Source organism: Amblyomma maculatum, chromosome 3 (genome assembly GCF_055883805.1).
Source record: "Amblyomma maculatum isolate TAMU_Amacu chromosome 3, ASM5588380v1, whole genome shotgun sequence".
Taxonomy (NCBI): Eukaryota; Metazoa; Arthropoda; class Arachnida; order Ixodida; family Ixodidae; genus Amblyomma; species Amblyomma maculatum.
In genome coordinates, this window is record NC_139346.1 from 98,782,680 (window position 1) to 98,854,768 (window position 72,089).

Genomic DNA, 72,089 nt, shown 5'->3' on the forward strand with positions numbered 1-72,089 from the left:
GAGAAGGCTCTTGTTACGTCCTCGGGGCGTGTATTCGAAGTGGCAGTGCGGTGGGGTGAAGAGGGGAGTTGATTGAGGCAGCCCATGCTGCACAGGGCCGGGACAAAAGCTCTAACCTTCAGGCCTGGACGCCACTGTGGAGCCACTGAATTCTGTGAAAGCCCGCGCATCAACAAAAGAAAAAGCTTCAGGCAGCGCAGGTCAGGCGGGCTGGGTACTCAGTTCCTCACTCATAGATTAGTGGCGTAACCTGATGACAGAATCTGAACTACTCTCAAGACGGCGACCGTAGAACCGCCACCCTAAAAGTGAAAATGCTTTAATTCTCATTTGCGATGTTGCTGTTGTATGAAAATTTATTTCATGACTTCAACACCAGAAAGAAGCGCGCAGCTACTTTTCAGAAAATCAAACAAATAAATATTTGCATAAAGGGAAGTCCATGAACTGATATATGTACATTATTTTCCTAGATGCAGCTCAGACAGCTATTGCAATTGTGTTCCTGCAGGCTTTCTGCGCCAACTTCTGAAAGCAGCCGAAATACGGCAATGCTACCGATTCAAACATGGACGCGACACGTGCCCTACAGTCCACGGACCAATAAGGTGGTAGGAGGGGCCGTTAATTAATGCCGAAGCACTGAACCTGCATTGGAAGAGAAAGCTGATGTCCCCTAAAAAGGGACGACATGAAGCCAGCTGCCAAATCCCCACTGCCACAATAAATTGAAAGAACTGTTTGATTTCAACGGAAGTTTACATAAGCATGAACACATCACTATGAGCAATGTATCCTGCCAGTTGAAATGGTCGAGCGCTAATTGGTCAGCAGAGTACTATATCGCCTGATGTGTCCGAGAAGTTGTACTTGCAGGTCCATTGAGGAGTGCAAAGAATCAGTAGTTACGTCACGAAGGCGTGAATTGATCTGCCGAATGCGCGCTGTAACAAATGCCCTGATCCAGAAACATTCTCGTCAAGAGTAAAAGTAGGTTTTTCCACACGGACCTATGAGTTGCTGCCTTTAGCATCGAAAAGTGACAGCCATGACCCAAGACTGCAACGGCAGAAACATGAATAAGCATTTTTGCTTCTAGTTTGGTGTTTTTGATTATCGTTACAGACTGGATGGATGAAGAAGAGGAGTTTGGTGTAGGAGGACGAAGAAGTGTGTGCGCGTTCAGGTGCCGTCTGGCTCGGGTGTATTTGTTTTTTGTAAGTAACATTGGTTTACGTGTGACATCAATAGTGTTACATTTGGTGGAGAGTGCGGTTTCGATACCCCGCAATCGCTCTGCCATTGACGCGCCCCTGAATCCTCGTCGTAGCCGCCGCCTTGCTGGACTTCCGCCACTGCTTGCTACCATGCCGCCGACGACTGAGTCCAGCTCAGTGCTTTTCACCACTTCAAGTCAGGCGACTTCTGGCCCTTTTCCACCAAACCGGGAGCCCCGCACTTTCGCTGGTGCAGTGGAAGAAGACCTCGACGACTAGCTCCGCCACTACCACGGGTGAGCCATTACAACCGTTGGGACTCCGCCACTCAAGTTGACAACATAGTGTTTTTCCTGACCGACACTGCCCTTATCTGGTTTGACAATCATGAGGACACGTTGACGACATGGGAGCGTTTTGTCAATGAACTTAAACAGTGTTTCGACCACTCGATGATGCTGGATTTTAATGGCGCAAGGGCGACTCAGGCCAAAGAGCGCCGGTTCCGGCGACTTGTTAGCGCGCAAGAAAAGGGCCGAACAAACCCTCGCCCATCGTGCCCATCTACCCGGCGAGACGTGTACTACCTATACCGAAGATGTCCTAAAATTGTGTAAGACCATTGACTCTGTTATGTCGGAGGAAGACAAAGTAGGACATTTTTTAAAGGGCATTGCTGTGGATGTTTACAACTTTCTCATTGCCAAAGATGACATCTCGACTGTCTCTGTTGTCCTTCGTCACATCCGCACATTTGAAGCCCTGAAGACCCGTCGAATAACGCCCAAGTTTGGAAGACTGACCAATGTGAAAACCGCCACTAGCGTTGATGAGCATGTCTCCACTGACTTAACTTCGACTATTCGCCAGATCATTCATGATGAACTCCTTCAGCTCGTTTCCCACAACCAGCACACCTCACCAGTGTCCTGCGGCTCATCTTTTCCGTGCGGACCCGCTTACACGCTGCAATCGCAGCACGAATACTCTTCGGTCCGCACAGCACACCTTGTCTCTTCCAACGAATGGTCGCGCCAACATTTCGCCTGCCCGGCGTCTTTCAGGCATCCTGATCAGCGTAATGGCCTTCGCCCACGACGACCTAGGCGACCACTCAGGCTTGCAGATCAGCGAGACCCTGGAAATTATCGCCATCCTGACATTGAGACCTTTCAGGACCAAACCCTTCTTCGCCCTGCTGCTGTCTGTTACCGCTGCGGCATCCCATGCCTTATCTCAAGACCATGCCGTTGTCGTCCACCATCGTGGTATGACCGACCCACGTACACAGGCACGACGAGTGAGTACCCAGTTGACTCTCCTCCATACTGGCCACCTCCTCCACAGAGCCAGTTTCAGTCCTGTGGCGTGCGCAACCACTCCAAGGCTTCCAACCGGAGTCTGACTCCACCGCCCGCGTTTCGTGCCCGCCGTTCGCCGTTCCCGCGGCGTCGCTCCTAGTCATCACCGCCGGAAAACTAGGCTCCACGGCCGATGGAGATGAGACCGCTGGAGACGGGTTGCTTCTCAATGAAATACCTCCTTCTATGGCTATACTTAAAAAGATTCGTGTGTCTGTTGACAGTATTTCCACAATGGCATTAGTGGACACGGGTGCAATTATTTCGATTATAAGCTTATTGCTTAAATACCTGCTGGGACCCAAAATAATGTTTTCATGGGACGGAAATGCAAATGTTCAAAGCTTTAGCGGTAATTTATTGTAACCTATTGGAGTGTGTAATGCCAAGGTGTGTCTTGGGGAAACTGTGTTTTTCGGCGAAATTCGTAGTACTGCCACATTCCACTCATGATGTAATTCTTGTATTGATTTCTGCGCATGTGTGGCGCAACCGTAGACTGCCGCACAGGAGAGATCAGTGTTGATGGCTGCCTTCCGCCTGAGTTCTTTGAGGGCCCTCTTGTTTGTGATGACGTGTTTTGAGTGTACGACGATGCTGTTGTGCCCCCGATGGCTGTGCATTGTGTTCCAGTTTCGTGTTTTGGCCGGGTGACCCAAGCTTTTGATGCGATCATGACGCCTAATTATTTGAACAGCGTGAAGACATCTCTCCTGGTCCCTCATGGCTTGGTGTCGGTAAAGCAGGACTGCACGCGATTGTGGTCCATTAATTTCTCCACGAAGATAGCTCTTTTAGCAGCTGGCATGAAGCTTGCCTCTCGTGGAGAAGACGTGCCAATGTCAGTGGTCTTGGTTACGGATGCACCCGAGCGGCATGTCGCAGCATCCCCAGTGCATGCTGAAGTGCGTGGTATGGTTAGTAATTCCCTCAATGCCACAGAGCGTGATGCTTTGGGAGATATTTTAGCGAAGTATTCATCCGTTTTTGACTTCTCGAAAAGCACGAGCCCGCGCTCCTTTCCTGAGTCACGCACCACTAATCGTACTGACACCGGACATGCGAACCAAATTCGCCAAAAGCCGTACCCTGTAGCACCTTCCGAGCGCAAGGTAATCAATGAGCAAGTTCGTGAAATGTTGAAGCAGGGTGTCATTCAAGAGTCGTGCAGTCCTTGGGCGGCTCCAGTAATTCTTGTGCGAAAGAAAGATGGTACAGGGCGATTTTGTGTAGATTACCGTCGTGTGAATTCAGTCACTGAAAAAGACGTCTACCCGTTTCCCCGCATTGATGACGCCATTGACTGCTTGTACTCTGCCTCATACTTTTCATCCGTAGACCTACGGTCTGGATACTGGCACGTTCTGATGCACCAGATAAAGAGAAGACCGCCTTCATCACTCCCGATGGACTGTTCGAACTGAACGTTATTTCCTTCGGTTTGTGCAATGCACCTGCGACATTTCAAAGATTCATGGAATAATGGTGTTACAATATCAAGATTCCCTAAGAGTCTACATAATTTTATAACCGTCTTAGTTTCAAAATTGAGATTGAAAATTAGGACTGCTTTCTGGCATTGTGAATAGAGGGATAAGAATTCTTCGCAAGGATTCATGAACGAGGTCAACACGCCAGTTTAATCGTGAACATAGGCGTCCGGGTTTCTGCTAGTGAACGCTTACTCGGAAACTAGGCCGCGGCAAAAGCTGTTGTACAGACCTAAGGAAAGGTTGTGTCCAGAGCTAGCTGCTAGAATATCAGAGAGAGAGAGCTGGCACGCCACCCACTGCCAGAATGGAGGGCATAAACGTCTTTGTTTGGATATGAAGCTGACCGATATGTGTGCTCCATTCTAGTGCCCGCCACGGAACAGCGTGTGAGGAGAAATATTTCATGCTTCTAACGTCCGCCATTCTTCTGGTAGTCCGTCTTTGTACAGGTTTTTAGCTGATAAGCCTCGAAATGAGAACAGAATAATCTACCTACGTGGCGCGCCTCCACGTAGTGTTCTGGAAATTTAGTAGGGGGTAAATGAGAACTAGAATGTTCGCCCCGCTGTACGTCATAGGATATTTGTTTTGTTTCTACTATAATAGAGGCTTGCATTTTAGCTTAACGAAAGCATTTTCAAGATAAGAGTGAATGAGCTGCTATTACTAATGAATAATAACCTCTAAATGCTCTTGAGTTAAATAAAGCGCCGTTCTCTGTGATAAGCCGGCTAATGAATCTTTACCGGTGAAGTACTGAAATAGATTTTTTTTTTCAGGTTGCCGCGAGATCGTCAGACAATTTATTTATTTATTTTTTATTTTTTGCAGCCAGTGAGAGTGCAGAATACTGGTCGGGGGCTATAGACCGTTTTCGCGGCTGGGAAGAAAAATGCTCGAACTCGGAAGAAAAAGGCACCTCTCCTCCTCTCTATAATGTGGGGACGGGGGGCGGCGGGACGCGGTGATTGCAACGGGGACACCAGAGCATAAAGATTTTGCACGTTTGCACAAAAAGCGTCTTGAACAGTCGAAAAAGGTCTAAGCTGCTTAGCTAGGAATATAGTAGGCGGCGGTCGGTGCGCTATGTCTACAATGTCGTTTTTTAATTTGTGTACGTTATTACACACCCCACTCCCGCCCTCTCTTCCTTTTAGCCGCCCTCACATCACTCTTGCTATCTCCTCCGTGTGCGTTTCATTTAATCTCGCTGGCCTCAGCTCCACATGCTAAGAAAAGCCATGGTTAGCAATGCTTTTAAATTTACATTCGCCTTGTAATTTACGCGAATATATGAATCGAAGAGAGATTATTCATAAAAGATAAAGAACCAGAGTGATTGCTGCCGGGTGCATCGTTGCAAGCAGTTTAATTTCTCTTTCAATTGGGGAAGATGAACGTCCTTTGAATTTCAAGCACCAATTGAAAGTGTTTACTTAGTTTAACAGCTTTTGTGAGATTTCGAACACTGTGGTGGTAGATAGGTGACAAGGAAAGCGGTCCAACCGCAAAAAGAATCCGTTAGTCATAAATGTTATAACTGGATTTTGTTTGCAGCAAAAAATTCCAAGATTCCTTTCTGTGAACACAGAGTATTTCTGGGCAGTCACCGCATATTTGCGCATCTATGAAAGTTCACGCATGACCTTTTTCTAAGATTACGATGCCTAATAAGGGAAAACAGCACTACAGTATTTTTTTTCCAAAAATACGCATCCGGAAGACTCTTGCAGGAAATAATAAACGTGATGTATTTATAAGAAGAACGGGCATTCCTTAAAATAAGAACATTTTGCGATAACAGAAAGGCAATTAGATATTTTTCATAAAAGCAACTTTCGCGAGGTCATGATGAGTATTATTCTACGAGGTCACTATTCCATAAGGATCAACTATCCGCTTTCTGTTTCCTCTGGGCAGGCGTCAGGTTGATGGCAGCAGCAGACCAAGGCTGCTAGCAGGCTGTCACAGAAATATTCAGGATAGCAGGTAGCAACTTCGACAACCTTCGCCGCACGCACCGTTAAACCGGTGGGCGAGCTATTCATCCAAAGATGAAATCCGATCGACGAATAAGCAGCGGGTGTATGCTTGAACGACATGGCTTTTTTACCCAACAACATTGGCCCAGGATAGTTTGAACGGATTCGAAATGAATAACGGATCTTAATAGAACAGAACGTCAATAGAGTTCTGAGAACTCCACTCAGTTGCCGCCCGAGCAGAAAACATGACGTATGCGTCATTGGTGGGCAAACAAATGTAGTGCATAATAATTGATCTTCAAATATTAGGAAATGCTTACATTTACTTGCTTTCACTGCTAAAACAATTGCGACAGCGCGTTTCTAAAAATTCTTAAAGGATAAAAATTACATGGAATGCTGACCTACATTGGTTGCTTCACTATCTCCGCGGCCAGATGTACTCTACCGCCGCTCTGTAGCCTATAAAAGGTGTACACTATTTAGATTCAAGCGTGTAGTCCTCCACCGACAATATTGGGAGAAAGAGCTATTGTTTTAGGATCGGGCTCCTAGCCGCTATTCGCGCGGCTCCTGCAGAGGTCGACGACTGGAGCCAATCGGGTGACGCCAAGCGCCCGACTCCCATTCACAAGCCGCGGTACTGCTCTGCATGACACGGCGTATTGAGTAGAAGCTTTGACCTCAAACACGTCTATACACGTTTGGCCAGCCAGACTCCATGACGCCTCAACCTCTTCGGCGGTGACGTATGGGCGCGCTCCTCTGCTCTCGCGCAGCGATAAATCTGCGATGGGAGACCAGCGCGGTCGCTTGTGGACCCATTGGACCACCGCCAATTGGTGCGGCCGGATTTTACAACTCAAATTCCATCGGTGCACTGCCTATTTAGAGACCCTCGGGTGCGCCGATCGAGTGGTGTGGTGCTCGCCGAAGGGGATGCGGCGTAACTCACTGGCCAGCGCGGCGTGAAGGCAGTAGCGTGTAGCTAGTAGCTTTCGGCCCCGTGCCGATCTTGTTCTATACAATACCATGCATGTGAATCATGCATAAAGTCACTTTTCATTCACCTCATCTAGGAGCCTTGATACACGGATTAGAATCATGGCCGTGATGCTTTCGCTATTTTGTTATTCAGACGTCGTCTCGGCAGAAGACGGTCTTAGCGGCACCGCCTCCTGGCATCTAACCACGGTCATTTATGACCAAATTGCTTAACTTGAATTGAAAAGCTTTTTTTTTCGGTCATGCACTTTGAGAAATTAACAAAGTTACATAGTTCTGTAGGTTCAACCGCAGACAAAGTCATGACGGTTATTCTCAACTGACCCACTATATGGCGGTACTTACGCGGAATATTTTAGCGCTCTTGGAACAGCACGTGCTGACCGAGACCAGGTATATTGGTGACAGCGGAGCGACGGGACAGCACCATAAGGGTGAGTTGATTCTTTAATTTTATAACCGTTTTCGATAGTTAACGATAAACTAAGCACTAAAAAATAAGATGTGGTCTAACAGCGCGAAAAACAAACACAGTCATGGTCGAAGTAAGACAACACGGCGCTGAGTAGCAACTGAAATTTTGTTCAAGACTGCTTTTTATACACAAAAACGTAAAATTAACAAACAGAAAAAATAAATAGATACAATGATCTACAAATGTTTCTTCAGCAACAGTAATCTACCACTTATGAGCAAAGATATCAATTGTTCCTAGTGGATACTGATTGCAACCAAGCAATCTCATTCCTGTGAAGGCCAATTGACGGTTTTGCCACACATGACTCCCCGTCCTGCCAGATAATAAATGCTTGAGCCACTTCGCGCGATATTTGATCTGAATTTTGGTACAAAATTCGCGTGCCTTAATATTTTCTTTTGCATTATCTGCAGCTCTGACAGCGAAGAACAAGATTGGAATTACGTACTTTGAACAGGGATCAGATTGAAGGGAAGCTGTTGTTGTTGTGGCTGTAGGAAGAAGGAAAAGAAAATGCACGCGCCTGCTACTGGCTCTGTAGCTCAGCCACCTCCCCTACCTCGTGCAGACAGAAGAGAGAAAGTAGAGAAGAAAGAAAAAGAATAAGGAGAGAAAGACGCGCGCCGGCAACAGCGGTCGTCCACCAGGCTTAGCGGTGGCGGGTCTATTAACGGCCAACAACAGATAAAAATTCGCTGGAAGGCAAGCCGCCGCCGCAGGCGGCGTTGACGTACCATTCCCAGCCCTTTAGGGCCAGAAACAGCCACCCTTCGCCACCTCCACCCTTGAAGGCAAGCTTAAACTATTCTTAAAAATGTACGAAATTCGGTGGTTGGAAAGAAGGTCTTTTGTTAATCATAAGTGCCATTTTTTCTTACTTAATTGTCTCGGTAAGAAAAAGAAATCTCTCATTAAGAATGGGCCGAAGTCACGCCCTCGTCGCTGGCGGGAGCGGCATGGGCGCCGAAACTGGGTAACAAGCGGATATGACGTCAATCTCGGAATGCAGGCCGGCCGGCTTACCGGCCACGCGTTTTGCACGCTTGCTTCTCTCCACACCGGGCTTATGATGATCGATGGATCCGCGCAATCTGCTGCTGGAACCGTTTTTTTTTTCTTCAGTCCTGTTGTTCTGGGGGGAAGTGTTCGTGTGTTTGAAGTTTCCACGAGTTGAACCGGCAGATACGTAGCTGTTGCGGAGTGACGCGACGCGCGCTTCGACGCCCTCCGACTAGTGAGCCTCTTTGGCCCATGCAATTGTAAAATAAACTGCGTTCGAAAATTATATTCCTTGTGTCATTAGAAAACAAACTTCCTTTTTGGTGCGTGAAGCGACTAGTGACTATCAGTTCGGTTCTCTGTTGTGCAAACATCGGTGGACAATACATGGTGCTTTCTAGTTTCCCAGAGGATAAGAAACTTTCGGGAGCATGAGTCTCATGAAAAAAAAAACAAACAAATATTGCCTTTAGAATGAGCTGTGTTTCGTGATTATGATTTTCATGCCGATGACGATAATCGAATATTGGCAACAATTGCGGCCACCTGAGATTCCAATTAAATCAGCGCAACTGAACTCCCTTGTGGGTTTGTCATTATAACGGCACCTAAGTATATTAATACCGTTGTTTCATGGCTGACTTTACCGTCTATACGCCTAACCGAGGATACCGAACTTGAAACGTGTTTCGCGGTTAACTGTCGTTACACAGCTCGCCGCCGTTATCAGCTACGTCAACGATTATTAATTAGGTGCGGCAAATGAAATGGATGATCGGTAGAACAAAGTTCCTTTTGTAATTGTCATTTATAACGCAGTGTCTGGAATACCGTGCTGTTCGCGCGGCAAAAGCGCGCTCAAGCCTCACCCTAAGGCCGCACTGCTTCCACATAGCGTAGCGGCCGTGCCTCCCCACAAGCTGACACATGGAGGCGATAGCTTCAAGAAAGCGTATTCAAATTTATATTTATCTTAAATAATAAGCTCGAGGAACGAAATGTCAAACGTTAAACCTTATTGATTTTCGCTTACCCGTACCGGGATACTATCAGGACAACTGCGACCCAAGCACATTCCTCGTCACAGCTGTGTAACAGCAGTGGCCGATGCGTCGCGGCTCATTTGGTCTTGTAAGGACACCCTGCCCTCGATGCTTCGTTCAGCACCCCAGGCGGTCGGTACCTCGTCCCAATCATGAAGCCGCTCTCCGCAGAGATAGCATGTGCTAACGGTGTGCCACTTAAAGGCGGGATTTGGAGCTGTTAATGGTGTTGAAAAATTCTTTCGAAGCGCGAACATCATGAAAGGAACGAACATTTTTGAAGCAGACCATGTACGCGACGTGAAGGAGATGATTTCGTGTGATGAGGCCCAACAGCGCAGTGTGTTACGCAGAGAGGCATCCGTGTGCCATCAAAAACTATCAAATTAAAGGAAAGAAATATTGGAATATAAACCTAGCATGCTAGCAGCATGCTAGGTTTTAGCATGCTGACTGTTGCGTTCCTAGATTTATGCAATGTTAAATCCGGCCTTGATTACCGCTAAATTTTTACAACTTAAAACAGTGGCTGTGATAGCTACCGGGACCACGATTTCCTCTTTTGTACACTTAGGGAAACTATCGGGTAGTATAGGACAGGTGCCCTTCGTCAACTTTTCCATTTTCAACGAAACGGCTGATGCATATATTGAATTTCGCCCAAGGTATCCAATCCGTGCTATCTTCGCTGAAGAGGTAAACATAAAAACAAATATGCAGAATACTTTGCTGCGCGGATGCAATGAATGATCTACGACACCTTTATCCAACGTCGTGCATGTGCAGGCTGCACGGCAGATGCCAAGGAACATACCTTTTCCGTACTAAGAATTCAACAAGTGCCTACTTATGCAGCATGATACGCGTAAAAAGACGAAGCTCACACTGCCGTCGTTCCGTCTCCCGATGACGCGTTGGGAAGGCATGAAATGTTGTTCCAGCGGGCGAATTCATGTAAGTTCATTCATGCAGCATACAACATAGGATTGTGTCCAGTTGTTTTTATGCGGCATTTGTGATCGAAAAAGGGGCACAGAACTCATTCTTGACGACGCGCACGGCACAGCACTGTGGGTGCCACCCTCTGCTCTTGCCGTCAAGAAGACAGGAACACGCTTGCCACCGTGAGTGGCGCGCATGTCGCTCCGGAGTCAAAGCCGATCCGTCCGGAGTTAGATGCGCAGGGTGCCTAAACATTGGCTTCTCTGCTAAGGCGGCGCCATAAGCAATGATAGCTGTATTTTGTTGTTGCACAAAGCGATTTACAGTAGACAGTTCTAAGACTAGCCCATTTACTATAGCGCTGCTCAATCCACTAGTGTCGTCTGCAGTCGCGCCGATGCCAAATAATACAAGCCTAGCGACGACAAGGGAGTACTCTCGGCCAGAGCTCCCGTCCACCGCACTCGATAGAGGCACCCTTCCGGTAAGTTCGGTTCATCTGGTGCCTCTCTAGGTGTTTTGAACTGGTTTGATTTCATGATGCGACTGAAGTCAGACCATTCGGCGTTACGTTAAGCAGCGCACTGCGCAAACTAAGATGCAAAGACTGGACGGGCTGCTGGTGCAGTAAGAATTCGTTTGCCGTTGAGGCTTTGGGGTATACTCGGGTATTTAGTTGAAATGCTTTCCGGATGATAGTGTATTGCGCCTATTTAAACGTGATTTCATGTGTAATGAGCAGTTGATTAAGCTGACCAGCTAGTGGATTTTTTGCATTCGGGGGCCAATTTGCGATGGGCGCAAATCTGCCGCTTTCACAGAAGACGTACTCGGAAACGCCTTGTAGAGCAGTTTTTTTTTTAGAATTGATAGTTGCTCGAACGCATACAATAAGTGTGTAAGGTTTTTTACGTTGTTCAAATAATCAATACCCTTTTAAATCGAGCTGTCAAGTCACCTGAAGTGATGCGCACGTAGCTACACAGCCAGCCTTGCATACTGAGAATAACGCCTTGATGGGCCCTGCAAATTGCGCAAAAAAGGGGCTTTTTTTTTTCAGAGGTCGCAGCCCCTGGAGCTCGTTTTCTTGCAAAAACTACTGTTTGCGTTCACGTTTCCCATTTTAAGTATGAAAGTCGTATTGAGCGGAAAAAAAAAACAAAATGCCGCATAGAACTCAGTTTTTGCGAAGAACCTTTCAATGTAAGGGCATGCGAATTTTGTACCGAAATTATGATAAAGCATCGCACAAAGTGGCTGAAGCATTTTTTATCTGGCAAGATGGGTCGACATGTTTGGCAAAACGGTCGATCAGCCTTCGCAGGAATGAGATTGCGTGGTTGCAATCAGTGCTCACACTAGTAATAGATTGTTCGTTTCTTTTTTACTCACAGGTTGTAGATAACTGTAGTGTAAGAGTACGTTTAGTCTGAGGTCGGTGTTCTGGTCAAACCTTTAACTAGCGCGTCAGTCTCTTGCGTCTTCTTCTTTGTCAGCCGTCTTCGTAGCACGCGCCTTTTCGACATACGCTTGTCGTCTTTGTCACGGTCGACAGTTACCGAGCGTTGGTGTGACACTACAATTATCCCCGGGAGAAAAAGGAGGCATCCTGCCGACTCATGGCATCGACACAACAGGCGGGTCATAACAGGGCTTGAGGCGGTCAACGTGCACTGTTTCACGCCGCAGCGACGCATATCCGGTGTCGGTGCAAGTGGTTCTATAACGTAGTTCACCGGAGAGGTCTGGCAAATAACCCGATATGGGCCATGATATTTGGAAGCAAGTTTGGTAGAGAGGCCGGAGGGGGTGGCAGGAACCCAAAGCCACACGAGGGAGTCTGTGCTGTATGACAGAGCTGGACAAGACGGTGCGCGAAGGAACTGCTGGTGACCTTGGTTCTGGGTTGTAAATGATAGGGCCAACTGGCGACTTTCTTCTGCATATGCTGCCGCTTGAGAGACAGTGGTCGATTCGGAGGTGTCAGAGCAATAAGGGAGTAGTACCGTGTCCATAGTTGAGGTGGGTTCACGGCCGTTTAGAAGAAAAAAGGGGGAGAAGCCGGTCGTGCTTTGTATGGCAGTACTATAAGCGTACGTGACGAAAGGGAGAATCCGGTCCCAGTTTGAGTGGTCGGACGCAATATACATGGCCAGCATGTCACTCACGGTGCGGTTAAAACGTTCCGTCATGCCATTTGTCTGCGGATGGTAGGCCGAGGTAGAACGGTGGACAACGCGGCACTGCTGAAGAAGGGCTTCAACGGTCTCGGAAAGAAAAACACGGCCACGGTCACTGAGCAAATCTTTAGGTGAACCGTGGCGCAGAACGAGATGGTGCAGGACGGAAGACGCAACTTCCGGCGCCGACGCAGAAGGTAAAGATGTTTCTGCGTAGCGGGTAAGGTGGTCAACAGCCACGATAACCCAACGGTTACCAGCTGGAGTGACTGGTAGTGGCCCGTAAAGATCAATACCCACACGGTCGAATGGCCGATTGGGGCAGGGCAAGGGCTGCATCGGAACGGTGGAGTGGTGTGGAGGGTTTTGCGGCGTTGGCATTCCTGGCATGCGCGGACGTAATGACGCACGAAGCAGTACATAAAGTTTTCAACACTCCGGCGTGGGCACACTGAGGATCGGCGTGAAAAGCGCCGCATATTTCCGAACGAAGGTGCCGAGGAATGACAAGGATCCACTCTCGTTCATTAGGATGGCCTCGTACTTCACGCCTTCAAACCTAAAATCTCATCTTTCCCCTTCTTGTAGATCTTTAATTCATTTTAATGCACGAAGTCTAAGAAAACATTCGGACGACATTGCTAACTTATTATCAGCTACTCAACACCAGTTTTCCGTTATCTGCGTCAGCGAGACTTGGCTGTCCGAAACAGATAAAGAACTATATTCGTTACCTTCTTACAGCGCAGAATACTGCCATCGTAACGATAGCGCTCATGGTGGCACAGCAATCTTTATTTCCTCTAGCTATCATTATCGTCACCGACTTGATCTAGCTCTTGCAGTGATAAACTGTGAATCTGTCTGGATTGAACCGGATGAATCTTTGTTTTCACGAGATAAAAAAAATTTAATCATTGGTTGCGTATGCCGATCACCCTCGTCTCCTGTCAAAGATTTCTGTTCAGCTTTACACTCAGTCTTAAGCGCGTTATCTATGGAACGCAAATGTAATTATAACGGATGACATCAACATTAACACATTAGACCCCATCTGCCCTTCACATAAAGATTACTTGGATGTTTTAAACATTCATGGTTTTGAAAATCTTATTACCATTCCGACACGCGTTTCGGCGAGTGGTTCAAGCTCACTTATAAATCACGCCTTATCCAACCTAATAACCGCCCCCGACGCAGGTGTCATAGAGGCTGATTTAACTGATCACTGTCCAATTTTTATTCAGCTGGATAACTGTGTTAACCTGGCTAGGCATACACTTCGCATTAAAAAAAACACTGAGTGCTGCATTATTCCTTGAACGGATTGCCAGTGTTGACTGGTCAGTAATCAAGGCCATTGAAGACGCTTATAATGCATTTAACCAGTTCTTTCTTATTATCTCTAATGCTGTTAATCAATGCTCCACTGTATCTACGAGCAATAAAAAATATTCAGCTCCGATTAATCCCTGGATGTCTTCCAGCCTATTAAACAGTTTAAAGAAAAAAGATAACCTCTATAAAAAGAGCAAAAAACAACCATTCAACATGAGACTTCTAGCACGCTATAAGAATTATTCTAATGTATTAAGCATGCTCCTCACAACAGCTAAGAAAAAATACTATGAAAGAGAGTTAAATCTAGCCGGAAATGACGCTAACAAGAAGTGGAAAATTATTAAAGCATTCCTAAACAGAACCGCCACCAAAGTTCCCATATCTGCAATTTCTTCAGGCGAGAAAACATTTAGCAACCCGGTAGACATTGCTGAAGCGTTTAGTGACTCATTTGATTTACCATCAGGTAATTCTAACATTGCTACAAGTAATACATTACAACGATCTCCCCATAGCATTTTCTTTTTTTTCTGTGTCACCTGACGAGATCTGCAAAATAATACACAATATGAAGGACACCAGTCCAGGTCTGGATAATATACATTCTTCTCGCATAAAGATGATTGCTCATCTCATTTGCGATGTCCTCGCTCACATTATTAACCTGGTGTTCAAATCCGGAATTTTTCGTACTGCGCTGAAAAAGACTAAGCTCATTCCTATCTTCAAAAAGGGAGATAAGCATAACATTTCCAATTACCGCCCTGTAGCTATTCTGTCATTTTTCAGTAAAATCATCGAAAAAGCCATTGTTGTCCGACTAAATAACTATTTATCTAAATTTGACATTCTCTCGCCTAACCAATTTGGTTTTAGATTAGGATTCTCTACTGAATTAGCTGTGATCGCTCTCACTGATCAAATTAAATCCGTCATTGATGCGGGTAACATCGCTGGTGCATTATTCATCGATCTCTCCAAAGCATTTATTTATTTATTTATTTATTTATTTATTTATTTATTTATTTATAATACCCTCAGGGTACAGTTGTACGTTACAGAGGGGAGGGGCGCATACAGGATATATATATAAAACAGAAGGTTTAACAAAAGCGTACAAATCTGAAAAACAAAGCAAATAAAAAAGAACAAGGTACATGTGCAATTTAGGAAATTTAGGAAAATGGCATAGGTGTTAAAAACAACAATATAAAAATATAATAAGCAACAGTATACAATGATATTATGCAAATAACCATACAGTAAGTTTTAAAACTAGGCAAAAAAGAAAGATTGCAGCGCGGATTTAAATTTTTGTTCTTCAGTTATACTTGTTAGTGATGCAGAGAGGCTATTCCAATCATTACAGGTGCGGGGAAGAAAGGAGTTAAAATAGGCAACTGTGTTTGTGTGCGGAATGTTTACCTTTTGACTATGGTTACGGCGAAACGAGATGTAGGATGGTGGCTGAACCCATGAGGAACGCAAGGTGGAGTTATGGTAGTATATTTTGTGAAAAAGTGAGAGGCGGGATAGTTTTCTTCGAGTAGATAACAGCGGGAGATGTAAGTATGCTTTCATATTAGTAACGCTGGCTGTCCTTTGATAGTTATTTAAGATGAACCGGGCTGAGCGATTTTGTACTGCCTCAACGGAGTGTATGAGTGTTGCTTGACCGGGGTCCCAAACAGATGAGGCGTATTCCAGTTGTGGACGAATGTATGTTGTATACATTAATAGCTTTAATGATGATCGTGCAAGGGAGAAATTACGACGAATGTATCCGAGAGTACGATTGGCTTTAGCGATGATGGAGTTGACATGCAATTTCCAGGTTAGATCACTAGTAACGATTACACCAAGGTAGCGGTATGACTTTACAGATTCTAATGGGACGTTATTAAGCATATACATAGGACTTGTTACATTAGTTCGAGATACCCTCATTGATTTGCATTTGTTAATGTTTAATTGCATGCACCATTTACTGCACCATTCGCTAATATTATTAAGGTCATTCTGGATTAGTAGGATATCGGAATTATCAGCAAGTTTACGGTATAAAACACAGTCATCAGCAAATAGGCAAATTTTCGAAGAAACACAGGAAGGCAAGTCATTTATGTAAATCAAGAATAAGAGCGGTCCCAGAACCGACCCTTGCGGAACGCCGGACCGGACTATTCTATTCAATAAGCTTGACGCTATCGGAATAACTGGGCCTGCCCTTACTCTAATCAAAAGCTATTCATTCGAAAGAAAACAAGCGGTATTCATATCAGAGACATATTCAAAATACAAGATCACAAACATTGGAGTTCCGCAAGGTGCACTTCTTGGTCCTCACTTATTTTTATTGTACATTAATGACCTCCCTGTGCGCCTTAATAATTCTAACTGTTTTCTTTATGCAGATGACACCACCATCTTAACCTCGGGTTCACACATAAACATGGTGGTTGAAAAACTGAATGCTGATGCAGACAATGTATTAAGCTGGTGCCGGGATAATATGCTGTCCATTAATGCATCCAAATCTAGTTTTATAGTTTTCAGCTCATGTCATAAAATTATCTGCGAAACTCCGTCTGTTAACATCGGCTCTAACTCTATCTTTGCTTCTGATCATGTGTCATTTTTAGGTGTGGAACTTGATAAACATCTAAAATTTCGGACTCACATCACATCTATTTCTCGTAAAATGGCTTATGGCGTTAGAGTGCTAATTGAAGTTCGGCCGTATTTTGATATTCTCACGCTCATTTCTCTATATTACTCGTTCATCCACACTCACATTCAGTACTGCATTTCATCTTGGGGAAACACGTACCCTTCGCACTTATCTTCCCTGCAAATTATCCAAAATCAAGCTGTACGCATTATTACTTGTAGTCACCGCTCAGAAAATGCCCTTCGTTTGCTCCAATCACACAATATTCTTTCTGTGAAGAAAATAATCAACTACAGTTTATGTATCCTAATGTACAAATCTGTTAGAGAGCTACTTCCCTTCTCACTAACCACCAATGATCAAATTCCGCGTCGTACGGACACACGTTTCGCCATCAACAACAACTTCTTGCTGCCTAAACCAAACACTAATTATGGGAAACAATCAGCCCGATTCTCTGCTACCACTCTTTGGAATTCATTACCTACAACTATCAAACAATCATTAACTATTTTTGCCTTTAAATCCGCTCTTCGTCAGTTTTTGTTATCGCACTTATCGTAATTTTCAAGGTAATCTGTTCCAGTGTTATCCTTTATATCTTTTTATGAATTGCTTCCTATGTTTTCTTTGTGATTAGGTGTTTATTCTTTGTTATTACATCAATAGTGCCTGTACTAATTAATGTTTCATTCGCCCCAACCCACTGAGGCGAAATATTGTATAATTTCTGCAACTGCTCAATATGTATTTATTTTCAATAATCATTATAGGAGGTCCCGTTCCGCAGTCCTTGACTTTGGGACCTCCTTCTGTATTCATGTTTTGTTAACCTTTGAAATACAATAAGCTTCAAACTTCAAACACTTGAGTCCGTCGGAAAGGTAATTTCGGCGGTAAAGCATACCGTCGCGGATTGCAAAATGACGAGCTTGGCGGCGAAGCCTTCTAGAAGCTGGGCGTAGAGAAGGTGTAGATAGAAGCGTGAGAAGAGAAGCGATCCAAGGGCATGTCGGTAAATTCTAGTGAAGATGAGTCACCTATGCTGATAGCTGTCGCGTCAAAGCCGCATGGAAGCGGTGACCTAGAGAGAGCGTCGGCATCAAAATGCTTACGGCCAGACAGTTAGGTGACCTGAATGTCATACTCTTGTAAGCGGAAGGCCCAAGGAGCAAGACGGCCGGATGGGTCTTTTAGGGTGGACAACCAGCAAAGTGCGTGATGGTCCGTAACAACAGAAAAGGGACGACCATAGAGATATGAGCGGAACTTTCCAATGGCCCAAATGATGGCCAAGCACTCCTTTTCGGTTACAGAATAGTTTTTTTCGGCCTTTGTTAAGGTGCGGCTGGCATAAGCAACAACGTATTCTGGGTAGCCGGGCTTTCATTGTGCAAGGACTGCGCCGAGACCTACACCGCTGGCATCAGTGTGAATTTCGGTAGGCGCCGCAGGGTCAAAATGGCGGAGAATCGGAGGCGACACTAGAAGGCGCCGAAGCGTCGAAAAGGCCTCATTACAGTCGGACGTCCAAAACGAAAGAATGGCGTAACCGGCAAGGAGCTTATTCAGCGGCGAGATGATCGAAGCGAAATTGCGGACGAAGCGACGAAAATAGGAGCACAACCCGATAAAACTACGCAGCTTCTTTAGGGAAGTTGGGCGTGGAAACTCAGCTACTGCACGGAGGTTTGCACGATCTGGACGAACACGTCTTTCGAAACAACGTGTCCCAATATAGGAAGCTGGCGAGCCCCGAAGCAGCATTTTTTTTTTTCAAATTTAGTTGCAGGCCGGTATCAGTCAAACACTTTAGCACGCGCTCGAGACGATCCAAATGTAACGTAAAATCTTATAAAAACACGACAACATAGTCTAGGTAACAAAGACAATCATGCCACTTGATTCCGCACAGAGTTGTGTCCATCACGCGCTCGAAGGTGGATGGTGCGTTGCACAATCCAAACGGCATGACGGTAAATTCATAGAAACCGTCAGGTGTCACAAAACGGTTTTTGGTTGATCGTCAGCTGCCATGGGTACCTGCCAGTAGCCCGAGCGGAGGCCCAGAGACAAAAAGAATTCGGCATCTTGAATGCAATCGAGAAAGTCATGAATTTTTCGCGTTATCTTGTTCAATCGCCTATAATCTACGCAGCAACGGATAGAGCCATTCTTTTTCCTCACGAGAACAACTGGAGAAGCCCAATGGCTGTGCGAAGGCTGGATGACGCCAGGTTGAAGCATGTCATAAACGTGCTCGGTGATAACTTGACGTTCTGCAGCCGATACGCGATAAGGGCGCTGGCGTACCTGGGCGTGCGTACCGGTGTCGATGATTGAGTGACAACGGATTTACGCCCCAAAGATTTCTGAGGAAAGTCGAATGAGCAACGGAAGCGCTGATGTAAGCTGACGAGCTGGTAGCGTTGATCTGCTGAAAGGCTGGCGTCAAGACAGCCAGAAAAATTTGCAGGGGAGTTTTCGTTGTGTACAGACGCAGGCAAGTCAATAGTATCGAGCTGAAGTGGGGCTGGGTCTTCTGAGACGGGATATGTCATAGCGTCATGAAAGGGCTCGACATGACCAAGACGTTCTGCACGAAGAAGCGTTGACGGACAAGGCAACGGGTTAGAGACGTACATGGCGCTGTGGCCACCACAGAAGGTCAAAAGGGCGAAAGGCAGGACTAAGCAATGGCGACGATTAGCGGCAGGCGTCGGAGTGAAAAGAACAATTGAATTGGAAAAGCAGGCGCAGGAAACGGGCACGAAGACGGTAGAGCAGGCGGGGATGTCTGTATCTTCGGCCACGGTTATCTTATCGACGTGGAGTGGTGTATCAGACAAGGCAGCAGGTGAAAGCGGAGACAATTCGATGCTGGTTCGGGCACTATCAATAATTGCATGATGACTGGGGAGAAAGTCGCAACCCAGAATCAGTTCGTGAGAGCAGTGAGACAGCACAAGAAATTCGGCGACGTACAAAACACCCTGAATAAAAATTCGAACTGTGCACACCGCAAGAGGTTGAATGCGATGCGAGCTGGCAGATCGGAGAAAAAAACTGCGTAACAGGCATCGTAACTTTACGAAGTCGGCGGCAAAGGTTGGCACTTATAACAAACACAGCGGCCCCAGTGTCCACAAGCGCGAGAACTGCGACGCCATCAACAAACACTTCGATAACGTTGACCGGGAAAACAGAACTTGCACAAGTAGAAGAAAACGCAGTTCTTGCCTCCGGAACTGCGGCCGTTAGTTTTCCTCCGTCCAGCAGGAGAGCGACGGCTCAATGGCGAAAGGGAACGACGGTGGCGAGACGGCGATCGACGACAGGAGTGGGAGGAGCGGTCCGGATAAAATGAGTCGGTAGAAGTGCCAGCAGCGACAGGCGGAGGGGAAGGTTCATAGTTTGAACTGTAGTTGGAACTGTACAGATGGGGCCATTGCGGTACGGCTGCGCGGGCTGGCGACAAAGCCGGGCGTCGTGGCCAGGAACGCCACATGAATAACAGATTGGGCGGTTGTCGGAGGTCCGCCATGGATTGTTGACCCGACGGGATTGTTGACCCGACGTCGAGGAGGCTGATAAGGGCGAGGCGGAGGTGGTGGTGGTGGTAACGGCGCAGCATACGCGACAGGGCACGGTGGTGGTCTGGCGGTGACAGCGGCGTACGTTACCGGGACTGTCACAGGCGTAAGTTGAGAGCTTGGCGGTAAAACTTCTGCAACCTGCTCCTGGATGGTGCGTCGAAGTGCAGGATCTAGTGATGGGGTGGTTCCAGCAGAAACAGGGAGGAGCGACAGTTGGCGAGCCATTTCCTCCCGTTTAAAAGCCTTGATATCGGGTAGGAGGGAAGGTGGTTCAGATGCAGGCCGCATGCTGTCGGAGGCTGGAATAACCGATCGTTCATGACAGAACGTCGAGTAGAAGCTCGTTGCCTCCTGAGGACGTCATAACTTTGACAAAGCTGAACCACTTCAACGACGGTTTGCGGGTTTCTGGCAGTCAACATATGAAACGCATCGTTGGAGATTCCCTTCAGAATTTTGTTGATTTTGTCAGCTTCGGACATAGATGGATTAACACGTTTGCATAGATCCACAATGTCCTCCATGTAGCTGGGGAATTTTGCGTCATGAAGCTGAGCGCGGGCTTCGCGGCTTTGTTCGGCGCGGAGCTTGCGCACGGCGGGGCGCCCGAATACCTCGGAAAAGCTCGTTTTAAAGGCCGACCATATGGGCAGGTCGGGTTCGTGGTTGCGAAACCATAAATTGGCCATATCTGTCAGGTACAAGAAGACGTTAGCTAACTTAGTGGTATCGTCGCACTTGTATGCGCTTACGCGTTCATATGAGGATAGCCAGTCATCCACATCCTGGTCATCTGCGCCACTGAAAAAGATGGGATCCCGTTGGCGAAGCCCACCAGAGCACAGGATGGCACGCGGAGCGGTGGAAACAGTCGAGCATGGTGTAGCGGTCCGGCTTGCTGCCTTAGTCATAGCGGATGGCGGAGCGAGTGTGCGACTGCGAAGCTCCAGCGTGAGAGGGGAATAAAGAGCAGCCTCCATCAAATGTAAGAGTACGTTTAGTCTGAGGTCGGTGTTCTGGTCGAACGTTTAACTAGCGGGGCAGTCTCTCGCGTCTTCTTCTTTGTCAGCCGTCTTCTTCGTAGCACGCGCCTTTTCAACATACGTTTGTCGTCTTTGTCACGGTCGACTGTCACCGAGCATTGGTGTGACACTATAGTAGCTAAGAAACTTTTGTTTATCAGGGTATCTGTTTATTTTTTTCTCTTCCATGAATGATACATTGGTATAAAAAGCAATCCTTCTTGATAAATTTCAGTTGTTAGTCAGCGCTCTGATGTCGCACCTTTAACCTGCCCGACCACATTTTTCGATCTCTTAGACCAGGCAAGGTATATGTACTATGGTAGCGAAGGCTCCATAGACGCCTATACGTACAAAACTTGGCGGCTCATGGGCTCCAGCGACCAATGAAAATTGGGGGCCATGACGTCAAACGACGTCACGCATACGTTTACATTGGGGCGAATTATAAAAAAGTTTTTTTTTCTTTTAACCGCTGCGTTGCATTGACGAGCCTGTATATTTTGAAGGTTGTTGCCTTTCAGCGCGCGCCAACCTTTGCGATCTAAAAGAACTTGAGTTTCTGTTGTTTACGCCCTTGTTTAAAAGCAGTTACTCAGGCACAATGAAAGTGGTTGGCAAAGGTGGTGGCATATAAAGGCAGCAACACTTCTAAATAGAAACCACGCATGCAAATTCATAATACAAATACTGCTGCAAGTCATGCAAGTAATTCGGCCATTTACTTTGTCCCTCAGCACAGTAAGGTGCGGTCCAGAAACACTGGTGCAACAGGGCAGTCGTGCCCAGTTGGCAACAGAGTGTACGAAGTGAACAATTATGGTTTTTATATTCATGGTTTATTGCATCAACCAATAAAATACAGCAACAAATCACAACAATAAAAATGCACCTCGCTGACAGCACAAACAGTAGCGCTGTTTAAGCGGGCTAATTGCCTCAATGATCACAGCCGAGGCATGGAAAAGGCTGAAAGTGCCTGCCACAAAACATCACCAGATAAGAAACGTGCATGTACAGAAAGAAAGCTATGACAGCTGCAACTGAAATAAAGATGTCATGAATTAGTAGGTGCATCAAAACATACGAGGAGCATAGAGCACTGGGATCACTCTTCACATTTAAATTCTTCGGCAGAAAGTATACAGCAGTTTTCAAGGCAATTTCAAGGTTGCGCGAGTCCAGACAGCTTTAGAATCAACAAAAGTGCTTTACACAGGAGCATTAGAGACACATTCAGTCTATGTGCAACCTCCAGATCTGCTTACCGCTTTAAGACAGCCGGGAAACGGTAAGATACCGATGGTTGAGTCCACGCTGTCGCAACGTGTCACAGAGCATCGCTTCCTCACTTTGTGCGGGCTCATCTTGCGATAAAACGCTAAGCGCAATACAATCCTGCAAAAAGACTTCGCACTGCCAGCACGACGAAGGGGACGAAACCGAAAAACATGGCTGTAGGGGGATATTAAACCTCACCAAACGGCGACAGAGCAGCGACCAGCAAAGACGTCAAAATGTTCGCAAAAGGGACATTTTGAGACTTGCGAAATAAATTACGCTTTCCCGGGCGCACCAAGGCCCGCACCACGGCAGACGAGCAGCAGACAGCGATAAGAAACCGTTTCGTGCATCGTCAGCTTCGTTATCTCCGTTACCTTGGTTACCTCTGGCAGCGTCTCCTGACCGATGCAACGTCAAGGGAGTAGGGCGATAAGAGTGTTGCAAGATTTAAAAAAAAATAGGAATGTATTTATAAAATACCTTACCTCATTCACAAGCAAAGTTATAAAAACGTCTATTCTTTTTATGGTGATTGATACTTTTTAATTTGTAGTATTACAATTTCTTAATCTGAGTGGTTGGCCCCCGACCTGTGGCTATGCTGCGGTACCGCTGAACCGCTTTTGGGCCCAGCCTTCGCCACCATTCTACTTCCGCCATGGACTAGGGCCCGTATTCTGAGTTAGCGTCATTATCGCGGTGTCTCTATCTCACGTGACCTCGAGTCATCTGATTGGTCGAAACGCCACAACTGTGTGTTGCCAATACGGACAACGGAAGAGGGGGGGCAAATTGCTGGTAAGAACGATAACCATGATACAAGCAAGTTTCTGCTCAAGCCAGCAGCCGCCGGTGCACTGTGGCTGATCCGCTCTGCTTGTAATAGCTATGTGGCTCCATCTGTTAAAGAGATTTAGCTTACCGTGATCCGCGATCCGCCACCGTGGCTCTCTACCGTGCGTGGGCGGGGCGGTCAAGCTAATTGGTCCCGACGCGGCAGGTCTGTGTGCCGCCATCTAAGGCTCCTCTATTTTTAGAGGAGCCTTACCGACATCCAGTATGTGGCTCCCTCTGTCGGCGTCAAGGGGGGTCTGGGCATGCGCAGTGGAACGCGCGGTGGCGGATCCCAGTAGCGGATCGCGGATCACGGTAGGCTAAAACTCTCCATTAGTAAATGCAGTTTCGTTCCGCCGATCACCGCGTCGTTTCGGTTGTACATAATGGGAAATGGCTGCCGTAATTGAGAACGGCTGCGAGCTGTGTAACTGCAAACCGCGTCTGGCGGTTCACCATAGCTATGTTCAGTAACCTCAGTTAAGCGTAACCGTGGTTAATACCGCCGTGTAACTAGGGTATTAAGCGGAACCCTTTTTGTTAGCCTCCATGTTTCTGCTCAATAGGTGAGCGCAGGTAAATAAAATGCGCGTTGTATACTCTCCTCTTGAGCGATACCGGTAAGCTGCTAGTCATAATCACAGAGTACTTGTAGAGTGCGCTCCATTCCATCCTTACTCCTTGTTATTTCCCTTTCATGGTTCAGATCAGCGGCTAGTGCCTTTCCCAAGTAGACATATTCTCCTACTATTCGCTCCCTATCATAAACTGCTCTTTCAGAGGCAGCAAAAGTCTATATTTGACGTCTGCGTATTGGTTTTGAAGCGTGGCTTTCTGCTTTTCCTGTCTAGGTCATCAATCATTCATCGCTTTTCATCCCGTGAGTTACATGGAAATGCAATGGCATCTGCGAATTGCAAAAAACTGATGTGTTCTTTATCTAGCCTTATCCATAACTGCTTCCTTTCCAAGTCTCTGAATATTTCCCACCAGAAAGCTGTGAATAACTGGGGAGATCGCGTCTCCCGTGCCTAACAACTTTCTGCATAGGACTTTGTACTTCCTTTATGCGAAACTATGGTGGCTCTCGATATGATTGATAGTAAAATATCCGTTCCGAAATTCTGTCCCGACTCACTCTGAGAGAATATAGTGACGCAACAAGCTCGTTTTGTACCTATATTCCCTGTCCGTGTTTATTCACTCGTGTAAGTTATGTATTCTAGCATCATCTATAGACCATTTTATCGTTGGCGCTGCTGATGGATGGACGAATGGAATATAGGAGCGTCCCCTTTGAAACGAGGTGGTAGCAGTAGCTATCATGCTCATTTTCTCCCTATATCTAAATTATTGATTTAGATTGGTTAAATAAACCATCATTCTATTTAGTAAATTTTTGTTTCTACATTACTAACATTAGGGCACTTCCCTGCTTTTAAGCCACCAATCTTCCAGTCGTTTTTTGCTAGTTTCCACCGCCGGTTTATTCACCCGGCCACTGTTCTCTAAACCCCAAAGCTTCAGGAACAGTGATTGCGCCTGCATCAACTTCCGGATGGATACCATTATATTCTAGTATAATAGGATCAATTGTTTCACTGGAGTTACCACATAAAGCACATTCATCATCTCCAATGTTAAATTTCTTTTTGTAGCTGCGCGTTCTAAGGCACCCTGATCTAGCTTCAAAAAGTAGGGCACTGCCTCTTGAGTTATCAAAGAAATCTTCCTTCATGATCTGCATTTTCCACTTTCGGTATAATTCCATACTCAGTTTCTTTTCCATCGAATGTATCCAATTTTTACATTCTGTGTTTTTAACCTGTTGCTTAATGCTCTTTATTTCTGCGTCCTGTGACTGGCATACTTACTAGTTTGTTTCCTAGTTCTTTTCCTCCATTGTGAGTCAACGCTTTTTTAAGTACAGGTATTTAAATACTTTAGCTGCCCATCTGCTACTGTCCAATTTCCTCAGGCGTTCCTCATATAATATTTTACTCTGAGCTTCTCGGACTTCGAAAGATGCCCAGCCCATATCTCCCTGTACCGCCTCATTTGTAGTTTTGCCGTGGGCACCTAGTGCTAATCCTCCAATGGATCTCTGATTTATTTCTAATGTCGACTGCACCTCTGATTTTAGGCACAAAACTGCCATTTTGTGTATGTGGCGCCACCTAGTGGCCACGCTGAGAACAACCGTGTTACAGAATAGGCGGCATCCATTAATTTGCCCATGCTGCATTTATGCACACGCGGAATTGTTCTGTAAACCCCGTATGTTCACGAGACCTGTATATGTCACCATCGGTCGGGCGCGCAAGAGCGCGTACGTGCACGTTGCCTAGGAACAGTGTAGCTTTCCCTGTGCTAGCTACAACTCTCTCCATGCTCGAGCAGAAGAGTACGTGCTGCCTGTGTCGTACGTTCCCCACTCAGTCACCCCTCCTACGTCCAAAGTATACAGCTTCCTTTGTATATCCATATATTCGTTTTTCCCCGGCAATGTGACCCCCAGAAGAACCGAAGTTAGGGGCGTACGTGACTGTTGTTTTTGTTGGGCGTTATGGTTTTCAAACCTAAGATGGCGGCCATGCAGTGCTGAAGTGTGGTGTGTCTACGTGCGCCTTCCTCTGTGAGTGAACTACTTTGTGCGCTCTATGTGTGTGTTTTGTTTCGGACTCCAACCCTGCGCACAAGGCATCCTCGACAAGGGTTTAAAAAGGAGCCGCCGAAGCTCCAAAGTCAGTCCGCCCAGTTCGCTCCCGAAGAAGAAAACCCGAGCTGCCGCGTGCTCCCGGGGGGTACCCGAGTGCCGCCGCCGGCACCGCATCCTCAGACCGAAAGCTGCACCGGAAGGACCATCGCCTTCGAGTGCCGCCCGTCCGCGTCGACTCAGTGATGGACTGCCGCCGCGCTCCCCGGTCAATTGTATGTTCGTAATTGCTCTGAACTTTCTTTCCCTTACTGTTACTTGAATTGTTACTTCCATCCCGGAAAAGCATGATCCTGTATACGTAATTCGAAGCGTTTAATTAGATTTTCTTCACTCATGTCGTTGCCTTTTAGAATGTTAATTTCTGCTCTCTAAATGTTTTGTGTATTCTTCGTTCTGAGCCTATAAACCTCTTCTTATTGTTGTTTCAAGTCAACGCGTCTTTGTCTCATTACTTTTGCTTACCGGCTACACCGGGCATCGAACGACCAGCCCCCTCTTTTGTCATGTATCGGCGATGTCCTCTGGTGATTATCAAGCGCGTGACAAACCGCCATGCTGGTATGTGTGGTCCCATCCGCGGAACAGGCGACAGGAAGTGCAAATCGGCATTTCGGAGCTTTCGAATGCAAATGTTTACTTTTTGGAGGTACCTGGCTGATAGAAAAAAAGCTTTTCAGCAGCACCCAGGCCATTCGGTTAGAGGTGGCGAAAATGTATGTTCCTGATCGGGTCGGTTGATCAGGTCGGGCTGTAACTTTTAAGTGGCACAGAGAGGCGGTGGTGCACCACTGGCCGCGAGGGCGATGAAGCAAGCAAGGCAGAGCAGCTTTCGAGCTACTTTTTATCCTTTAATGATTTTAGAGACGGGCTACCGTAACAATTTGAGCAATAAAAGGAAGATAATGTAGCCATTTCATGCTATGTTTAGGAGCAATGCAAATCGCACTACATTTGTTGCGTCAGCCGATCTTTCATATACTCTTTTCTGCTTGAGCGTCTACTGCTGGAGTTCCCAAACCTCCGCTGGGGATCTATTCTTATGAATACATTATCCATTTCAGATCAATATACTCTGCCCTAGGCTTCTTTTGTTGGCTGACAAAGGCAGGATGTTCAAACCTCCACTACCATGGCAATCGAATTTCAGCATTGCCTACATGACTCAAATACCGGTTTGCCGGTATGTGCGGGAAGTGGCGATGACTTGTCGACGGCGGGAACTGCTATCCTGAAATTTTTTTGACTGGGCGCTAGCTGCGTTTGTCTGACGCTGCCGTGATGCTGACATCCAGATGAAAGAGAAAATTGAGAATTTATACTTGTGAAATAATGAGCTTAATTTATGTCCCATAATACCTCATCGAAAGTTGCTTTTGTCAAAAATATTTGGAGATTTACAGTGCAAATCTGTAATTCTGTTCTATAGGGTGTATTTTAGCGATGAGAATTGTACTTGTGTGTGTATCCCTCCCTGTAATTACCCTCAGATAGAGGGTTAACAGTATGAATAAATAAAATAAAAAAACAAAATATAGTTCATTTGTCGTAGCGAGATTTGCTTACTTCAAAAATTCACAGCAGCTATTCCTATGACCATATTCCAATTCATTATCGGCATAAAAACCTTAAGAAGTGCGTATTTAAAAAAAATATTGTAACGCTGTTCCACTACTTAACTTACCAACAAATTTATTAGGCATCGTTGTCTTTAAGTGGGACATGTTCTTTCATACTTTCATTAACCTCAGGTGACTGAATCGAAATAGGTTTTCTTTCCCTGGCGGCATCTGGTAAATATTTGCCGCAAGGAATATTACCCGCTTGTTGCCCAAAGCCTGCCGTTGTTATACTGATATTCAGTTTTTCCTGCCCCTTCTTTAAAAACAGTTTTCGGAACTCGCAGTAAAGGCGGTCAAGGCGAAATATTTTCAGTTTGGGCTTGAAATTCAGAGGCTGCTTGTGGTCGCCCGATTGAAAGAGTTGCAACTGGAACCACGTAGAGCGGCAGACACGCGTACCGATGGTGTTAATCTTTTACCTTCTGTTAATAATCTTGTAAGGCATCGCTAAAACGCGCGCGGCCTAGCGCCCAGGCAGAGGGGCATTGTTTGGTTAATCCACCTTAATTCCCGGAATGGGACGTGTATGCCACTCCGTGTCGCGTTCAAAGAACGGTGCCGCGAAGCGACGGCACCGGCCCTTAATCACTCCCGTGGCGGTAGCTGGTATCAGTCAGCGAACGCGACAGAAGCCGACGTGGCTGAGGAGTAAGCTGGTGCCTAGCGGTCAGACGGCGGAGCATTGTTTAGCTAATCCCCTTCGAGTACCTAAATGAGAAACGGGAGCCCCTCCGTGTCTCGTTCGAAGAAATGCGTCGCGAAGCGTTGGCACCGGCTCTTAATCACTCCCGTGGCGGTAGCTTGTTCGGTCAGCGAAGGAGACAGGCGTCGTCGGCGGATGGTCAGATGGGTTTGCAGCGAAGATGCGTGACAGCGAACATCTTCGCGAGTTCTCACAGGGTCAGTTTCCCCTAAACTAAAAAAAAGAGAAGGAAAGGAGCTTCATGGTTCGCCTGCCTGTAGTGTTGAGTGCGGGAGCAGTGCTGCGGATAGCGGTGACCGGGCACGGGGAGAGGGTGAATTTTCTTGGCCTAATCACGCCGCTTATGGCCAGTGATTGGATAGCTCTGGCCAATGGAACTGAACCAGAGGTGTAAACGGAAGTTGCCGAAGGTTTGTTGGTGGTTATTGGTTGACTCCTGTCTTAGGTCGATGCCCTGCACCATCGGCTCTACCGAGTTTGGGAGTCTCTCCCAGGAAGACAGGACAACCAGTTCCCATGTTTGCTATGTCTTTGAAATCCTGTAAAAGTGTACATATGTATATCGATGTACATAAAGTTCATGATTAAGATCAACCGTTCAAGACCCTTCTGCCTCACCAAAGACATCTGTCCTTGACGGAGGAGCACCGCTGGTGCAACGGGCCCCTGCCTGGAAAACGAACCAGTTCGCTCTAACCCCTGGTTGGGCGGAACGGCGGTTAGAAATTTGCTAATCTCCTTTTGGTTGTTATTTTCTTGTTAATGCGAGGAACAGAGTAAAGAAAAGGGTTTTGTTAATCGCGACATCCGTTAGCAGCTAAACTGCGGCCGGCGGAAATGAAATGATCAGGGAAAGGAAGGAAAGAAGAGGGCGAAAGAGGAAAGAATAGAGATGGGGTATGTAAAAAACCTTAGATAGCGTATCGCTCCTATTAGATAACCAGCGTATACACTTTTCGACTGTTAGACATTTTGCGTGCAAAAGACTAAGCAACGCGTGCGCTTTCTCCGTAGAATGCCCTGGCGCCTCTGCTAACTCACTTTACCCCCAGCTATCACCGCGTCCCCACATTCCAGAGAGGAAGAATGGCGCTGCGCGCGTCCGGTTTGATGCTATTTTCCTCCTCGCCGCGAAAACGGTCTATACAACTAAGGTGTTCTACAAGTGCACGCCCTCTGTGGAAGCCATCACGCACAGTGAGCTAGCCACATGCCGTAAAATCCGTACCGCTACAAGGTCATAAAAGAGCCAGTAAAATATTTCTCATGTATGCAATGATCAGCCAAAGCAGTGGTCTCCGTGGCAGACCACTATCAATCATTCTGAGTGTGAGCTGCTGGTGCACCACGAGGTGAGCCTTGCTCGCATCCTCAAAACAACCTCCCATTCAATATCCGCGGTATATTTGGAGTTAGGATTCACGCACGCTATTTGTATCGAATTTCTAGAAAATATTTCAATGCCGATAGAACGAAGTGTATACAGTGAGCGAATGATACAAAGCTCGTCATACTTACACTCCGTGTAGCGAACGAAAGCAGCTCTATAGCCCACTTTGATACATTCAGATGCTCGACTAAATCCTGACGTTTTTCCTGCTTTAAAAGAAATATTCAAGTGGAGCTGGGCACTCAAAATTCAAAAATGCTAACCGGCCGCTCATATTTCAAAGTTTAGTCAACACTTTTTTCTCTCTTAAAAACGCCCCAGAACAAATTTCCACTACAAATACGGCACTGGAAAGAACTTCTTAGGATGAAAATGCCCCTGTCTCGAGAGCCACTAAGAAAAAACGCCAAGAAAGAAAAAAATTCATTTTCTAAATAAAGTCTTCCGCAACTCAGATAGTAAAAGGCTGCATGTTTTTCAGCATTTCTTAACTTCGAGAATATGCGTAATCATGACTTGCAATCTGAGTCCTTTTAGCTTACATGCTTACAGGTGTAGCAAAAGGCACTCTGAAAAGCATGGCGGAATAGCCGGCCACAGCAGGCCATGTGGATAGTTTTGTCCATTGGACAGTCTTCAGCTGACTAGCCTATTAAGCACATATTAAGCCCGGTCTAATCGCCTGACTAATATTAATCACTAAGAAAGGTATACCCGATTGGTGCGTTGTAGTCTTAGGAGCACATCCCACAAGCGTCACCGAAACACCCTCGTCAATCTACTGGTGAGAACTGTAAATTTTCGATGGTGAGAAGCAATGCAGTAAATGCCTTTTCTGAATCTTGTCAACGCGTCTCTAAATTACCATTCGGTGCATCAAGATCACTAAAGATGAGGGTTAGGCAAGGTTGTCTTCAGAAAAGAAAGCAAAACAGGGACACCGTTACTCTGTTTCCGCTGATATATATCTTTATTACTGCCCCATACCGCAGCAGTTAGAGGACATGCTTTGGTACCTTCCAAACCTAAATTATGGTAACTCGCCACTGGGAAGCACGGTACATACCCGCAGTACATGGGAAGGAAAAAATGTAGGGATAAAGATATAACACTAATAAAAAATTTAAAATTGCTAAACGTTGGTTAGTGAAACTGATAAACCGGACACCAGGTGAAGCGAAAGTTTGATGCTCCAGAACGCTTGCGCCCGTTTGGGGACATTTTTTCCTGCTTCGCAATAAACGGCCCCCTTTTGCCTGGCCATTTTTACACGGCTATTATTTCCGGGTAAGTTTACAGCGGCGCCTTTTTTACTGGACTGGAGACATCACGACGTAATGAATTTGAATTATTTAAGCTGAAAAATAAAAATTGCTTGATTTTGTATCGTTAGCCATTCCGCATCTCCTACGTTTTCTTCCTCACTTCAAACCCTCATTTCAAATAAGTAAAACGTAGCCCAAAAATTCGTACTTAGTTACTTCGATAACGGCATTTGTTCTATGATAACTCGGAATAAATAGGATTTCCTTGCTAAAAAACTGCGTCAGATGCCACATATAATTCGAGGTGGTTGGAAGAAGCGGTCATACCTATTTTGCCCCTGTGAAGTGACAATTTCTACAAATTTTGAATGGAACTGTGAAAAACCTGTTCTCTGTAAAATTTTTCTCTTGGACTCTCAGTGTCACAACACCCTCGGATGTGGTAACCTGTAAAATGACTCTACACTTCCCTCTCAGCTGAAGGCCTAGTTCTTATCTTACCTCCTCTAGGTCAGGTGGTATCTGTCACCCGATTACACACACACAAGCATACGGAACTTTGTGGTTAGAAAAAGGGATTTAACTCAAAGAGGGGCGGGTTGAAGAATGTTGAAGGCCGTACACTCGCACGGAGGACAAAAGTGCAGCATACTTTCTAACTAAAAGGTAAAAGTAGGCTGACCTCAGTTCAACGTTTTTATTTGTACCGCATTTGCCCGGGGTCATGCTTCTTGAAATAAAACTTGCCATATGTCTCCGTATCATTCTGGCTCGCACCCGCCACCAAGTCCTTGAGCATCTGAAGATGCTGCTTATTGACGAGACCAGAGATGCTCTCGCCCCCATCTCTTTGTACCGACTCTGGGGATATCAGAATTACTTTACGAGGAGAAGCCGATTGAGCTTTGTCGCAGTTTCTGCAGCTGTAGTTTAGTGTTGATTTTATATGGGAATGAGTCATAAACGGATTCTGTCGTTAGTCAGCGTAAAATTGGCAGCAATCACGTGCAGCAAAAAAAGGCCATGGGCTACATAAACAACTGATACTGTGACGCCTCTAACAACAGTGCTCCTGGCTGTGCGAATATGACTGGGAGACGAATGAAAAAGGCAGCAGCGGTTACGAAAGCACGGGCAGTGGATGTGGCACCTGCCAGAGGCGGAAGAAAAGCAAGAGTGACAAAAGGCCAGGAGAGGAGTCCGAAGGTAATTCATCGCCTTTTATTCCCGAGATTTGAGTACAATGACGTCGCCCAGAGGTCTCAGTATTTGGTTTGCAGAAGCCTTTCTGTTTGCGAGTATAAACGTTTTCTCCACTTTTCTACAGAAAATTTGTTTATATTTGGTTAAGCAGAAAAAGCGCAGTATCGCCGACGCCTTTCGGCTAATACCTTTTCACATCTATCCTTCAGAATTGCATGCAGAGTGACAATACATGTCTTATGTTGATTTTAGACAGCGTCTTGCATATTATTCTTGAAATAACGGCTCATTGAGAACGAGGTGTACAGTTCGTCATTAAAGTCGTTATGGTTTTTGGAACTGTGTTCATATCTTATCACCGAAGCGGCAGTGCGTTAACCTCGTAGCACATGAGTGGAGCAAAGGGTTTGGACGTGAATTTCCTTAATCAGCGAGGAAATCAGATCATCGATACAATAGTAGCCATACCAGTGCACGTTAAAGAACCCCAGGTGGTCGAAATTTCCGGAGTCCTCGACTACGGCGTCTCTCATAGCGTAAGTGCTCGACCTTTATATTTCTATAATCACTCAGGCTATGAAAGACGCCGTAGTGGAGTACTCCACTACGGAGGACTCCGACAAGCAGAGTGGGGGGGCAGAGCTGGCCCACACGGGTCTCTCTGAGCAGCGCAGCCTGCTCACCAGGGTCCGGGAGGCAGCCCAAGCCAATGGTATACTGGACTGAGGAAACTACCCACGCTATTCCGTTAAACAACTAAAGTTTACTCTCTTTCTCTCTCTCTCTCTCTCTCATAGCCTGAGTCGCTTTGGGACGTTAAACCCCGCAAACAAAACCAAACAATAGCAGCCATAACGTAAATGTAGTGTCAAAAAGCCTATCTGGGCAGAGCTGTCTTGGTTAACACAACTACGGGTCTGGACTGTACTGATTGGAGTACTTACCGCAATCGAGTCGAGCAGAAGACACTAGATTCACGAATGCTTCCACAAAAGTCAAATGCGTGATTCAAATCATTACATTTGCACATGAGCTAGAGTTTCTCACTCCCCATGATTTTTTTATTTGGGCACAAATCATTGTGGCCGAATGTCATTATTAATAGCACTCTTCGTATAAGGTCCATATTGCTTTCCTTATATGCTTTGTTCCTGGACTTGAGCTAATGAATTGTAAGTGGTCGATACGCGCTTACAATGACGTTAATAGTGCAAGGTTCAAAAAGACACGATTTGAAGGAAACAAACTGTTTCATCATCATCATCATCATCATCATCGGCAGCGGCAGCGGCAGCGGCAGCAGCAGCAGCAGCAGCAGCAGCAGCAGCAGCAGCAGCAGCAGCAGCAGCAGCAGCAGCAGCAGCAGCAGCAGCAGCAGCAGCAGCAGCAGCAGCAGCAGCCGCCGCCGCCGCCGCCGCCGCCGCCGCCGCCGCCGCCTGATTATACCCACTGCAGGGCGAAGGCCTCTCCCATATTTCTCCACTTAATTCGGTTCTGTGCTAGCTGCATCCACTTGACCCCTGCGAACTTCTTAATCTCATCCGCCCACCTAACTTTCTGCCACCCCCTGCTACGCTTTCCTTCACTTGGAATCCAGTTTGTTACCCTCAGCGACCATCGGTTATCCTCTCTTTGCACTACATGTCCTGCCCATGTCCATTTCTTTTTAATTTCTACTAGAATGTCGGTAACTTGAGTTATTTCTCTGACCCACTCTGCACGCTTTCTATCTCTTAATGTTATCCCTACCATTTTTCGTTCCTTAGCCCTCTGGGTTGTCCTCAACTTAAGTAGAACTCTCTTGGTTAGCCTCCAAGTTTCAGCCCCATAGGTGAGTACAGGCAAGATGCAACTGTTGTATACTTTCCTCTTGAGCGATACCGGTAAGCTGCTAGTCATAATCTGCGAGTGCTTGCCAAATGCGCACCATCCCAATCGTATTCTTCTTGTTATTTCCTTTTCGTGGTCCGGATCTGCGGTTACTGCCTGTCCTAAGTAGACATATTCGCCTACTACTTCCAGTATTTCGCTACCTAATGTAAACTGCTGTTCCTTCCCGAGGCTGTTGAACATTACCTTAGTCTTCTGCACATTGATTTTCAAGCCTACCTTCCTACTTTTCCTGTCAAGGTCATCAATCATTATTTGCAGTTCATCCCCCGAGTTGCTTAGCAAGGCAATGTCATCAGCAAATCGCAGATTACTGAGGTATTCTCCATCTACCCTTATCCATAACTGCTCCCATTCCAAGTCTCTGAATACTTCCTCTAAACAAGCTGTGAATAGTACTGGGGAGATTGTGTCTCCTTGCCTAACACCTTTCTTTATGGGAATTTTGTTACTTTCTTTATGCAGAACTATGGTTGCTGTGCAGCCGTTATATATATCTTCCAGCACTGTTTAACCAAACTGTTTCGCCATGCTTGTAATTTGAAAGGAATATATGCGATGCGCAATTTAAGCACTCAGCCACCTTCACTTTGCTCTGGACAGTACTCGTGTGCATACCTCCTACACCGCTAGTCTTTCATTGCACAGGCCTTGCTCTATCGTGAAAGGGCCCAAAGGCTAACAACCGGGTCAAAACTTTCTACACACCCTGAGAGGGAGTGAGAGAGAGCTAGAAAGGATATCGGGGGTTTTGCTAACCTCTGACCCTAGGGGCTTGATGTGGGTGGGGGGGTGGATACCATCTCCATATGATTAGCAACTCTGGCCTCCATATCTATGGTTTCATTGATCACCATATTTATCATTCTAGGGTAAAGGTGAGATGTGGCTGCCGTTTAGTATCCGGCGCCACAAATAACGTTGCCATGGCCCGAAAGTATCAGTTTACATTTGAAGCTGAGTGAGCTTGGTCGCAGTTTCGGCAGCTGCTGAGTTTGGTTAAGACATCTGCGACTGGAATCGTTTGGCTTGCAGCAATTCGGATGAACATGGAACCCATTGTTTCTTCGACTAAGCAAACATCAGGGGTTAAATCGAGCAACCAAGTAACAACTAAAGCAAATGCAAAAAGAGTACGTCTCTGCGGTCTGTTTACATGAGTTGCATGCAGTATGCTCTATATAGGATAACGCAGCATAACAAGGTTATATCTCTTTAGATACTTTTAAACAATTTGATTGCAGAGCTCACAATGTGTTGCAGAGTGCACGCATGAGTGAGTGTCCTAACTTCGTTCTCGTCACTCAGTGACACGTGTTCCAATGATATTTCATATTATTATGAGAATAAATGCATATACTGTGCGCTTTGTTTGTTTCGGTGGCTGCTGACTCCCTTCTTCTTCGAAATAAATTAATAAAAAGCTATTTCGAATACTATGTATTGCTTCGTGCCCGAACATTTTTTATTCCTTTCGCGTACGCATGAATATGATGCTGAATGTTTGCTCTTTAAACCAGGTCACCCTAGTTACCGCTATTTTGGGACTAGCAACCAATAATCACAAGCGTTCATAGCTTAGTCTGGCTTTGGCCATCTGGCCTGTATTCAGTACATATACGCAGCACTCTTTACATCTTTAATTTTCAGGCAGTGCCTTCTTTAGAGAAATCCGTTATTAATTTATGCGACAAAGAACAGCACGGCGACGGCTGGAAAAGAAACAGTGCCGTTTCTGGTTTCTCTCGCTCCATGAAGCGTGCACTACATATTTCATCATCATCATCAGCCTGACTATACCTACTGCATGGCGAAGGCCTCTCCCATATTTCTCCACTTAACCCGGTTTTGGGCTAGCTGCATCCACTTGACCCCTGCGAACTTCTCAACCTCATCTGCCCACCTAACTTTCTGCCGCCCCCTGCTATGCTTTCCTTCCCTTGGAATCCAGTTTGTCACCCTAAGCGACCATTGGTTATCCTCTCTTCGCATTACATGTTCCGCTCATGCCCATTTCTTCTTAATTTCCACTAGAATGTCGGTAACTTGAGTTATCTCTGACCCACTCTGCACGCTTCCTATCTCTTAATGTTACCCCTACCATTTTTCGTTCCATAGCCCTCTGGGTTGTCCTCAACATAAGTACAACTCTCTTAGTTAGCCTCCACATTTCAGCCCCATAGGTGACTACAGGTAAGATGCAACAGTTGTATACTCTCCTATTGAGCGATACCGGTAGGCTGCTAGTCATAATCTTCTAGTGCTTGCCAAATGCGCTCCATCCCAATCGTATTGTTCTTGTTATTTCCTTGTCATGGTCCGGATCTGCGGTTACTACCTGTCCGAAGTAGACATATTCGCCTCCTACTTCCAGTACTTCCATACCTAATGTAAACTGCTGTTCCTTCCTGAGGCTGTTGAACGTTACCTTAGTCTTCTGCATATTGATTTTCAAGCCTATCTTTATACTTTTCATGTCTAGGTCATCAATAATTATTCGCAGTTCATCCTCCGAGTTGCTTAGCAAGGCAACGTCATCAGCAAATCGCAGATCACTGAGGTATTCTCCATCTACCCTTATCCCATAGTGCTCCCATTCCAAGTCTCTGAATACTTCCTCTAAGCAAGCTGTGAATAGTACCGGGGAGATTGTGTCGCCTTGACAAATACCTTTCTTTATAGGAATTTTGTTACTTTATTCTTGCAGAACTATGGTTGGTGTGCAGCCACTATATATATCTTCCAGCACTTTCACGCACGGCTCGTCTACCCCCTGATTTCGCAATGCCTGCATCACCGCCGAGGTTTCAACTGTGTCAAATGCTTTTTCGTAATCAATGAATACTATGTATAAGAGCTGGTTATATTCCGAGCATTTTTATATCACCTGATTGATGGTATGGATATGATCGATAGTAGAGTACCGCTTCCGAAAACCTGCTTGATCCTTTGCTTGATTGCAGTCTAAGGATGTTCTGATTCTATTAGCGATCACCTTAGCAAATACCTTATACGTAACAGACAGTAAGATGATTGGTCTGTAATTTTTAAGATCCTTAGAGTCTCCTTTCTTATGAATGAGGATAATGTTTGCATTCTTTCATGATTCCGGTATCGTCGATGACACCAGGCACTGCGTATACAGGGTGGCCAGTATTTCTAGCACGATATCCCCCTCGTCCTTCAGCAAATCTGTAGTGATCTGATCCTCTCCAGCTGATTTCCCCCGTATCATAGTTTCTAGTGCTTTCTTGACCTCATCCTTTGTCAAGGTGGAACGTCTGACTGTTTTTCCCTACCGCTAGTCTCATTGTCGTCCTGACTACTTTGGCTACTGCAGAGATCAGTATAGAACTCCTCGGGGACTTTGACTATCTTGTCCATACATATCTTGGCACTACATATTTATTACTATTCTATGCTAACCACTTTCCCAACTCCAATATTTACAAGCGAATATTCTCATCGTTGCTTGTTAAATGAGCGTACGAAGATAAAATTTTCTGTCCATCCCAGAGTTCAAAACCGATAATTTCTGTTCATTAAATTACTTACATTCCTCTTCGTTCTTGCCGTTACATTTTTTCACTTCACAGCGTCATCAAAGATCACCAAAAACTTCAAGCCATATCAGAAGCTCGTAAAAAGTGATGTCCCCTCATCGGGAACGTGGACCTGCTTTGTTGAACCAAATCATCTGCGACTGAAGCTGAAAAAGACTTGCACGGAGAAGGCAGAAGTGAAGAAAGTGAAGAAGGAAAAGCCAGGGGCTAAGCGTAATCCTGATAAAAATGAGCAGCCCATAGACTGGGACTGGCTCTTTGCTGACACATCCGACCTGCCGGCAGATGGCCCAATTCCGGATCCTGATCTGTCATTTCTGGACGGCTGAAGGCTTTGAAAGACTTCCTAGGACGTCATGGCTCCCTTTCTGCGCTATTCTGCACGTGACAGCCGGTCATTTATATTTTGACAGGGGCTATGTTTTAGACAACGGTTCAAATGAACATGCCTTATTATATCTACGATTTTTTATCACCTTTTACCTGTGATTACAATTCGATAAATGCCCAATTAAGATAGCACATATGATCTGATACTTTCCCGATGCGACGTTTCTGTATCGTTTTGTTGCGACCTCTGGAATAAAAGTATTCTTTAGCCAGGTAATAAAAGTTTCCTTTTTTCGCTTTTAGTCTCCTACTCACGGCTTAGTGCAGTAGAAAGGCTCTTTCGCAATTGTTGACATAGATTAGACACACATAAGAAGTAAGTTGGAACTCTGAGTTGATATCTGCATTGTTTTTATTGAACGTCGCCTACTATTGTCAACCAGAACTTTAAAAAAAGTAAAAAAGCGACCATAGATTCAATAAAACATAGGGCGGGTCAGCAAAGTTTCATACTAGAAAAAAAGGCTGTATTGTGTGTCTTTTTGCAGTATGACGTATAGAATCCTCTCCCAGCCCCTCTCGCACAATTAAACCAAAATAACAGGTGAGACCAGCCAGAACAAAAATCTCTCTAATAGAAAATCCAATTGTCATAACTCTGGAATTGTTCGCTATATAGTCGTGATCAGAAGAGGATCCTACTGAACTAACTTAAATAGTAGCATGAAACCTGCCTACTTCTTATTAAGGTTTCCGTCCTTTCGTTTCAGCGTATTGTTGTGGTCTGCATAATTATCTATTAGAGATGCTTACTCGGGATGCAGTAGCGTTTTTTGCGTGGCGACACGTTTTGCCGCTCGCTAATCAATCTTGTGGTCAGTGACGACTGCATCCACCACTATGGAGTTTGAACGCTTTTGGATTTCTGCATCACGACCTTGCTTCTTCAATCACAATTTGTAGCAATACTGTTTCTGGGAGTATATTGCGCCGGAGATAGCGCAAACAACTCACGGGTATCTTTGGACGCTTATCCTCCAGACATACATGCTCATGACGCATTTTTTATCTGAACGGCCATGTGCCATCTGTCCATCATACCCCCGTGATACGCTTGCAATACATTTGCTTGTTTCCGGAAGACATGGCATAATAGCTATCTTTTTAAATGATGTTGGGCAATTAGGTTTTCCACAACATGACAATCGTCGGTATTCATTTTTCACGTGGTGGTGACAAGGTCGTTCACACAAATGAAGAGTCGTTGATTGCAGTGGAGAAACTCTTTATTGGGCTGACTTGAGCCCGTAAAAGAACTAAGCAACTCAGCGGCGGCGATAGCAACAAACGTGCTCATCGATCATTGAACAAAAAATGCCCGTCGCATTCGTCCACGCTCAATTTAAAGGCTGCTCAGAACAATCTAGATAACATCGCAAACTGCCACTAGCACAACCTGGAACATTGTAGAAACATACGCAAGAGATCGGAATCTTCGAGACAGATCTCGATGCATTGTTCGCGACAAAGAAAATGATAGCGCGTTGTATCGCAACCACGAGCATGAACAAACATGGGATACAGAATTGATAAGCGCGCCAGAATCACCATGATAAGGCCGCATGCCAGCGGCCGTCGAACAGGAACAGATAAAGATTGAGACAATTCGCGGCAGTATACACACTTATACACAGCTTTCAACGTGATGTCGCATCCTTTCTACGTCCAAAGTCACGCTCTCACACTTCGACGGGGCTTATATGAATGGTGGGATGTGACAAACTAAATCGTAGATAGCAGTCCGTGTGTTTTTTTATCGTACACGCCAAGAAAACAGCTCATAGCCTTGCGCTGAAAGGAGCAGGTAAATGAAATATAATTTCCATTTAACTCCTCCTATCAAAATGAATAGAATGGTATTGTCCAAGCTTTCAGTAGTGTGCTACAATGATGTAAGTGAATTACAGGGTAGGTTTTATGGGCTATAGAGGAAAGCACGGAGGGAAAATTTAATGCCACCATTTTGAAAGCCTCGTGCCAGCAAAACGATAGCTCTGGGCTGCCTAACAAGGTGACCAGACTCACAGATCATTAAATATCCAAACATAAATTTCAGTGAGCTTGGGCGCTCACTTCGGCTGTAAGAGGTTTTGAGTTCGATTCCCACTGCCGCTGTTCTATTCTGCCAGTAGTACTGGGAACAGGGGTCTCTAGGGCAGATCCTAGGCTTTTCAGGGGTGCACCCCTTGCAAAAGGAGAGCCTGAGCCTGAAAGTCCCGTCGTCTGCCGAACAAAGATACAAATGTGATGCTTCTACAACCCGAGGCGGACTCATGATTGTCCGATGGCGGAACAAATCGCTGACCGATAGGCGCAAAGTTTTGGTCTATTACCCAGTAAACGCCGAGCACTACGGATGGGGAACACTTCAAACCATTGTGCAGCAGTGGTTAACCGGTGGCACCAGGGATCGATCCTGGTACCTCAAATGCGAGGCGGATGCTCTATCACAAGGCCACCGCTTGCGTAAGTTATAGACAGGAATATGCTCTTTTGTCAGCCTAGCGTTGAAAAGTTGCTATCATGTATCACCAAAACTGTGACGTGCAGCTTTTAACGCAAGCCTATTATTTCGGTTCTTATAGCCTGTGGAAATCGGCGAAGAGTTTATTTTTCGTTATGCGCTGGACTACGCCCTCTTTAAGTTATCGCATTATGCCCCGAACACACATGTTTATTGCTGTGCACTCGTGGTATGCGGATCGCAATCCGAAGAGGTTGACCTTGCTACTAATCCAATGTGTAATCCAATCGTTACCTCTTCCTCAGTCAGTCATCAGCCATGTCATGGTATACTTTCCCAGTACTTATTTATTCGCAATGAATTCACGCAAATGCTTCTGCGCCAGAACAAAATTGGGGTGGCTAGGAATGGCTGGAATCTAGTGATAAAGAGAACATTCACTGTTGCAGCGATAGCTTCTATAACACCGCCTTTTCAATCCGCAGTCTTTTCATATTTTTTCTTAATTTGGTTCTCAGGAAAGGAGAGGAGCAGCACCTGTCATTATTGTTCTGTGGACACCTGAACCGTGCCGTAAGGAATTAAAGATAGGAGTGAAAGTAGAATTAGAAATGTGCCGTAATGGACGGCTAAGTTAAAAAAAGTTAAGTTAAATTGGTTCACAGGAAGGGAAAGGCGCAGTAACTGTCACACTTGCTCTGTGGACACCCGAACCGCGCCGTTGGGGAAGGGAGGAGGGTGGGAATGAAAGTGGAAAGAGAGAAAGAGGAGCCGTAGTGGAGGGCTACGGAGTAATTTCGACCACCTGGGGATATTTAACGTGCGCTGACATCGCACAGCACACGACGCCTCTTCGTTTCGCCTCCATCGAAACGCAGCCGCCGCGGTCGGGTTCGAACCCGGGAACTCCGGCACAGTCGTCGGGCGTCTTACCACTGCACCACCCTGGCGGGGCAAACCGTAATGGACGGCCGCCAACTATTTTCGTTGGGCATGGGATTTTTCTGAAAGGTGCCGTGGTGGAAGGCTGCTGAGTAATTTCGACCACCTAGTGATCTTTAACGTACACTGACATCGCAGAACGCATGGACATCTCTTCTTTTCATCTCCATTAAAATATAGTTGCCTGTGTTGGTGCCGAGCCTGAATACTTAATAATAAATTGGTTCACAGGAGTGGAAAGGTGCAGTTACTCTAACACTTATTGCTGTGGACACCTGAATCGTGAGGTAGAGAGAGGTAGTGAAAATGAAAAGACAAGCCATAGAGGAGGGCGTCGGTATAACTTCGACCACCTGGGCATGTATATCGTGCACTGACAGCAGATCGCCGTAAAAGTGGAAATAAAGAGGAGTCGTTACGGATTAATGTTCGACCACATGGTGATATTTAACGTGCACTGGCATCGACGCGAGGTATGATGGTGGCTGCTCCTGCCTCTAGGGGGTTGATAATGGTAGGCCCCCGCCGTTTGCGGCGGGAGTCTCCCTGCCACTGGCGCTGTACCTTTTGTAGGCGTGTGTATCCGTGTGTGGGAAAACCTTTAATGCAGAGAGAAAGCTTGATGAAGCCGGGGCAGCCTCTCGCAATCACTAGGGGGGCTGCTCATAGCAAGATTCCATTGACGACTCCGCGGATTGGGCTTGGTAGACCAGGGCCTTCTGGCTCGCCAGGTCGGAGCAGCCGAGCAGGGCTGCCACACAGTCGTCCAAGGTGTAGGTGGGTTTAGGGGCGAGATTCGGGGTTGATTGGCATGTCCATATCATGTAAAAGATGTCTGAAGACTTCTGCGCACAGTGCGGTTGTTGTTATGGCTGTAGGAAGAAGTAAAAGAAAATACACGGGTCTGCTACTGCCTCTGTAGCTGAGCCACCTCCGCTGCCTCATGCAGACTGAAGAGAAAATAGAGAAGAAAAAAATTACTGAAGGCTTAGCTTAAGCATGGAAGATTGCGAAAGCAATGCCCCTTGGCGGCGCCTTGTTCGGCGGCTGCGCCCCGACTACTGCGAGTAGCCGAGCCACAGCCCCATTTATCCTCCTAGCTTGACGTCACAAACAGCGAGCGCCCTTTCTCGGCTGTGACGCAGCGCCGTGTATGGATGGACTCGCCACCACCATACGATGGCGTGATCTTGGGGAAGCCCTGTCTCTCGGTCTGGCGTGACGTCACATGGTCACGTGAAAGGTCATGTATGGAGGCGCTACAACACGCCAAAGGCTTGAAGTGCTAGTACCTTATTGATTGATTTATAGGAAGGGAAAAGACGCGGTAACTGTCTCACTTGTTTTCCGTGCCCCGCCGGGGTGGTACAGTGGTAAGACGCCCGACTACTGTCCGGAGTTCCCGGGTTCGAACCCGACCTCGGCGGCTGACTTTCGATGGAGGCGAAACGAAGTGGCGTCCATGTGCTGTGCGATGTCAGCGCACGTTAGAGATCTTTAGGTGGTCGAAATTACGTCGTAGCCCTCCGGTACGGCTCCCCTTTCTCTCTTTCCACTTGCACTCCCACCCTCATACCTTCCCTTACGGCGCGGTTCAGGTGTCCACAGAACAAGTGTGACTAATTGATTGATTCATAGGGAGGTAAAATCGCGGTAACTGTCTCACTTGTTTTCAGTGGACACCTCACCAGCGCCTTTGCCTTCCTGTGAACGAATTATAATTATTATCGCCTCTGCCTTCCCGAGGCAGTGGAGGTGACTCAGCTACAGAGCTAGTAGCAGGCCCATGCATCTTCTTTTATTGCGAAAGCAATACTACTTGCACTTTTCAGCCCTTCGCGTAGCTTTATCGTGACCTTTGGCGCGCCACCAAGCACAGCTGCGCAAAAACAGGGGCCCCAACTCGCGCCGTAAACTAGCGAGGCGGTAGCTACTAAACGCAGCCTAACTCCCGCTCCCTCCGCGAGGGAGCGCTACAGCCGGAGTGACGTCATCCCACCTGCTGCAAAAACAGGGCCCCCAACTCGCGCCATCAACTCGCGAGGTGGTAGCTACCCAACCGTGGCCTAAATCCCGCTCCTACCGCAGCTACCGCCGGGGGTGCAACGTTGGATACTATAGGAGGTGGCCTAGCGGCAGGTGGAACAACGCAGTCTCCAGGGTGCTTTCGTTTCTGGTGGCGCAAAGAATGCCGTTGCAGCTGGTGCTGGAGCAGCAGTTGTACATTCGGCCTTAACCTCACACACAATCAAGTATATCGTTGCAGCCATGGCACTTCTTGCCTCGCTACTAGTTATACATAGAATAACGAGGTAGCAAACCATAATAAACAATAGTTGAACCATATGCCGTGGCCAGAGTGCATCAGTGCATAACCATAAGCATAACCACAAGCACCACAACCAGCTACGAACCTAGGCGCAGCTATAGCTATTGCGTTCGCAATTACCAGGCTTAACCAAGCTAAGCCACTGCCAATTTTTCTTCCTGCAGTCGCAACAGCAGCGCTGACATCGCAAAACACACGGATGACTCTTGAACTCCACCGAAACGCGGCTGCCGGCGGACACCAGAAAAAAGGGAGGAAAAACTTTATTCACCCCTATGTTATTTATGGGTGGTTTTAGCTGCATCTTCAGAGCTCCTTTTTGCATCCTCAGGATTCTTTTCCATCGACCTCGTACACTTCCACCCAATCGCCGGTTGCTCTGCGTCCATTGTTCCGCTGACCAGTACAGCCCGTTGAGCTCGGTGTACAAGACCTTACTGCACTTCGCCGCGGTCGCTGGACAGCACAGTCTCCCATTGCTCCGCAGTCGGGTGTCTAATTTTCGGGACCACATCTATGTTTTGACAGGCCCATATGATTTTATACAGTGTCGGGTTTCGTCGCGCCACAGACATCTGTTCGCTGGTCCGCGTATATGGTAGGGTGCATTTTGTTGAGTATGTGTAGGTTTGGGTATGAACCAGTGTGTAGTTTGTTGAGAGAATTGTGCGGTGAGGGATATCGCATTATGATGCCTCTAATATTCTAGTATGGCCGAGTATACCTTAGTTGCTGGCAAATGTTCCGTGTACTCGTCGGATGCCCGGAAAGTAGCGTATGCTCTAGCTATCCTGTTGGCCTCTTGTATATGAGAGATTGATTGAACACCTGACTGCACCGTAAGGAAATAAAGAAGGTGCGGGTGCGAATGTAAAGAAAGAGGAGCAATAGCGGAGGGCTACAGGGCAGTTTCTAACACATGAATGAATGAATGAATGAATGAAAACTTTATTTCCACCGAAAAGGAGCCCTTCATCTCCTGCCCCCGGCACGCAGGCCGGGGAGCGGGTCAGGAGGGCCCCGCAGGCTGAAGTCAGGTGAGGTTACAAGCGCTCTTCACGGCCTCAGCCGCCAGGCGGGTCGCGTGCCGCTGAACCGTGGGATTTCCGCTCCGCAGTCAGACCTCCCAGGCTTCTCTACTATCAATGTTAATGCCGGCGCCTGGGGAATCGGCGCATTGCCATATTATATGATCTAGCGTGCCTTTTTGTCCGCAATTTTTACATTTAGAATCTTCTTCCTCCCCGGTCTGTGTTAAAGAAACCCAGACAGGGCAGATGTAGTTATCGGCTTGTAATCGCCTCCAGATTCGTGCTTCATTGTTAGTGAGAGACCGATCTGGGGGAGGGTATACTTTTCGATCTAATTTGTAAGATTCTGTGATCTCATTGTATGTGATAGCACAATCTTTAATTCCCTTGCATTCGGGCTGTTGTACCGCTGCCCAGTGGTAGAGATCTCGGGCCAGCAGGTGCGCAGCTTCGTTGCCAGGGACAGATTCGTGTGCTGGTATCCATATGATGGATATGGTTCTAGTAATGGGATTTGTGAGAAGAATCTTTTTGGCCTCCTCTGAGATCCGTCCTTTTGAAAAATTCCAGACAGCCGTTTTGCTGTCGCTGATTATAGTTTTGGCCTGTGTACCAGGGCATGCGAGCGCTATTGCGACCTCTTCAGCTGTACTAACGTCACGGGTGCGTGTTGAGGCCGCAATTTTAGGTGCACCTTCTCCATTTACTACTGCCGAGACAGCTGCTCCATGTCGTCCGCATGATGCGTCTACATAAGCAACTTCATCGACTGCTTTGCGTTTCATTCTTTTAGCGATGGCTTTGACTTTGTGTTCTCTGCGTTCTTTGTTGTAGTCTGGGTGCATGTTTCGAGGTAAGGGTGGTACCAGCATGTGTTCCCTTAGGTTGGGTGGGATAGATGTTTTCGTCTGTGGGCCTCTGTCTGATTGGAGTCCGACCCAGTCTAGGATGGCTCTGCCTGTCTCCGTCTGACGTAGCCTTTCCAGTTGAGAGATTCTGACAGCTTCAGTGAGCTCTTGCCATGTATTATGAATCCCCATTTTCTCCAGCTTCTCTGTTGATGTGGAGACAGGGAGGCCTAGTGCGCGTTTGACGCATTTTCAAATTATGACGTCGATTTTTTCACGTTCTGTCTTTTTGAGATTGAGAAAAGATGTGGCATAACATATGCGACTGATGATGTAGGCCTGTGTCATTTTGAGTAGACTACGTTCCTTGAGACCGTGTCCTCTAAGCGCTACTCTTCTGAATATGCCCGTAACGTGGGCTGCGTAGTTCTCCCATTTTTTTATGGTGTTTGTGTTCTGCCATCTTGCTTGGAGGATCATTCCTAGGATTCTAATTTCCTCTACTTGTGGAACCGGGTAGTTTTCAACATTTATCTTTGTCTGCTTTATTCTTCTTATATTTGGGGTTGTAGATGAATAGTTCTGACTTTTGCGGCGAGCAGGATAGACCGCGTTCCGCAGCGTACTCAACCACCTTATTTGCGGCAGCCTGGAGTTTGTTCTCTATTTCTGCGTCGCTACCTTTATTTATCCAGATATTTATGTCATCTGTGTACATGCTAAATCTTAAGTCCGGTATTTGCTTTAGTTGTGCCGGTAGCCCCCTCATAGCAATGTTAAATAGAAAGGGAGACAAGACAGAGCATTGTGGCGTTCCCTTGCTACCCAAGGTGATTGTGTGTGATTTGGCGCTTTGAAAGCTCATGGTGACCTCTCTGTTAGTGAGAAAATCTTTGATATAGTTATAGGTTCTGATTCCAACCCCAACTTCTTGGAGGCCTTCGAGCACTGCCTTATGCTTGACATTGTCGAAGGCTTTGGTTAGGTCGTCCGAGAATAGTCTTTGTATCTGAAGATTCATGTGTTATGATATCGTATCTAAGTCTGAGCATCACGTCCTGTGTGCTTAGCCCCGGCCTGAAGCTCACCATTTCGTGTGGCCAGAGGTTCTCTTGATCCATGTATTTGGTAAATCTCGTCTGAATAACGTGTTCCATTAGCTTTCCCACGCACGAGGTCAGTGATATGGGTCTTAGGTTTTCTAGTTTGGCGGCTTCCCCGGTTTGGGTATGAGGACAATACTGGCATTTTTCCATGCCTGCGGTAGTTGTCCAGTCTCCCATACCTTATTCATGTATCCTGTCAGGGCTGTGATTGAATCGTCGTCTAGATTTTTGATAATAGTGTTCGTGATACCGTCAGGTCCTGGGGCTGATCTTGTCTTTAATCCAATAATCTCAGCTCGGACTTCAGCCCTGGTGATGGGGGCGTCCAAGTCTTGGTTAGGTTTCCCCTCATATGCTGGTAACGTTTCGGTTTCCGTTTGTCCAATGTAGGTTTCGATTAATTTGCTCATCAATTGTTCGTCCGAGCCTTCGAAGGCATGCTTAACTTTAGTTTGATTTACGTTGGCTTGTGCTTTAGATTTTTCCGGATCGAGCATGTGTCGTAGAATGTTCCATGTTTGGAGAGGCTCATGCCTTGTTCCATTTCATCACATCTGCTACACCAGTTTTGTTCATTTAGTTTGATGGCGTATGTCCCCATCTCTTTATTATGTCGAGCTAGTGCTCTCCTAATATTACGGTTCCATCTTTGTGTTTTTAGGCTTTTCTCTAGGTCCTGTTTCTAGTTCCACATGTTTAGGAGTTTGCTATCGATACTCGGCGGTACATCTTCTAGAGTGACTATTGCTTCCTCCACATGTTTCTTTCGCGTTTGTGACCACTTATCGATATCGTCGATTTTCTCAATTCCCTCGGCCTCTCGTATTTGCCTGAATCTTTTCCATTCCGTGATTTTGGGTTGTTTTGGTTTTCTAATTTCGATTCCTTTTCCTAATGTGAGTGCAATAATGAAGTGGTCACTACCTAGGTTTTGCTCGGTGTTTTTCCAGTCCGGTGTACTTACATTCTTGGTTAATGTCAGGTCGGGGCTGGTGTCCCTGCTGACGCTATTACCCGTGCGTGTGGGTGCATTTGGATCAGTGTGCAGGGTGAGTCCTAGTGTTTGCATGTCTTCCCATAATTGTCTGCCCTTAGGATCCTGCCGATTGTACCCCCATTCCTGATGGGCTGCATTAAAGTCACCAGCTATGATAAGCAGGTTATTTCCTGCGATCTTTAGGGCTTTTCGGAATAGGGCTTGAAACCTAACTTTCTTTTGCTTCGGAGTGCTGTATATGTTCAAGAGAAAGATACTCTTTCGGTCTTTTTTTCCAGTGATGATTTCAGTTAAAACTGCTTCTATATCCCGAGATGTGATCTCTTGATCCAGCGTGCGATGACATCGCACAGCACACGAGCGCCTCTCCGTTTCGCCTCCACCGAAAAGCAGCCACCGGCGGTCGAGATCGAACCCGGAAACATCGGCACAGTAGCCGGGCGTCTTACTACTGTACCATCGTGACATGTCGTGGCGGGGCCCGGTATTTTATTTTTTTTTTTTGGGGGGGGGGGGGGGAATGAAGGGCGCAGTATACTTCGGGTGGGCAAAAGGGAATCGTGGGCATCCACACTTCATTACTTCAAGGTCATCTGAAAGTCTAATTTAGTGTCACGCCAAGACCGCCTCTACCATAGAGTAGAGAACATTTGGCTTCAGTTCTGAATTAGTTTATAACAAAGAAAAGACACTATCTATGAAGGTCGCTTGAAGGTGAAAAGCGTGACGCTGCTGGCTCGAAAAGCTGGCGTAGTGAAACGTGAACCGAAAACCGCCCCGCCGGGGTGGTGTAGTGCTAAGACGCCCGACTACTGTGCCGGAGTCCCCGGGTTCGAATCCGACCACGGCGGCTGCGTTTCGATGGAGGCGAAACGAAGTGGCGTTGGTGTGCTGCGCGATCTTGTTGTTGTGGCTGCAGGAAGAAGGTAAAGAAAATGCACGGGCCTGCTACTGGCTCTGTAGCTGAGCCACCTCCGCTGCCTCGTGCGGCGGTTACCTACCTGTCCGAATTTTAACACGGTAGCGTTAAGGGCCGGTGTCGCAGAAAAGTCTGTGTCGTCGTCAGCGGCCGTCCGGTGTTGGCTGTGAGCGAGAAATCCTAGAAGCATTATTAAATAAGCACGAGTATTAAAAATCGCACAACCTGAAGAATCGAACGTGGGCCTCTGGGGTGTGAGGCGAGCACGCTAACCACTTGGCCACGCCAGCTTTTTTTTATTGCATGAATTGGTACAAATAAATCAGTAAAAGATCGTGGTTGCCATGCCCCTTGGCTGACAACCGTGTCTAATGGACTTTCATTACCACAAGTTCGTCCATCAGACTCAAGACCTCCTCCGCAGCGTCTTGCTGCTTCAAAATTTCTTTTAGTTTATACACTTTTTCAACAAAATAATCACATACAGATCGTGCATCGACATCACAGTGTCTTTAAGCCATCCTACTCCTCCAAATGCTGTGAAGGCCCAATAGTATGATGAGGTTATACTGAAAATCATCATTAACAGTTGTCAAGTACCGAATTCAACGTGGCGTCAATGGCAGGTCTTTGTTAAGTGTCCTTTGTAACACATCCCAGTAAAACACCGCATCCCAACAATCTAGGAACACGTGCTCAACTGTTTCAGGTTTCCTACATAGTAGATAGTTTGAACACAAAGGTACAAAAAGGCCCTTTTCTTCCATCCATGTTTTGACTGAGAGGGTTCCTGTATGCAATTTAAAAAAGAATGTTTTTACGCCCGGTGCAACCGTCATCCCCATTGAAAAAACTCATATGTAGTTGTCATATGAGTCTCATATATATGAAATTATTGGATATGTGTCATATGTGCTCGTATATAATATGTGTCCCTCATATGGCACATATGTGTCATGCGTGTCTCATATATACGCAATTGGATATGTGTCCCTCATATGGCGCATATGTGTCATGCGTGTCTCATATATATGCAACTGGATATGTGTCCCTCATATCCTCTAGCATGATACGAGGGCACATGCACGTAACCATACGAGGGCCTCATCATGGGTACGACCTCATTACTCATGTGCACTGTAAAGCAATTCAGGGGCATGTCCAGCTAACAGCTCTTAAGAGGCAGGCAGGCTTTCTGAACAAGTTTCAAACTCTTCAGTGCAGCAAATGCTGCATCCAAGTAACACATGCAGATTCAGCAGCCTGTTCAGTGAAATTCAGCAGCCTGTTCAGGTTTCAGTGAAATATACTTTTTCGTTTTGTCTTTATTCACTTCATATCTCGCAGCATCTCTGCAATATAGCGGTTCAGCTTTGATCGCCACACTTTTGCTTCTTCAGCAGCACCTGGAGTGTTCAATATATAGGCATCAAATGCATCTGAAAGAGTAAAAGAATAAGTTGTGGTTTAGCTCCGGTTAATCATAGTTGAATTGCGAAAGCAACAGAAGTTTCTTTTGCCTGCAACATTATTCCCCATCATGCCCTATTAGTGTAAGGTGCTACATTATTGGGGGCACTTAAAGGGGTTATGAAATGCCTAAAATGAGGTAAAGCAAATCGGACGAGAGATAGGTACTCCCTCAAGTTAATTCACCGCAAGAATTTTTCAGCTAGCTTCATTAACACCGGATATATCGGCAATTAAAAATAGCACTCACCCTCTCCCTTCTAAACTCAACACTTGGAGACACAAAAAAACAAAAAAAAAGAACGAAGAAAACAGCTCGGGTTCTCCGCCTCGCCCCAGTCGTCAGACTTTCGCAGCTACCGGAAATATGTCAGCCACGTACTGGGCATCGCGGCTACAGCCAATGGCAGCCTTCGTGAAACGTCACTCTTGGCACTTGTAATGTAGGAACTCACAGCAGAATAGTTCCAAATCTCACCGCCCCGCGAGAACCGAGCAGCCCACGAATTTCAAAAAACGCAGTTCTAAAAAATTAATAATAAATCACTGCTTTTGTTGCAAGTTGTACTTTGGGGGAACACTCGGAAGCATTCGTTTTACACATTCAAAACGTTTATCAGTGACCTTTCAAGCCATTTCCTACCACCTTGAAGCTCATCCTTTAAGGGTATGACATGAGAGCATAAGCTATCAGCCCACATATAAAGTCACGCTTCAACCAACCTATGGGCGTGCCTGCGTGTCATAGGGGTAATGAGAATGCAAATGGTTCTGGCAGGCTGATTCTGATATCACCCTCCCATATGGAAGGAGCAACTCAAGTTGGCAGCTCCTGCCCGTGGCATAGGGGTAATGTGAATTCAAATGTCATGGCAGGCTGATTTTTTTATGAGGAGACCGTAGCTGCGCCTCTTCATGGCTTAGCTGCGGCCCACCCGAGGTCTCGCTTTCGCTGTCGTAGTATTGCTTTCGCAATAATAATTATCACACAATTTGATACAGGTAGGTACTTTAAAATAAAAGCATTTAAATTGTGCACACTGAGCCAAGACACCAAGGTTCAATTCCAGCCATAGCAGTCACATTTCAATGAAAGCGAAGTACAAAACCTGTGTGTCATTTGCAGTGCACATTAAAAAAACTCCAGGTGGCTGAAATTACCCAGAACCTTCCTTTAAGACATCCCTCATAGCTTGAGTTGCTTTGGTACATTTACACTCCATAAATCAACCATGTAAATAAGAGAAAGACTAAATAAGAAGATGTAAATGTAAAAGATACTTACTGCCCACTGCTGCCAGCTTTTCTGGGCTCAGCCCAGGCTTCTGCACACTGTCTGCAGTTTTCAAAAAACGGCTGCACGCCGCTCCGGTGACGCTCCTTCCACGAAGAGCCGGGACCCCCCACAAAAGTTTTGCTGTATCCTTGCAAAACAAGGAGTCTCGGCCTCGGGAAAGGAGCCAGCGCCACCGTTCTGCACTAACGTAGTGGCCATTCCCGAGGTGTACCTGCAATAAAACGGCATATTCTTTGTATAAAGCCTTATAACAGGTTTAGGAGAGATATATTATTCTGCACATTAAAATTGCTAGATACCCTTTTTTTCAGAATTGCCACATTTTTATTATTAAGATAATGGCAAATTTCCTTGCACACGATAACAATAAACATAACACGCATCCGCTCTTCTTTGGACTCGGAAGCACATTAGACTAGTTAGACCGCATGGTCGCAACAAAGATGTGCGAAGTGAAACTCTATTAAGCTTCCTTTGTTAGTCATTTTGCCGAAACCTCCACTAATTCAGGCTCGACGGCATGGTGGCAGCACTGCTGTGGTGCCAAGCACGGTGGAAGAAGAAAGGTGCTCCACCGGCGAGGCTGCTCTGCAGCGAGCGAGCGGCCGCTTAGTGCAACTGGAAGAGAGGGCAGCCGCTAAGGGCGGCTCATGTTCTGGGGGACATCCTCCGCCGATTCTGCTGACGTGCCTTTGGAGTAGCGGCACACGCAGTGATAATTTTCCCTTCAATCATAACTAAAAGACCATAACATGGACACATTTCTGTTTTCGTTATTTACACGTCCATTTCTGAGCAGGAAGAAGCTTTCTTACCGCTTACTGATTAAATAACTAAATTTTCGAGAGAGGAGAGAGAAGCATCATCTCGAGCAGATGACGCCTAGTGCTCGCTGCCTCGGAGCGCGCTTTGAATGCACTTCTAACGGACTGCTACTTTGTGTGGCCAAAAAAGAGCGGCATCATGTCATCATGCTGCCGATAGCAATGTCTTACGGGTAATTGGCAGGTCAGCTAACGTGTGTACAATGATTTGCCAGACCATATGACGCAGTTTCTTAGATTGCGAGTGCATCGATTCACGTGCTTTGACCAGATATCTACCTTTCATGGATTTCTCTACTGAACGTGATGTTGTACACCTCAAGCAAGAAAGCCAGTTGCTCACCCGGCGGCTCGTATTTGTCAAATGCTAGAGAGGGTAGAAGCAGTTTTCCGATAATATGCAGTAAGCTTAACCGTTACCTCACAATCGACGAATCGCACTGCATTTCCATGCGCTGAGCATAAATTAAATACATATGACAGCGCATCCTCTAAATTACTACGTTGCAGCAAGGTTGCGACTGTTCAGTGGACAAAGACGATAGGAAAAAATAGTTGCAGTTTGAGAAAGCTTGCATAAGCCCCTATACGCCATTGTGGTAGTGAAAAAAAAGCAGTTACAAACAGCTAGCCGGCTATCGAACAATCGAATGATGGCATATGTACCATGGTTGCTGCGAGCCTTAATATTAACAGCGGTGCTCGGTAACCCAAACAGCCGCGAAGTAACTTTGAGCCCACGGGGTGTGCTCGCTGATATTTGATAGGGCCTAAGCTAGCCGTCGTGTATGCGTGTATCTGACTATCGAGAACAACGACATGCGGTGCTGTTTGTGGTTCTTTGTTTTTTGCACTTTCTCTAAGTTTTGTTTAAGCATTCAAATAGAATAACGAACCGGATGCCTTAAACGATATCAGCTACCTGCTTATATACCTCGCACGTATACCTTTTCTTGTAAAAAAAAAAATAAGGACTATGGACAACAAAGCTTTCTCACATTTAGTACACAATTAAAACAACAGATTGTAACATCCTAGCTTGAAATTGTGCCATGTTTACCTATATCATAATTTTATGATGTAGTAAATGTGAACACATAGGCGCTCCTACGGGCTCTGCTGTTTGAATATTTTGTCATTATGTTTATGCCTGAGTGGCAGCAAAAAAGCGCTGGTGTCGTACGTATTATACAATCGACGACCGATTTTTTGGATTCTCAACGAACCACGAAAATCTCTGAAAAATCAGGCAGTCTGAAAAAACAATTGTGCACGAAAAAAAGCTCGGCAACGCGTTTCACATGCGTTGCCGAGCATAGCGAGGAAGCCTAGCCGTGGTTGTGATGATGCGAGAACTATGTTCTGTCGCTACTAAGGTTTGCATTTACTTGAATCTGCTTCAGTTCTTCAAGAAGGTGTTTCTGAATTTTTTTTTTTCATGCAACTTGGCAGCGAGAAGGCACTCAACAAATTCAGGTGTTGTGATCCAGTGGTTGGTGGTGGTGGTGTGCCTCGACAGTGGGAAAACCTACTCTGTCGATTTGCTTGGAGCTAGTACGCCCGCCGATGCGTGGAAGTCTGTAGCACCCACAACGCTACGCAATTGCTTCCGCCACGTGGGATTTGTGCTGAATGACAAGTCGGCTGCCTTGGACGAGGAGAGCAGCTCATTCACGACCTTCGCACTGCTGATGTCAAAATTTTACCGGCCGTCTCGTTTTCAGAGTTCACAGACGTTGACCATGAGTCGGAACTGTGCGCTGGGCTCACAGATGCAGAAATTATTCGCCAAGTGCTTGTGGAGTCTGAGAGCGAAGACGACAATGACTCACCTGCAGCAGCGCAGCCGACGCAAGCTGAACTGATGCAAGCGAAATTCAGGCGGACCTGTTAGCACGGAAGCAGAGCGTGGTGCAGAAAAGCATTCCTGACTTTTTCCGGCCTCAAAGTGAATAATAGGCGATAAATTGAGCTTTTTGGGTGCAGATTTATTTTTCGGGCTGTCCGATTTTTCGGCCATTTTCGTAGTCCGTTGAGAATCCGAAAAATCTGCCGTCGGCTGTATTGTTACATTACCAAACTATCGTGTACACCTCCAAGTTGCATATCAGTTAAGAGATCATTCATGCTGCCCTGGGTCGAATTACAACCCATACTGGGCAGAAATATAAAAGTACACCCTCCAACCAAAAAAAAATTGTTTCAAGCAAGCAAACGCCCCTGTGTGTCAAAATCAAGCGCCCATCACAGGTGCGCCCATAGAAGCGCCAGTGAAACGAGCAACGAGACAGGCCCCCAGTACCGGTGCTGCCGCTGGCGGCCACGTCATGTGTCACACTAAGCGGCCACTCCTCGCCGCACAGTCCTATCAGCTCTCTCTTCCACCGTGGTGCCAAGTATATTTGGGAGCACCAAGCTAACAAGCAGTGAGATCAGGCCTACAACGATTGGTCTCTTCCTGCACCCCTGCTTTTTCACGTGGCGCAAAACAGGTTTTTAAACATTCTGAAATGCAGCACAAGAGGCTGCACTAATTTGAACCGAAGTCTAAGAGGCTTTAACTGCTAGTTTTGGTATTAGGCTTGGGGCTATTGTACAGGCTAACATTTTTTTGAACTATAACAATTAGATGGAAAATTTGACGTCTGTGAGGGATCTGCCTTGATGCTTGGCTGCATGCTCGGCAGCATGTTGCCGCAATTTCCAGATTATTTTCACCTACACTTGCCAAGAATGGGAGCAAAAAACATTTTATGCTGACAAATTACTTTTAAAAATGCAAACGATTGAGCCATCGCACCTGATCATTCACCTCAGCGAGAACACCCGGGTGTTGTGAGGCTGCAAGACAGTCACTGGTAGAGGCCTGCAAATATGAAATGTGCACATTCTCATTTGCATACAAAATAGTAACGCACATACTAGATTAAAGGGTAACCTCATGAGAATTTACAATATTCTGAGCTACTGCATTGCACTTCTGAGGCCTCCTTATCAAATTTCAGAGTTTTCAGAATTGGAATAGAATTAAACTATGAAACAGTGACAACTAGGAAATAAACCAAAACTGGATTCTGATAGAGTCTATGTGCAGTTTTATTTGCACGCTGGTGACTGCATGAGTAACAAGCTTCAGCTATCCTGCCTGAAGAAGAGCCTTCATAGGAAACTATGCCCAGGCTCAAAATACCCATACCCTCCCATAACCTACAATATGGGCTTGATCAAAGACTCACAAAGCCAACAACAGCTCCCTCTAAAATCAACGCCAAGTATGATAGGTATTAATAGAGAAATGCTTTGTAGCCTCCCCTCCCATCCATTGCAATTACACGAGATTATTTTTGCCTATATCAAGCAAGCCTAAACTTCCTTCTCCCAGGCCATTTCACCTTTCAAGCATTACAAACAGGGAAAAAAAAATGAGTGCACTGCCTGCGGTAAATACTCTTCAAATGATCACACATACCAGTAGTGTCATACAGCCGAACACAGGACAAATAGCTTGATCTGCACCCTTGCACTACCTCTAAAAGCTAGAGGCTGCTCTGCCTCAACATCTGCAACATAAATGGCGGTCTACTCTGACTTCCCATACCAAGCATATAATCCTGCTGGATTATGTGTGACTTGTTAGATGTCAAGGACGAAAACGCTTCCCCTTCATCTGATGAAGATTATATATTTATTTAAAGAACCCTTAAAGGCCCTCTTTAAGGGTACTAAAAGTGGAGTTGACAATAAATTCATTGTCTCTCTCACAGCATCAGTCATTATTTGTCTCAAATAACCAAAACAAAAAAATAATCTCAAAATATTTTCGTCCACCAAACGCAGACAGAATATAGACAAGCATGCCGACACCACATGCAAGACAGCAGTAAAAATCACACTGACTGAAGCCACAAAAGGGTAGAATTCTAAACTACATAATTTGCAATAATACGAAATGCCACCTAGCTGTAAAATTGTTCAGAAAGAATAGGAAAGCTCCAAAGGGCCTACTGTGAAAGTTTCAATGAAATAACAAAACCCCCGAAGTTTCCCTTTAAAATTATACTAGATGTGGATTCATAACAAGCTATAACTTGATGTATGAAGGAAAGAAGCCAACAGTCACCCCGCCGGGGTGGTGCAGTGGTAAGACGCCCGACTACTGTGCCGGAGTACCCGGGTTCGAACCCGACCTCGGTGGCTGCGTTTCGATGGAGGCGAAACGGAGTGGCGTCCGTGTGCTGTGCGATGTCAGTGCACATTAAAGAACCCCAGGTGGTCGAAATTTCCGGAGTCCTCCACTACGGCGTCTCTCATAGCCTTAGTCGCTTTGGGACGTTAAACCCCACAAACCAACCAAGAAGCCAAAAGTCGGCGAGGCCAAGGAAAGCGTTGGGGATGGTACTTCAGGTCTTTTTATTATTTTTCTTTTTGAATGTTTGCTTAGATAATCACAGAAATTAGAACTTGATGTAGTCAAGTATGGATAATGTATACCAGAGCTTCATAAATGACTACAATCCTTTTTGTTCTTCATTCAATCAACTGTATTGTGTGGCCAAAGTGGAAAAATCACTCTGCATTTGTACGTATGAAAACTAATGAGTGAATTATGATGAGGATAAAGTAAAATGTGTATCACACGAGGCTATAATGCCCTAGAGCAAATAGCACGATACTATGGTTTGCTTTGCGAGGTTTAACGTCCCAAAGCTATTCAGGCTGTGAGAAAAGTCGTAGTGGAAGCCTCCGGAAATTTGGAGCCCCTGGGTTTTTACCGTGCACTGACATCGCGCAGCACATGGGTGCCTTGCTTTTCGCCTCCATCGAAAGTGTCTGCCGAGGCCGGGATTCGATTCCGCATCCTTGGGCACAGTATTCCAGTGCCGTAACCACTGCGCCGCCCCGGCGGGCCATAGCGGGAGACTATGGTGATAGCCGAGGGGTCTAAAGCATTGGAAACATAATTGATCTGTATTAGCTGTCAGTGGTTCAAAATACCGAGAGCTGTTGGGTGTTTTTTTTATGCTCCATATACCATTTCGATAGAAAATTTCATGTTTCTTAAATGTTCGCTGCAGACCCATGTTTAGCATATTGTTTGTTATGGTTTCCACATTATTTGCCTGCACTGCCATGAATGGAAGCTAAAAGATTTTCGAGCTTAGAAATTGGTTCTAAATATGAAGGAAAGTTACTCTACCTGGCCAGTGACCTCGGCAAGGGCACCCAGGTTGGGTTGTTGAGGTGTCATGCTGGTGGAAACCTGCAAAATGTGAAAATTGTTCAACTACTCCATTCCACTACTATGCATTACTATTTTAAGGGAACTAAAATGAACAAATTAACAGCCTACCTGGTAGCAGCTGTCCTCTGGTGGCTGAATGTCCACTGGGTACTGCATGTAAGACGCAATATGAAATGAGATGATTACAGTAACAAAATTATACTGGACTAATAAAACAAATAAAATGAAGTCTCACTTCCCTGCTGGTTCCCAATCAATGTTTTTTTTATGCTCCATATACCATTTCGATAGAAAGTTCCATGTTTCTTAAAGGTTCCACTGCAGACCCGTTTAGCATATTGTTTGTTATGGTTTCCACATTATTTGCCTGCACTGTCATGAATGGAAGCTAAAAGATTTTCGACCTTAGAAATTGGTTCTAATTATGAAGGAAAGTTACATTACCTGGCCAGTGACCTCGGCAAGGGCACCCAGGTTTGGTTGTTGAGGTGCCATGCTGGTGGAAGCCTGCAAAATGTGAAAATTGTTCAACTACTCCATTCCACTACTATGCATTACTATTTTAGGGCAACTAAAATGAACAAATTAACAGCTTACCTGGTAGCAGCTGTCCCTTGGTGGCTGAATGCCCACTGGGTTCTACATGAAAGACGCAATATGAAATAAGATGATTACAGTAAAAAAATTATCCTGGAATAATAAAACAAACAAAATGAAGTCTCACTTCCCTGCTGGTTCCCAAATTTCTTTTCTTTACTTCAACTTGCAATAATTTCAATTCTATTGGTGTACCCGTGTAATTCAAATTAATGATCTTATAGTGTAAAACTGTGAAAAGCAAAGTGCAGGCAGTGAACTTCTATAGCTTGCAGTGCTTAAGATTATTTAAAAGAAAAAGTTCTGTCATGCTAGTAATCATGCTAACAATAGGCTGGAAGCGAAAATGATTTAGTCCTACACGTGAAATATGTTTCCAACTGCTCAGTGTAGTTGAAGTAGCAACAGTCACTGCATATAAACTGCTTAATGTGGAGAGAAAAAAAAACTAGAAGTTTCAGAAAAGCTCGCTAACACAGCATTCTTGTTTTTTTTGAAGACATGCAATGAACTTCATAAGCTGATAGTTTAGTTCTATACCTCAGTGTTTCGAAAATCCACTTGAGAACGATCCACTTGAGCTGCAGGAACTGCTGCTGTCGATTTCTGAGTCAGCTGGCTGCCATGTGGAGCTCCTGGCATCTCTGTGATGTCATTGCCACTAGGCTCCTGCACAAAATAGACATTTCTAAAATGCTCAGCACCTAAAAGAGGCATATAATTCCATACAGGAGGAATGATTTTTTTTTACCGCTGCAATGTGCCACATAGAGGGAATGAGACATGCGGCAACAGCCTAAGACAAGATATGAAGGAAAGAAGCCAACAGTCGGCAAGGCCAAGGAAAGCGTTGGGGATGGTACTTTTTTTTTTAATGTTTACTCGGATAATCACAGAAATTAGTAACGTAATCTGTTTAAGGGAAAGATAATTAAACACAAAGTAGAAGAAAGAACAACGTGCCGATGGTGGGAACCGAACCCACGACCTCCGAATATTGCGTCCGGTGCTCTTCCAACTGAGCTACATCGGCCGCTGTCCCCCCTGTTACTGCCCGATACCCAAAAAAGTAGCAGGGGGGACAGCAGCCGATGTAGCTCAGTTGGAAGAGCACCGGACGCGATATTCGGAGGTCGTGGGTTCGGTTCCCGCCATCGGCACGTTGTTTTTTCTTCCTCTTTGTGTTTAATTATCTTCCCCCTAAACAGATTACATTACTAATTTCTTTGATTATCCGAGTAAACATAAAAAAAGTACCATTCCCAACACTTTCCTTGGCCTCGCCGACTGTTGGCTTCTTTCCTTCATGTATTATAACGAGCACCCTCATTTCCCCTTAATTGATCTGCTAAGACAAGATAGTTAATTCAACAAGTCCACGGTAAGCTGCCATTAGCAGCAACGGCACATTGGGTCTGTTCAATTTGGCTGCACTTTGCTGCACTAGTTCCACAAAGCGCAGCACTTTAGTATTCCTTTTGCCAGTGCAGTGCATGCCTGCCCTTTTGCATATTCATTTACTGAAATTCCCAACCTATAGGCACCGTGCACGAACCCAGGGGGCAGCCCTCGTGGTGAACAGGCAATGCCATTAGTGGGCACCAGAGATTTTCCAGGAGAGTTGCGGCTGCCAGGGCAAGTGCTTAATTAAGGTGGCCGTAGGAAAGTCATAATTATAACTCTGAGGAGTAAAATAAAAACTGTGGACCTTCTGTCTACAATTGTAGACAGAATTTCAGCACATACCTCATTTACTCACATAATGAACCTACCTCCCACTTTTGTGACAGTGAATATATTTTTTTAACTGTCAGTTGTTAATACATCCCTGTTTCACATCATTGTCATTGCAGGCCATAGTGCATACCTTGCAAACATGCCAAGATGCTTCTCATTGATATCAACATGGTATATTTTTCTGGTGTTACGTCATACAACGGGTGAAGGGGGGGGGTGTGACGCACTGCACAGCAAGCTTTGCAGAGTGCCAAGATGCTGCCAAGGCCATTTCTCAAAACCCTCTATCCATCTTTGCATGCCAGCAGTACCAGCGAATCACATGAAAATGGAATGAGACAGTTCTCCCGTGCCATAGGGCTTCTGCACAAGTTCAAAAGGGTCGGCTCCCTCTCATGAGCGCAAAAGAAAAGGTTTTTCTGGTTCAAATTTTGTGTCACATCACTCGACTTCAGAATTCATAAGCCTAGATATGTGAACAATTGCAACATCTAGTTATCTCGCATAAAAAAAGTTCTTTTTTTACTCAAACAGTTTTCTTTATACATACCTTCGGGCAATTGCTACAGCGTGCTACCATCCAGGGTTCTGCATATAAAACACAGACACACCATTAGAACCATACTGAGCCAGATATTTCACATTTCTTGAATTTCACATGATTTGAATTCTTACAGCTTTTCAGGCTACGCATGGTTCTAAGATCTTGCACAGATCATCTTCAGTGCTGGATCTAAGCACTACACTTGTTTCTATAAATTGTCCAAACGATGGTCAGTTGTCCTTTTAAAGTTAAAATTATTACAGTTCTAAAATTCAAAAGTGTTTGTGCATAACACTCCTTACACTGATGCCTTTCTGTCCCCTAACTGCTGAAGCACAACAATTAACTTTCATGGCAGAAATCTGTACATTTAAAAAAGCACAAACACAAATAGCAGGTTTGTGCACCTAGAACTATACCAGTAGAACTCTAACTCGAGGGCATAAGTAAGGTGCGATGCTTCCAAGAATTTAGTTTAGGTCCACATTTCGTTTTATTAAAGCCGCATCCTAACATAGCACTGCGATAAAGCATATGTCCACATCAGATGAAGCCGCTCACACCTATGCAAGTGCTTGCATACTGCAATCAGCACAAACAGACCCATCTTGATATTGCAAGGTATTGCTTATCCCTCACCGAATTTGTTCAGGAAAGCGTCTTCGAGCCGATCATGGCGAGCTTGCAATTCTGCTTTCTCTCTCCGTATTTGTTTGAGCCTCTGCAGGAGGGTATTGCTTTTTTTTTGCTTCTCAACGAGCAACCTTTTCGGCACAACGTCGTCTTCCGAGCTTGACTCCTCCTAGGAAATCATCTGCTGTAGTTTCAGCCTTTTGGCCTTCCCCATCTTTCGTGCCGTCTCTTTTGCTGATACAGCCTGCAGTAACATGTCCCACATCATGTGCTTATATGTTGCAGCATGAAAACAAGGCAAAACATATAGTAGAACAGAGACCAAGCTTGATTGCAAAATTCTCTAATGAAGCTAAACATATATAGTACTAAGCATAGCTGTAAAGGTACACTAAACATGGTTTATTCAGTATGCATTTACTTCTAATAACTTCAGCATATCTATATGAAAGAACCAAACAAGGGTTGAGGGGAAGTCTCAGTTTGCGAACCAAGGCAACATTTTGGCAATTCCCCTTGTCGAAACATTGGCTTCACTTGTGACTGAGACTCCCACTACCCTTGTTCAGTTCTCTTTCTTATTCTGTATCTATATTTTCCCCTTCATTCTATCCTGGATCTTGAACACATCTAGAAACTATAAACCAGGCAAACAGTCACTGAAACAGAAAAAAAACATATGGTATTTTTTTTATTTGAGGTGTTTTTTCTTGGGAAATTAGTAGCGTAAACATTTACCTGAGAATAAACAATTAAAAAGCAGAAGAAATAACTGCTACATGGCATCTATGGGATCCGAACCCATGACCCACTCCAGAGCAGCGCTCTACAACTAAGCTATGGTGGCAGATATTCAATGTCCTAGTTTTTTAGGTATTTATCTCACAAGTAACATAACTTTCAGTTTTCATCCATGCCCCCCTCAACCATAGCAGTGTACAAAGGATCATTCTGTCGTGCCAATTATGCTCACTTAAATGATGCCCAGGAATGCTATGAGATTCCCTTTCAGGTATTAAAAGAATGCCACGACATTTCAGTTTTCTACACGTGATAAACATGCATGCACACATTTTCTTGACCCCAAAGCACAAGACCCACTACTGTTGTGACAACCGCTGATGAAGACAAAGAAGAGTTATATGTACAGTCATGGACATATTAAGTTAACCTGCAATGTTGGAGCAATAAGACTGAGGTGATCACGCAGGGTAAAAACATTTGCAAAACTAGAGACAACACGATAAAAACTGATTTTTTGTGCTAGCCAAAAGCATACAGGCACATACTGTGGAAGTACATACTGCAGGACGAAACAAAGAGAATGTCACTTGGCGCACCTCACACCAATAATATCGATCCAGGTGCACCTCTGCGCCCTTCTGTGTCTGTATATTTCTGGTTATCGTCTAAAACCTTTAGCACTTGCATGATGCCAACTGTAGCTTGCATATGCCATCCTCAGTCTGAAAATAGCTTGTCCATTACTGTACAGCAATAAGCATTTGCTGCAGCATGTCATGAAAGAACAAACACAAAGTGGAGCTTAAATTATATAGGCATGAAAACGTTCGCAAAATATGACAAAAAGAATTGCCCTATGCACTTCTCAAATCCTATACAAAATTCACTGTTGCAATAGGCAGCAGCAAGACAAGTCAAAATTTATCTCAGTACATACATTTGTCTTTTCAACTGTTTCCTGCTGTTGCAGAACTTCGTCAAAAATAAATTCCGGAACCGGAATTTTCTTTTTCGCCATTCTCTGAACGATATCCGTCTGTGTTACTGAAACACAATGAATGAGAGAAGAAATAATGAAATGTCATTATTTAAGCGACAGCAAAGCCAAGACAAGCTACGAAATGCTAGGCATTATCGCCTCATGCAGTCATGCAGTTACCGATAATTTATGAACATATACCTCACTTATGTCAGCACTACTAATAACGTTTCCGCGAAACTTATCCGCTAAGCAGCTTCGCCACCAAACTTCGTTAAGATCAGAGAAGCTAATTTCATGGGTTGTTAATGCATCACGGCGGTGTATTTGGCACGCTACTGAAATATGACAGACCGCACAGCGAAGTAATCGAAAAACTCACCTCCAAGTGCGATTACTTGGGCCGGATAAAACCCCTCATCTTCTTTTCTGCCGCCGCACCAGTAGGCATCTTTTTCTTTTTTGCAACCTCGGTTACCGAGGTTGGGGAATAGTCGCGTATTAAAGACACGTGCACGACCGCTCTAGAGCCGTCACTGTATTTTACGTAGGCGTAAGTAGGAATCGACGCGCTCATGACAGATTAAAGTGAGCAAAGCTATACAGGAGACTATGGCAAAGCACACGACACTGCTAACACTGCTAACACCAAGAAACAGTCCGTGCAGTATGATCGTACGCATGGATGAACTATGGTTGCTAGAAACGTCGTACGGTTAGCAATCAACTCGGATTGGCTTGGCGGCGCAAAGACTGCTAGCAAGCCGCAAGCACCGCAAGTGCCGCAATCAAAAGGGGAACGGCTCAGCCTGGCTCAGCGATGGAGCGCCACAATATTGAAGATTAACTAGCAGAATACACTGCACCGAACAAATATCTAAACAGGAAGTAAGGGGTCGTCTTACAGCTATTATAATCAGATGCCCATATCAACTGCATTTAATTACCCCACATTTCCTAAATATGTACGATCCGCACTGAGCCTTCTGTGCAGCAGTGACTAACTTATATAATAGAAGGTTTCATACATTTTGGACGATTAATAACCCAAAACCCAAGGGCTGGGAGGCGGCACTGTCCAGCTCGGAATCTGTAAGCGGCGAAAAAAACAACAAATGATATCCTGTATATTAGAGGACGGCATGTCATCCTTTAGCAGACGACGCGGAGTAATTATCTTCAATTTTCCACGTTACCATGCATGATGTAAATGTGATTACTACACAAGTACCAATATTGCTTTCGGGCGAAAATATGTATTTTCAACGTACTACAAGAGACAAACGAAAGAGCCACTCTTGCTCCATGGTGCCGTGCTAGCCAACCCATGCCAATAGCATTGGTAGCTAATGGCGGTGTAGTTTTTTTTTCGTCTGGGAATGGTGTACATTGGTTGCACATCGAGAAGCCTGCACAAATTGGTCTTCATTTGCACTTTTTGCATCATACCGCCATGAGCAACAGCCAATCTACGACTCCAAAACGTCGCAAGCTTTATTTGTCTAATGAAAGCAGCGAGTTTGTTGTGCCACGCTCCACACTGTGGTACAATAAGCAACGACTAAATGCCCCGAGCGTGACAGCTGCAACGCCGCCTTCAACTTCTGGCATCAAGGACCTGACTGTCTCCGTGCCCGGTAACAGCGCTGCAAGCGAAAGTAGCGAAGTTGACAGCTGTGAGCAGCGCTCTCAGTTGGATGACAGTGGCGAAGGAGACACCAGCGAGACCCACGATGGTGCTCTGTCAGACACTGACCACTTGGAACCACGGATGGGTGCTACTAGCGAGAGCGGTTGCAGCACTGAGGAGTGCGATGATCCGGACGGCGGAGATGATGGTGTTGATGAGCCGCACGGTGCTGTGCCACAGTTCGATGACAGAGCTTTTAGCTCGTTGTGTTCAAGATTTCGGGCGCAAAACGCTTCCCGGATCGACTACAACATTGGCGGAGGCAATTGTATTGGTAATGGCCTTTGTTGTCGCCCACGGGCTGACTTGGTCAGCCCTTGGTGATCTACTTAAATTGATCGATGCCTTATTTGAATTTCAACGATCAGGCCTACCTCATTCGAAATACTTATTCAGGAAATTTTGGTCATCTAAGTGTACAAGTTTCGTTCAACAGCATTTTTACTGTGAAACATGCTTATCGCTACTGCAAAGCAGCAAACACAGCCACAAACTTTACTGCAAGGTGTGTAAAACAGAAGTTGAAGTTAGTGTAGTCACGAAGAGGGCAAGTTTCTTTGCCATAATGAGCCTCAAGGAGCAGCTCCACAATCTTCCAAAAAAAGTTGGAAAAGTGCTTTTTGCAAGTCTGTCCAAATTGGCTGAGGGAGTTGGTGCTGGAAGCAGAACGATGACAGACATAAGCGATGCGGCAGCGTGCCAAGGCCTGCGGCAACGGGAACTTTTAAAGTGGAGCGACCTAACCTTAACTGTGAATACCGACGGAAGCCCACTCTTCAAATCCAATAATTCGTCAATCTGGCCGATACAGTTATGTGTAAACGAACTTCCACAACCTCATCGCACTCAAAATTCTTTCTTGGCTGGATTATGGTTTGGGAACAAACATCCGGATATGCCTCTCTTTATGGGAGAATTTGTCAAGGCTGTACAGAGTGTTGGCAAGGTTGTGTGGCAGCATGGTGCTATGGCTGTGGTGTCGAACCTGTACATTGCGTGTGTATGTGTGGATGCTCCAGCCCGGGCATCTGCGGGCAACCACACACAATTTAATGGCCGGTTTGGTTGTCCCTGGTGCCTAACATGTGGGAAACTGGACAAAGGTAAGGATTTCACTTCACCAATATTAATAGCATTCAAACCATTCTGTTGTGTTAGGGCAGTGATTGCATAACAAAACTATTTTTCATATTCCGGAACTAGCAAATGCCACTGCTTACCAATAGAATCTGATTTCTTTATCACTGCTGACAGTGCAGAACTCAAGACTGGTGTGTCCTTAGCTTGTTCAAAGAGTTGCTAGCTCTGCAGATACTGTCTTTAGCTGATGTCACCTTTGGGCACCGACAGGCAGGCTAATAAATGGCATTTCTTTATGCCATCAACAATATTATCTCATTTTGAGATACTATAGTTAACATTCTTGATGGCCCTCCAAAACATTGGACCATGCCACGAGCGCTATTTTAGCTAAGAAGAGCAGGTTCATTGCTGAGTTTACCAAAGAAAGCTTTTCACTACAGTAGAGACTGTGTATATTGCAGCAAAATTTTTTTCGGAAGCTTTCTTGAAAACAAACTTGTCATGCTTTATTGTGGCCTGTTGACAGATGTTCTTTTTATTTTCAAATTTTGTTTTTTGTACAATAGTGACCTTACACTGAAGTCACTATTTTTGCATTTCAGAACGACGTCTGTATACCACAACTGAGCCACCTCCAAGAGAGAGGACGGGAAATAGTGTCCGCAAGGACATGAAACTTGCCATGGACCTACAGACACCAGTCAATGGTCTAAAAGGACCATCACCTTTCTGGCCTCTGAAGTACCTCGACCTTGTATCTTGTTACACGGTCGAGTACATGCATTGTGTGCTGTTGGGCGTTACCAGGCAGTTCACCGACTACTGGTTCGATTCATCGAGCTGCCGTGAGAAGTTCTACATAGGTGAGCATTTGTTCATGATCTCAATTAGATTTTGTGTTTTTCAGATGACGTAACATTCTGTCGTGAACTAGTTGCTTCCTCCAAAAGTGTACCTAATGAAACAATTTTATACTACTCAGTACATATAGCCGGGCTTCTTAGTGTGTAATGAAGAAAAGTGCAAGAGCAAAAGCTACGAACACTGACAAAGTGAGGGGATTGAACGAGCACTATATACTGATGTAGTTATCATCAATTGCATATCAATGACACGTCAGTGGTGCTAAGTGGGAGTGAATTCTTCTCAGTTAGATTTTGCTTACAAACACTTCATCCTAGGTTATGCCCTACCTCTTCCATGTCCGTACTTGGTGCTACTGTATCTTTCGTAAACTTACATATGCGTACTAACTGTGCAAGGCGACCAAGTACTGCGAATGCACTGAACAAGCGGCTCACTGCTATAAGACCACCACACCATGTCACACGTCTGCCTCGCTCAATCCAAGAGAGGCACTTTTGGAAAGCGCACGAATGGCGAAACTGGCTTCTTTTCTACTGTGTGCCATGTTGCCTGCACACCCTCCCTGCTCAGTACCTGAGGCACTTTGGCCTTCTCTGTGAGGCAATTTTAATCCTTCTGCAGGAGCAACTTTCATCTGTAGCCATCAGTTATGCAGGTGAGTTCAAGCATTTTGTGTCTGGAGCATGGTAATTTCATTCTGTATGGTGATGACAAGGCTATGTGTGCAGATCAGATTAAAGTAGCATATGTGCCAAGTATTGGTGTCAAGATTCCTTTTTAATGATGCATTTAAAGCATTACATAGGTCACTACATGGTTGGCTAGCTTAAAATAAATAATCACATTTCTTCTCTCATGCTTATTATGTTTCAACATCCGAATGCTTTTCTGTCTATCACTTCAAAGGTCAGTATAGTTCACGTGAGGCTTGGAAAAACTGCAGTACATATATTCGATGCTGCTTCGTTCATTGTAATTGTGGCTCTGGCTTTAATATTGCTGTGAACTAAGATGACAAAGCAGTAATTATATAACAATATTTTCATGCCTCACAACCATTACTTGATTGTTGAAACAAACAGTATAAAAGAAGTTCAGTTATGAAAATAAATAGCAGTGATTGATGTATACCAAGAGGTGATCCATATATACTAGTGCCTCATGCATCATTGCAAAAAAAAAAAAATTTAATAGCAAGCTTGGCAATTGTACTTTGTGTTTTCGAAGAAATAATTTTAACAGTGAAAAGCACAGGGTGCTAACCATTACCTTCCCTTTAATCACTTAAAGGGAAGGTAATGGTTAGCACCCTGTGCCTTTCACTGTTAAAATTATTTCTTCGCAGGTACTGGTAACATCAAGGGGTCTCTCAGGATTCCTACACTGTCGTTCACCAGACTGTCTGAGGCATCAGTCTTTCGGATGGCCATGGGGGGTTGCCCAAGGCTGAGTAGAATCTTGTGTCTTAGGTTGGCTTTGCCATCTGCAATAGGATGGGCACATGGGTCACCCTATCCCTGTCCACCGTTAACGTCAACACTCAGTCCACTAATGAGTGGCGAAGAGCGAAAGCACATGACCCCCCACCCCCATTTGCTTTCGGTCCTTCCTCACTTTCATACTGCACTTTTGCAATGTACCCCATCTAAAAAGAACAAGATATGATCATTGTGATTAGTGCGAGAGTGAAGTATTAGCTTTGCAGCACGCAGAACGCAAGCGCAGTTATTAACAATCAGAGGAGGAGGTAAGAATTAATTGATTAGTCCGAGACTCTGGCATGTAAAGCCATTTATCTTCTTCTAAATTGGAGAAGAAGCAGTGGAACAATTTGAGAAATGTAGGGCGATAGTGATGGTGGTGGTGGGAAGCGATTTTACTTCTTTTCTCATCTAATTGTTCCAGTTGCAATTTTTCGATGCTGCCACCGCCACAAGATGGATTGACAGGAAACCAATAAAAACTCTTCTCCAATTCCTAAGCATGTAACTTTCCTGCACTTTTTTTGAACATCATTAACATTGAACATTTGATTAATTGTAGCAAAAAAAAACATTTGGCCGTCTTGCCCAAAGCTAGCCGGGGAACAAAAAGCACATGCCAGCTGCCTCTATATTTTGTACAGCAAGTACCTCCCCTGCAGGATTTCACCATCCCATTCTTTGTACCCAACTTCGAACTTGAAGCCTTGGGAGCCCAACTGCATATTGCCAGAGTACAGGGGGTACTTCAAAAGGGTGGATACCATAAAAAGCTTTCTGTATTTTTTACTTGGTCATCATCTTTTTTTTTTAAATTAGTTGTGTGCTTGTTTTTTTATTTTGTGTTCTTACAGAAATAAACATAGCAATATATCCACTTAGTATGTTGAGGCTTACCATCGAGAAACCTGAGCAGTACAAGTGAGCTATGATGCTTTCACAATATGCACGTGTCCAGTGGGATATGTGAAAGGAAGACCAAATTGGGCCAGTTTTGAGTGCTCAACATTTTGTCTGAATGGTCATTACCTTTGCGATCATAAGTTCATTTTTGTTAGGTATAAAATAGCACTCTTACTTATTTATTTCAGATGCCTCCTGCAACGGTTTGTAAGCCGGGCTGCATCATTGTATGGGGAGCGTTGCATGAGCTTCAATGTGCACCATCTCTTGCACTTATCCCAAGCAGCCCGGAACTTCGGACCCCTGTGGGCCCATTCTGCATTTGGCTTTGAGAGTGGGAATGGCCACATAGTTAAGTTAGTTACGGCAGCAAATGGTGTGCCCAACTAAATCTTGGAGTGCATAATAATGTCCCAGGAACTACACCTCTTGCTTTCTTTGGATGTTATTCCACCAAGGAGCATGCAGCTGTGCCGCAGTTTTCTTAGCTATCCCAATGTGGAAAAGGCCCATTACGTGCAAGGTGCCTGCATGCTTGGTGCACCAAAAGATGTGCCAGTGCTCCTTCCAGCTGAGAGAGCTGCTCTGGAGTTGTTTTTGAGCAGCGTACCTCAAGTGCAAGAATATTTTCGCTTTGTATATCAAGGAACTGTGATGCACAGCCGGGAATATAGGAGGGGAATCAAAAGGGACAGCAGTGTTATTGAATCGTATGAGGAAGAATTTTTTGTTATAAAGAGAATTTTCGAGGTGGTCAATGTCGGATGCCCAAGCAGTGGCAAAATTGTATTGCTGTGTGGCAAAATTGTTTGTGAGGAATGCGAGTTAAATTTGCCAGGCCACATAATAAAGTGCTTTTTTTCTCTAGAATGCCCATTGGTGGCACTTGACCTGAGTATGGTAGCAAAGCCCTGCATTCTTGTGACCTTTAGCAACGAGGAAAACTATGTCTGCAGAATCTCAAACCTCATTGAACGGGACTATGCGGGCATTGTTTGGAAGTTGAGTGCGACTTCAAGAACGGAATGCTATGTATCAATGATGCAGTGAAAGCTGTTTTAAGGAGAGTTTGCACAAATAATGCACAGAATTTCTTACAAAAAAAAAACAAGGTGTTTCAAGAAAATGTTTGTGATTTACAATTTTATGTATCACATTTATCTATTTGCACGTTCTTCTCCAAAATGGCTTTTTGTACAATGCTGAGATTAAGAGTGCAGAAGGGCTTTTTCTTTATAGACTTGGAACTAGAGTAACAAGCCTGGACAAAAATTCACATGTTCTAGATTGTTTTTTTTTTCGCTCAGTCAATTCACAATTCACTACGTTAAAGAAAAAAAAATTACATAAAATATAGCTTTTATGTTGGCTTATAAGTCAGAAGAAAACGTTCAAACGGGCAAAAAAGCTCTTTTTGTAACAGTTTCATGTCTACTATATTTCGGCAAACTTTCATATATCTTTCATTATGCCATTGATATAATGGCATATTTTGTTTTTACTAAATCCCATTCAGTGCCAACTGCATGGCAAATGCCACTCCCACGTCTTTCCGGTTTAGGTCCAGTGCCAGCTGCAGCCATCTTACTGACGTCTTAATCTCAGCTGTCCCCCTGGTTCTTTAGAAACCCATACTATGCTTGCTTTCTTTTCAAATCCTCTTAAACGGTCCTCAGTTGCCTTTGCGGTATGCCTTACTAAAGCGCATTTATGCTTGATCCCACCTATAATGTCATCTCGTCTGATTTGGTTGATCGAATTTAACGTCCCAATGCGACTCAATCATGCTATAGTGGAGGGCTGAGGGAATCTCAACCACCTCTGGTTCTTTATTGTGCACTGATATTGCATAGCACATGGGCACCTAGCCTTTTACTTCCGCCAAAAAGCTGTTGCCATGGTCGGGATTGGACCTCGCATCCTTGGAGACAGCAGTTGAGTGCCTTAACCACTCGACCAATGTGGCAGAGCATCATACACTTGTGTTTTTTTCCCTGACATGCGCCACTGTGCTGTGTTCCTTTTTTTTTACTTTATTTTACATAGGTCTGTGCTGTCCTCACATTAACATCAGCCTTTTTCGATAGCCTGCACATTTCTTTCTGTAGTTTAACCTTGGAAAAATACAGCTGCTGTGTGCTGTACTTTTGAAGGATACTCCAATCTTCTATTCATGATGTAGGAGTACCTGCCAAATGCATTCCACCCCATTCTTATGCTTCAGTATTGCACACTCATGACCATGATCTGTTGTTGGTGTCTGTCCTAAGTACATTTTTTTTGGTTGCAGTGCTTTGCTGCATATCATGAACTTGTCCTCTTCCCAGTGCTGTTTACCATTACTGTATATTTCATGTTGTTTTGTAGAACCATCATTCTGCTTTTCTTGTCTGCATATGTGGATATGCTTTAGTATCATGGTATATGTGGTATGTCTCGAAGCTGCACATTGGATATGACAGAGATTGTAGCGGAGAGTTCCATATGAATTGAGAATTGATCACCTGCATTTTATTCTTCAATGCGCACTGACAGCACACAGCTATGGTACAGTCATGTTTACATTTTTCCATATCCAAGCTCCACATCCACGAAGCAATAAGTATGGTGGCACCTGCTATTCTGTGTGATGTCAGAATTGAAACATTTGTTTCGTATATCCTGCTATTAAGGTACACTGTAATGGCTGATAACTTCGGACATATAGTCAAGCATTGGGCTCCCTAGAAGATGCTATATGTTATCTGCAACAGCTTGCTAAATGAGCTTTGCCGACTGGCCGCAAAATTGAGCTAACTACACTGCATTTAATCTAGCTCTGCTGCCTTGTGATGAGCCTGTAAAATTTAATACTTGTTTTAGTGTAACAGGCCATTTATGTCACAGCACAGCACATGTCACTGACCTAGCTTTTGTAGTGTTCTTTTGAACTTAATGACTTAAACCAAGTGCTGCCACTTGTAGAGTAAAACCCATCCTGATGCCGCCCTGTTTCTAAGCTAAGTGTTGGAAATTTTTGCTGCTTAACACATTGCAGACTGCAGAGTTGATAAGAAGGTAGACGTTGGAATCTAAGATGAAACAGGATGGCGGACATACTAGCTACCCTCACGGAATCAGTCAGACAGAGATGCTACAATTGTACTATGTGAAACCCGACGAAAGAAGA

At 45.3% G+C, this 72,089-nt stretch overlaps 2 protein-coding genes and 1 non-coding gene across 3 annotated transcripts; 2 read left to right on the forward strand and 1 right to left on the reverse strand.

Moving 5' to 3' along the window:
- Positions 1-10,724: 10,724 nt before the first annotated feature.
- LOC146195397 (uncharacterized) lies at positions 10,725-38,132 on the forward strand. The gene is made up of 3 exons (XM_084596786.1): positions 10,725-11,007; positions 32,215-32,353; positions 37,837-38,132. The coding sequence occupies exons 1-3, from the start codon at positions 10,810-10,812 to the stop codon at positions 38,130-38,132; spliced, it is 633 nt and encodes a 210-aa protein (XP_084452912.1). The 5' UTR covers positions 10,725-10,809.
- Positions 38,133-59,219: 21,087 nt separating this feature from the next.
- TRNAL-CAA (transfer RNA leucine (anticodon CAA)) lies at positions 59,220-59,292 on the reverse strand. The gene has a single exon. It is a non-coding gene; the product is annotated as a tRNA-Leu (tRNA).
- Positions 59,293-69,180: 9,888 nt separating this feature from the next.
- LOC146195399 (uncharacterized) lies at positions 69,181-69,970 on the forward strand. The gene has a single exon (XM_084596787.1). The coding sequence runs from the start codon at positions 69,329-69,331 to the stop codon at positions 69,968-69,970; it is 642 nt and encodes a 213-aa protein (XP_084452913.1). The 5' UTR covers positions 69,181-69,328.
- Positions 69,971-72,089: the final 2,119 nt, after the last annotated feature.

Bases quoted from the DNA above. Each gene is read 5' to 3' on its own strand.
- LOC146195397 (XM_084596786.1), top strand. From the start codon at position 10,810: ATGATAGCTGTATTTTGTTGTTGCACAAAGCGATTTACAGTAGACAGT. The intron at 11,008-32,214 runs GTAAGTTCGGTT...CTCTAACAACAG, and splicing joins TCGATAGAGGCACCCTTCCG to TGCTCCTGGCTGTGCGAATA. The intron at 32,354-37,836 runs GTAATTCATCGC...TTCACTTCACAG, and splicing joins GCCAGGAGAGGAGTCCGAAG to CGTCATCAAAGATCACCAAA.
- LOC146195399 (XM_084596787.1), top strand. From the start codon at position 69,329: ATGTCCCAGGAACTACACCTCTTGCTTTCTTTGGATGTTATTCCACCA.